Source organism: Tachypleus tridentatus, chromosome 2, assembly GCF_004210375.1.
Source record: "Tachypleus tridentatus isolate NWPU-2018 chromosome 2, ASM421037v1, whole genome shotgun sequence".
In the NCBI taxonomy this organism is placed as follows: Eukaryota; Metazoa; Arthropoda; class Merostomata; order Xiphosura; family Limulidae; genus Tachypleus; species Tachypleus tridentatus.
Genome location: NC_134826.1, coordinates 60,044,688 through 60,109,105, shown reverse-complemented (window position 1 = coordinate 60,109,105; position 64,418 = coordinate 60,044,688). Strand labels below are relative to the sequence as shown.

The window sequence follows — 64,418 nt, the reverse complement described above, 5'->3', positions numbered from 1 at the left end:
ATTGCTTTCTATCATCTAAACACACCACGATCAAATTAACCGATCTTATTTTCTGACTTTAAAATAGGAGTACGCTTGGCAATTCTCCAATCATAAAGTAACTGCCAACTATGTATTGACCAAGTAAAAGAAAGAAAGAGGCTTACATGACTTTTGGCTTCCTTTACAAACCCTAGAAAAACTCTTTTATGGCCCTGATGCCTTATTTGTTGTTAATATTTCAGTCTTTCTGCTTATCTTCGTGGAATTAATAACTACATAATATAGGACAATTTCATTATTTTCAGTAGACTTCTTAAAGTTAGGAATATGGCTAACATATTTTTGTGCATAAGCAAAACATAACACAACGTTTAGAAACTAACAATAACATAGTTTTAAACAAAAGCCATACTATTCAAGGGTTCAATCACTATTTTAACGCTTTTTATCAAAGTTATATACATTTTAAAAACATATCTGTCAATATAAACCTCTTAAACTTATGGCATTTGTCTCGGATCTCCTCCTTTATGTTTTTAATAAACCAATTTGGTTTGATCATATTTATTATCTTTTAATAAACCAATTTAGTTTGATCGTCCTTATTATCTTTTAATAAACCAGTTTGGTTTCATCCTATTTATTAAACTATGTAACACAAATTTTGTTTCAGAATAGTATGTGTTATTTCTTAATTGCTTATGCTGTAAAAGTACAGAAAATGGCCATTATTCCCTTCAAACTTTGCTAACCCGGCATGGCCAAGCGTGTTAAGGCGTGCGACTTCTAATCTAAGGGTCGCGGGTTCTCATCCCCTTCGCGCCAAACATGCTCGCCACTTCAGCCGTGCGGGCGTTATAATGTGACGGTCAATCCCACTATTCGTTGGTAAAAGAGTAGCCCAAGAGTTGGTGGTGGGTGGTGATGACTAGCTGTCTTCCATCTAGTCTTACACTGCTAAATTAGGGACGGCTAGAACAGATAGCCCTCGAGTAGCTTTGTGCGAAATTCAAACTTTGCTTTTGCGAATTAGATAATAAAATTTAGAAATTAACCTATTTCATATGTAAAAACGAGCAAATTTGCACATTTTCAATTACATAAGGTCTGAATAAAACAACATATGAATCAAGATTTACGTATATTTATACTAAAGTTATACAAAAATGTTTAGAAGTGGGTAGTTTTTCGAGATTTGCGACTGTAATGCAAATCACTTTCACGCATGAACCCTCAAATATAGTCTTCCATCATGTTTTCGTTATACTCTCCTTAGTAGCGGCGTTCAAAGTCCAGTATATCTTGGTGGAAGCGCTCCCCTTGCTCCTCTGAGTTTGCTACCATGTTCTCCTTGAACTTATAAAGATGAGCATCAAGGATATGGACTTTCAGGGACATCCCGCATCTCATTTTGCCATAGTTCTTCACCAGAGCCTCAACCAGGTGTCCTTGCTGTCCCAAAGGCAAAGATAACAGCGAAACTTGGTAGAGCTTCCTTGAAGACCCATCAGGAATGCCACCATTTTGAAGTCTCCGATAACCTCCCAGCCATACTCATCATACATCAAGGCTTCTAGCAAGGTCTTGACGCTGTTGTATTCCTCATGGCTCTCTACTCCCTTTGTACCATCCTACAAAAGAGCAAAATAAAATTGTTATTATGAAGAATAAATTTATTTCATCCACAACTAATGTGTAAGAAGTTCATGCAAAGTATTTTATATGTGATATTTTTTCTATACCATTGGAAATTTGAAAAAAAAAATTAATTAAAAGATATTTAAATTTTAAAAGGTCTAAAATTTGTATAATATAAAATCTTACTATTCAAGCAAGCAAAAATTGTCCGTTTTACCTTCTAGAGTTTTTTTCAATGCTCGCAGGTAAAATGAGGTACCCAGGGTTCGTCTTGATCCCTGACAGACATGCCGATATATGTCTTGTAGGCTTCACAAATTTTAGCAGATGTTTTCACAGAGTACTGTTTCGCTCTTGTCTTTATAAATTGTCCATGTACATCGCAGAATGCGTCTGGAGAATGCTTGTAGCTTCTTGATGCCATCTCTGATAAAATCAGATAGGTCTATGTGTTCACTTAGGCAGCTAGAACTAAACTGAAGTGGTGAGCTCCTGTATATATATATATTACTATGGAAAGTTCTAGAAAATTCTAAAAGATTGTTGAAAATTCCCATACGTTTTACAACATTCTAGAAAATTCTTGAAATTTCCCGTAAGTTCTACAACATTCTAGATAATTCTTGAAAATTCTTGTAAGTTCGAGAAAATTCTCTATCAGCCACTTAGCACTGAATTTATCTGGAATGTTCTGGAAAATGGGTAAATTTGAAAATTTCATTACCTAGATCACAAAAGCAAAGTTTGAAGAGAAAAATAGGTCTTTTCCATTTACTTTAGGCATAAGCAACTGGGAAATAACGTTTTCTGCCCAGGAACAAGAAAAAGTAAAAACTTTGTTACGTAGTGTTATCTTTTAATAAACCAATTTGGTTTGGTTTTACTTATTATTCTTTAATAAGCCAGTTTGGTTTGACCCTATTTCCTCTTCTTTAATAAGCCAGATTGGTTTGACCCTATTTCCTGCTCTTTATAAGAACATGACTATACTGAATTAAATGCATTGTATTCCAAGGTTTGCTAATGATGGGTCTAGCCTCATGTCCTCAAAATTGGCTTTCTGAAAATTTTATTTGTTTTTATTATTTTCTATCTCAACATGTAGCAAAATATTAACAGTAATATACAATGATCGCGCTTTTATATTTTTTCCCTACTTTGATTGTTAAAATCGTATTCTCATTAGCGCTTAACAGTGAATTTGAAATCAATGGTGTAAGATTTACTCAGCAGTTAACAACACAATCGCATCAACAACAACATGGCATCCACGGAGATGAAAGCAAAGTGCGCAGTCCTTTAAAGAAAGTTTTATAGTATGGTGTGTGCTCTATAGTTACAGTGTCTGCCGTACTCGAAACTGCATATTTGGAATCGAAACTATACCTATGATAATTTAATACTGTTAGTTTCAACTACACAAAGCTTTAGTGGCGTTGCCTTAATCCTTTATGTCTTATGGCGTGTTTTTTTTAGATAAATAATGTTGGTAAAGCCCTGTATAATTATTTCCAGCTTAATTGTTTTGTTTATCGCAGGAAATGAAATGCTTCGATACTGGTTTAATGCCCTGTTAAAATTCTTACCATAGGTTAAACTATAAGTTAACGAACCGGAAAACTGCTAAATTTGATTCTGTTCTACGGAAGTCTCATGTTTTCGTAGGGGGCGTCGAAAGTATACAAAGTACATCGAATAATGCGGTTTTTCTCATGCTTCACCTCGTGTCTTGTCGCAACAGTTTTATAATTTTCCTTCTCATTTATAATATACATTATAAATGTTTCTGTTCAGTATAAGATGGAAAATGATTAAATGTATATACGAGCAGCTTAGCTTGCCTGGAAGTTATGACATAGGGAGCGTAAACGTGTTCGGTAACAATAAAGGAGTTATGTTAGGCTTTATCGCTTGAACTGCGCACCCGGGAGACGCGTACTTAAGGTATTTGTGTGTGGAGTACACATGTGCAATAAACACGTGCTAATAAATCTTGAAAGTATAACAAACTGAAACAGTACTGCATTGGCTAGTCAGCAACAGAGTTGAAACACTAAACAATGTGTACCTTAAGGAATACTTTTACATAGAGCTACAAACAGCTGATTTTATTGGATTCATATTTTAACTTTATATATCATGGAAGAAAATTATTACCTCTAGGGATATAACGTACGAGCGTCTCAGCATCAAAATTTGATTTTCACCAAATTATTAGTGGCTCTAGTAAGACTTCAGAAGAAGAAATATTGAAATAAACAGAAACCTAAGTTTATTGAAACTCGATGCATCTTCTTCGTAATGTGCCATCTGTTGAGGCAGTATAGAGTATTTAGTTAGACTTCTAATTTGTTTGTTTTTAAGGTAAATAGCAGCCATAAAGAATATGTGTATTAATGTTTCTCAATTTAGGCCCGGTATGGCCAGGGGGGTTAAGGCGTGCGACTCGTAATCTGAGGAGCACGAGTTCGCATCCTCGTCGCAACAAAAGATGCTCGCCTTTGCAGCCGTGGGGGCGTTATAATGTCACGGTCAATCCCACTATTCTTTAGTAAAAGAGTAGCTCAAGAGTTGGCAGTGAGTGGTGATGACTAGCTGCCTTCCATCTGGTCTTACACTGCTAAATTAGGGACTGCTAGCGCAGATAGCCCTCCAGTAGCTTTGCCCGAAATAAAAAAAACACAAAAACTCAATAAACAATCTTCTTCATTTAGAATTTAGGTGACATCAATAAAGAGATATGTCCTGCACTTTAATACAGTATCTCATATCAGATTGTAACATAAAAGATAATTTGGACGTAGGTGCTTGCCATGACTGTGATCTCTTTCTGGATGGTCCTGGTACTACAAGTGGATCCACATTCCGTTGTTTCCCATTGCCACAGAGTACAAGGAATATCCCCGTCTTGTAAATTCTAAATATCTGATCTGATTATATTTTTATAATATGAGTGTATTAATATCTTGCGTGAGAAAGGGTTGTCACATTAGCGACCATCGTTCGATGGTATCACCAACAAATTTTCAGAGATTATCAAAAGTTAGTTCTGATACATATCATTTCAGAGTAACTTGCCTTCCAGTGGCACAGCGGTATGTTGGTGGACTCACACCGCTAGAAGCCGAATTTCGATACCCCTGGTGAGCAAAGCACAGGTTGCTCATTACGTACCTTTATAATTAACTCAAACAAGATAAAAGTTCTTGTTGTTATTGAAGTTGCAAGTTTCAGTTTTTATTATCACGATGGACAAGAAAATAGATAACAAACTGGTAAATGAAAGAAGAAACAGATTATTTTTACCTCCCAGGTTCACTTCTGAATTTCAGAAGACAAATGGAACAGAGAAGATTAAAAAAAAAAAACGACCTACAGGTGGTTCAAATTGACGTGTTTAATTGGCTGATGTGAATGTGACGAGTCCAAGCTTTTGTTATCATATTTTGCTATGTTGTAACACATCTAAGAGGAATTTGATGTTCCAAACATACTTTCCTCGATATATTTTTGGAGGTAAAAACAAACAAACGAATAAAAACAAGATTTTGACGGTATAGTTAAAACTCGAAGTTAATGGCAGCCAGTTTTTTTCTTTTGATATAAAATCACAACTTTGAAGAACAGCGAAGTCGGCCATTACTCTGTCTAATATAAGTCGCCTAGTATTCGGCGAAAGACCTTGTTGTCACTAGAAATAGCAAAACTAATGTGGTTCACATATTATTATACATTCGTCTTTCCTCGTAAGATTTTATTCATTCAAAAGACAAAGTTCTTCGATTATGATTGGCCAAGCAGGGCAACTAATGTGGCAGTTTCTTTCAGTTTTAATGTATTCTAATACAGTTATCTTCCAGTTCTTTAGGATATTTTGCTGTACGTTACTACAAGAGCAATGGCAAAGAAAAAAAATCGCGTATGATACGAACTGTTTACGTTTATTTAATAAGTAAAGTTGTTCATTGGTTAATGTGAGAGAACTTCTTGTAATCGACCCACTGTGTGAATCGTTATCTATATAGTAGGATTGGCCATTGTGGTTATAATGGTGATTCAAGTAATGGGATTGACTATCACGGTTATAATGGCCACTCAAGTAGTGGGGTTGATTGTTACAGTTATAATGGTCACTCGCGTGGCGGATTGACCATCATGATTATAATGGTCACTCAAGTAGTGGAATTGACTATCACAGTTATAATGGCTTCTAAGTTGAAAGTGTGGAGTATGTTCAGTGGCGTATCTTGGTTCGAACCTCTATATTCAGAACCGACAAGCTAACCACAATGTCATCCTATCTTGAAGATATAAAGACGATCATATTTTGTGACTCGCTATTAAAAGAGTTTCTATTATTAAATATCTGTGAACGTGGCTCACGTCTCATTCTAATCCGCTGTTTTTACAAATTAAAATAAATAAATAAAATTTGATTAGTAGAACTGGCTTCACTGCACTTAATACTACATGACAATCCCAGGTGCTGATCTCTCGTACGAAGACCTTCACAATTGTCGCTTTCGCTTGGCCAGAACTTGCCTTACAAGTACTTTCGACTGCTTCTTAGTCAAGTGTGTTAAACGAGAGTAAATGTTTTCGATACTTTGTCCCTGTTTTTTAATAATTATAAAAAGCTTTTGTTTCTACAAAATCGCAATACCACCAAGATTCGATATCCTCTTTTTACCTACAAAGTCTTTTCAATTGTTCCATTGTTATTATATTGGTGGGAAAAGGTAAGAGTGTGGAAGTAAAACTGAAAGGTAAACATTCTGTAACCAGTTTCAAAGGAATGAATGAGTGAGAATACAAAATCTGCGCAAATTATCATTTGGATGTAGAGATATAATGTTTCAATACGAAACTAATACGGTAAACAATAGCAGGTGCACGTGCAGCATGCATTACTGAAGCGGATTCTCGTGCCCTTCACGTACCTTGTATGATCACCAAGTACATTTGGTAAGAAGCCTATGAATCTGTGAGAGCCCTTAGCTTCTTTCTTTGTGGTATGATAAAGAAAAAAAACTAATTTATACTGAGTATACAATATAGGAGTAACTATTATGTAATTTCCTTTTCTTTGTTCCGGTAAGTTTCAGAGAAAGGGAGTCATATTCAAGTTGTTGCTTAGGCAAGTGGAAGTGGAGAAGACAGACCTTCCTTCAGGTAGATACGCCTATTAGAACTCAAATGGTTATGACAACAAAATAGGTTAAAATCACATAGAGACGCCCATTGACCAAGGTCAGAACGCCGTAATTTATTAAAAGAAAACGGATAACTACAGAAATGTATTTCAGTTACGCTATCCATATCTTACATACCTCTTACAGAAGTCCCCAGGTGGCGCAATAATATGTTTGCGGACTTATACTGCTAGAAACCGGGTTTCGATAACAGTGGTGGACAGAGCACAAATGCCCCTTTATATAGCTTTGTACGTAATAACAAACATCAACATCAAATCTCAAATCAGTAAACAAAATCGAGAGTTTATAATAAAATAATTACTTTCTCAACATGGACAAAACGTCCAGATAGGAGATCGTTTTGAACTAGGGATCAGAAGATAAGTTAGCAGTCCGTTGCCCAAGAATTTCACCCTCTCCTTCAACTGAATAATGGGAGTGACTGTCACTGTTACATTACGAATACAATTGAAAACGCAGAGAGCGTTAAGTTGAATTACGTTTCTAACTCGGAACTCTTTGACCGTAGTGTGTCACGGTAATAATTAGACCAAACTATACGCTTTCGTAACGAAAGATTTTATACTTCAAGATTAGTTAACAGAACAAACGCACCTTGTCATTTTACGAACCATATAATTTACTTTAAAATATTGTTACTTGTTATTTCTGTGTTCTACCATTACTCTTCGTTTCAATGGCGACAGAAATGTTTACATCAGTATGTGTTTATGTTTTGAATGAAAAACGTTTTTACGGTAACAACAACAGGCAAAAGTGAGCACGTAACCTAAAATTACCCCAGCATGAACTTCTGACTAAACGTTTCATTTGTTGATCATCTCTGTCAGACTTAGTCAGGCAAGTGAAAGCCCAGCACTAGGTAAACAAGTGTTGTCAATTAGTCATATGTTGTCTGATTTGAGCTAATGACATTTTTTTTTTTTTTCAATTTCGGGCTTGGTGTGATCTAGTGGTTAGCATGATGGAATGTGGAACTGAAAGTCCGTGTTGTGTGTTCCATTAATGCAAAATATCGTACTTCGCACTTTGGGACCGTTGGTGCGTTATAAAAGTGACGGTCAAATCCTACTGTTCCATCAGAATAACTTAATATTTGGCGGCGAGTGTTTTTAGTGAGCTATCTTTCCTCTAGTCTATCAATTCAGTATTAGAGACAGTTAGCCCACATAACCCTTATTGTAGTTTTGCGCAAGTCTCTAAAATAAGCGAACTTTCCGTTCTAAAGGAAAATATTGGATTTTAAAAAAATGAAATAGAAGTTAAATATATAGTGTGATGTCCCAGCTCTTTCTATTTTATCCCTCTTATCCCAAACACTTTTTTATACGATGGGATGAGCTGGAAGCCCTACTCCCATTTCTACCTTTTTCCCTCTCGCCTTGAACATCCGGAAACAAAGTACATATCTATTGGATATTGGTCGGAAGTTGTCTGGACAGAAAGTGGATAGATCTATTAGATGTTAGTTGAAAATTATCTGGAAACAAAGTGGATAAACCACTTTATCTCAAGTCAAATTTTATTAATCAATTGGATTTTAAAAGAATGGTGTTTATAAATAAATTGAATAGATATGCTGGTTATTAGTCGAAAGTTCTCTAAAGATAGTGATTTTTATCTATTGAATATTAATGGGAAGGTGTGACAAAATGGATAACTTCATTGACAAAGTGGATAGACCTGTTGAATATTAATGGGAAGTTGTGAGAAAGTGGTTTTACGTACTATTTGTGTAAGTTGAAATTATCGTTTGTCAAATAAGTCAGGATTACTTTAAGTGACTTGACATTGAGATGAAAGTTTGTTGTTCTGGAAAGAATATTTTTTTGTTATCAGCAAGAGCATACATGTTAAATCATGGTAGCATTAATTTAGGTCTATTTTCAATGCGCAAGATATAATTAAATAATTTTCTAACCTCGCCCACGCAGGGAGAACGAGAGTATTGTAATCGGGTCCGTGTGTGTCTGTTTCTTTATGTTTCTGCGCTTGTATCTCGAAAATTAATAGACCGTTGTACACGAAACTTTTACGAGATGGGCAGTCAGAAGGTGAGAGTTCTTTCCAAATTTGATTTAGGCCCAAATCCGAATTCTGGATCACTCTAAGACCTTTTTTATAATGGAGAGATAGGGCATTTCTGCAGTTCTGGGTTAATTATTCTGTAAAGTGTGATCAAATTTGTATAAAATTTCATGGGTACGTTAAGATTGAGACTCCATACCACAACAACGTAACTATAAATCTTTAATCGTTCTGGATCTGAGAAGGATTTTCTAAGCTTTAAAAATTAACATTCCACGTTTTCTGATATGAACACAGGTAATTTAAAAAAATAGCGACGGGGCGAGAGTATGGAATATCTGTTGTTGCTCTTGTTCTGTATGGAAAAGTTATACCTTACACTCTGTGTCCAGTTTTCTTTATAACTACTGCATATGCATCTGGGCTTGACCACACAAATGTAAGTGAAGAACCACGTTGAACTGTGGAACGCAATTTAATAGCAATGGATAGCATTCAGTTGATTGAATGCTAGATATTGAACAAGTTGGATGAATTGAACACAGTTGCTACAATAACCCATGAGAAAAAAAAAAAGATTTAATAATGGAAAAACAACAACGGAATACCAGACGCTGGTCAGATTGGATGATTTCAACACAGTTACAACAATGATACATGAGAAAAAAAAATTGTTTGATAATGTTAACAATTTAATACCAGACGTTGATAAAGTTGGATGACTCCGAGATATTCGTTATTACCTTTGATCTAAAGGTCTATAAATATATAACACAAATTTGATTTATTTTTCGTTTTAAATGAAATTCTGAGATTCAAGGTACTCAGGTGGGAATAAAAATATAATGCAATTATTTTGAAATATTTCAGTTGTAAGAATTTGTAAGTTAGGTAAATCTAGCATACACTAAATGGCAAAAAGTATGTAGACACCCGACCATCGCACCCTTATGTGCTTGTTTAACATCTCACTCCAAAACCATGGACATTAATATAGAGTTGGTACCCCTTTGTTTCTCTAACAGCCTTTACTAGAATTTGAAATATGGTTGCTGAGATTCGCTCCTATTCAGCCACAAGAGCATTAGTGAGGTCTGGTACTGATGTCGAGCGAGAAGGGATGGCTCGCATTAGGCGTTCCAATTCATCCCAAAGGTGTTCGTTGGGGTTAAGGACATGGCTCTATACAGGTAAGTCAAGTTCTTCCACACCAGCCTTGGCAAACTATGTCTTTATGGACCTCGCTTTGTGCATGGGGGCATTGTCATGCTGAAACGAAAAAGGGCCTTCCCCAAAACTGTTGCCACAAAGTTGGAAGCACCTAATTCTCTAGAATGTCATTGTATGCTCTAGCATTAATTTCCCTTCTTTGGAACTAAAGAGCCCAGCACAAACCATGAAAAATAGCCCCTGACCGTTATTCCTCCTCCACAAAACTTTACAGTTGACACTATACATTCAGGCGGATAGCGTTCTCCTGGCACCTGCCAAACCAAGATTCGTCCATCAGACTACCAGATAGTGAAGCATGATTCATCACTCCAGAGAACGCGTTTCCACTGCTCCAGAATCCAATGACGGTGTGCTTTATACCACTCCAGCCGACGTTTGGCATTGTGCATGGTGATCTTAGGCTTGTGTGTGGCTGCTTGGCCATAGAAACCCACTTCATGAAACACCTTACAAACAGTTCTTGTGCTGACGTTGCTTCCAGAGGCAGTTTGGAACTCAGTAGTGAGTGTTGCAACTGTGGACAGACTATTTTTACTCTCCTCAGCACTCAGCAGTCCCGTTCTGTGAGATTATGTGGTCCACCGCTTCGTGGCTGAGCTGTTGTTGCCCCTAGACGTTTCCACTTCAAAATAACACCACTTACAATTGACCGGGGCAGCTCTAGCAAGGCAGAAATTTGACGAACTGACTTGTTGGAAAGTTAGCATCCAATGACAGTGCCACGTTGAAAGTTACTGAGCTTTTCAGTACGATCCATTTTACTACCAGTGCTTGTTTGTGGAGATTTCATGGCTGTGTGCTTGATTTTATGCAGCTGTCAGCAATGGGCGTGGCTGAATCCACTAATTATAAGGTGTGTGTGTATAGCAAAGCCACATCGGGCTATCTGCTAAGCCCACTGAGGGGAATAGAACCCCTCATTTCAGCATTGTAAATCCGTAGACATACCGCTGTACTAGCTGGAGGTTAGAAGAGGTGTCCACATAATTTTGGCCATGTAGTGTACTTGAGGCTTTTTACGATTGCTTTAGTACGTTGTTGGAGAGCCGTTGCAGGCAGTTTGGCTTCTTATCAATGCTATAGGATCAAGGATATATTTTTATCTAATGTAAGAAGAGATTTATTAAAAACTGCAATTTTTTCATCTTAAAAAAGGATGATCTGAGAAGTTTTGGAAACAGTTGGAAAAAATATATTGTAGAGCCACTTTCAAGAACAAGTAATTGGCCTAAAAATATTTTGTTGTAAAATAAACAGAATATGATAGTATTTTATCGTGGACGTTAAATTTTGAAGTAATTACCATTTATTATTAATTCACTAAATATAGAAAAAATAGTTTTTATTGGTGTAGTAGAACGTAAAGTATTTACTAAGCTGTCAAATGTAAAAGATATTTTTAAAATTTTGAAATTTTACCATAATTTAGCAGGTTTAAAAGAAATCAATCTGTGAGACCTGTTTCTTTTTATTAGCTATATTTTTTGTGCACCAGCCATACCAAACGTGGGGCGCGTGTACACCTGATTCGATTTTATTACTCACCAAGATCTCTACCAGCCTACCTTCAAACTGAAATTATTTTAGGCAGGATTATAGTAAATTAATCTTTGAAACCCTGGGCATGTTCAAATATATTAGTCGAAAGAGTGTGATTTTTGTAAGTCCACAAGTGTGATTATACCTCAAATCGGTCAAGAGATGAGGGGGCTATGAATTAAAAGTTTGTATTTGAAAGAAAAAAAAATGCTGTGCTGCGGCTAAAAATACTGACGTTTAAGATGTTTATTTGTTGTTATTAACTCCTCGTTTATTATATCTGATAACTGAATAGAATATAAATTTCGAATTCTCCATGTCTTCAGATGGCTTCATAAGTTTAAAGATTTTAATTCTGTTAGTAGCTATTATAAAATTATAATGAGCTTAAATGATAAACGGTCCCCTGGTTGGACAACGATAAGTCTATTGACTAAACTTCTGGGTACGATTCAATGCGGCGGACACAGCAGATAGACCAATGTAGCTTTCCTCTTAAATAAACAGCCAAATGATAAAGGAATTGGGATGATATGTAAAAACTGAAATATTACTTAGATATGTTTAATCAACTTTTGTGAAGTATTAAATCAAGACGAAAATTAAGTGAACAATAAAGTAGTAAACATATCTACGGTTGCATAGTAAGGAGGGGGAATTATCTACTCCATATAGTGAACACTAAGATATATTTGATATATAAGAGGAAATTTTGGTTCATCCAATTATCAGATCATATGAAGTTTAGTTAATTATAAATGTATTTCCTGCCCCCCCCCCCCCCACAAGAGGCACAGCGGTATATCTGCGGACTTATAACGCCAGAAACCGGGCTACGATACCCGTGGTGGTGAGTAGAAACTTATTGTGTAGCTTTATGCTTCACTTAAAACAAACATATAAATGTGTTTCCTTGCTGAAAATATCCGTAATTTATAAAATTACAAGCCAGAAAAGTATATGTTCACTTAATGCTTAGCTAGGAGCCTACTGAAGTAAAACATTTATTGAAAAATATATTAGCTTCAACTTTCACAGTATAAAAGTTCTTATTTTGATATTTACCACGTTTCGATCAGCATCATCCAGTCTTTAAGAAGTAAGAATCTGTTTGTTTTTTAATTTCACGCAAAGATACACAAGGGCTATCTGCGCTAGCCGTTCCTAATTTAACAGTGTAAGACTAAATAAAGGGAAATCAGCTAGTCATCATTACCCATCGCCAACTCTTGGGCTACTCTTTTGCCAACGAACAGTAGGATTGGTCGTCACGTTATAACCTTTCAGCCGTGCATGTTTAGTGTGACGGGGATTCGAAGCCGCGACCCTCAGAATTACGGATCAAGTTCCTTAATTACCTGGCCATACCAGGCACGTAAGATTAACTTCTAAAAATGTATTTGAATTTCAGTCGAAAAGTTGTAAGTCTCAGGACTTGCCCACTGTAAAATTTGGTGTTATTGAATTTGGAATTAATATATTCATTTACTTCTATATATCTGATCAATGCTTAATTGTATTGTAGTTTAAAGAGAAATATTTCTCTAACAACGCCATTTCAAAACTGCCACAGATTGTACTATTTATTACTAAGTTTCCTTAAGTGTTTTAGAAATTCCAAACCGTTTGATACACATAAATTCATTACTAGAACAAGGTTTGAATCAGAACTACGAAACCTCAAGTTGTCTTATTCTAACTGTCTATCGAAGTTAATCTAACTTGACAAGAATGGTGTTTCAGGTTCTTTGCCTTTACTCTTTCGATGGTCCTTTTCAGTCTGATGACCGTGATAACATTCTATGGCCCGACATCGCAATTTCTAATGTAAGTAACTGTTGCGAAGGGCTGAAAGATCAACATTAAGCCACACCTCTTGAATAAACTTTCCACAGACAGTCTATTGTATGTAGTCGTTGGCTTCTAAGACCAAAGGAACGTACGTTAATTGAAGTTATGATACACCAGTAGACTTGACAGGTTTAAGGAAGAAAAGGTTGCTGTGATTCTATATTTTTATATATATTTCTCATGAAAATAACAGTTGATTCGGCGATTGTGAATCTTGCCAAATTAAATATTATTGTTTATTATTTCTTATGCTCACCTTTATCGCAATGACCTTTTAAAGTGGGTTTCTTCCTAACTGCAGCATTCATTTTGTGAATGAAGGCTTTGTTTCATTAGGTATTACTTTAGAACCGGTTTCTCACCTGTAAATGTTCTGCTGTACGAGTTTTTGTTTTTCAATTTCGTGCTGAAGGCCACCTACCTCTTTGAAATGTTTTGTTCTTTTGCCTTCAACAATCTCGCTATACAAAAATCCTTTTTCGGAAAGGATCGGGACATATTACTCCAGTCATAAGCTTACATAAGCATGCGGCTTTCCACAGGAAGTGGTCTGATACTAGTCGTGAGCCAATCCATGCATGCGGAATTCCACGTGAAGAGGTTGGATACTAATCTGAGCAAATCCATAAATGAGTCATTCAACTGAAGTGTCGGATACTAGCTGAGCTAATCCATGGATATGTCGATTCACGTAAAGTGGTCGGATACTAGTCATGAACCAATCCATGCATGTACAATTCTACAAGAAGTTCTCGGATATTAGCCGTGGGTAAAAAAGCTATAAACTCATTTTCAGAAACGACATAAGTTCAAAGACAACATTAACGTTGTCAACATATTTATAGTTGCATATTAAGATGGGGAACTAATAATGCGTTATAAGAGTGACGGTCAAATCCTACTATTCCATCAGAGTAGCTTAATATTTGACGGCGAGTATTTTTAGTGAACTACGTTTCCTCTAATCTATCAATTCAGTATTATAGTGATTCTATATTTTCTAATGACCTGTTTGTGAAATGTTAAACCCAGATCGTGTTGTTGGGAATAACCCTCATGAATACCAGTGAGTGTGCGTGTCAATGGTTGTATGTAAGGTATTACAAGTATAGTCAGGTTGTTCTTAAAAAGTTGGTAATAGTAATCGATTCGTTTTTCTTCAGCGATTTCCTGAATCTGGTTGTGGATGTTAAACTGTCTACACCAACAAATCGCATGCAATTAAGTGTAACCACAGCTTGTTATCATCAACGTTATTTGTTTTTTAGATAACAAATTAGTTTCGTGTAGATATATTTATCAGCACTCTCTTCTTGTGAGTAATATTTTATTTTTCCACATAAAGTTTTCACATCAAAACGACAATAAAATCTACTCGATCACTTAAAAACGAAACAAAACGTTTAACTTTTCTCATAATTTGAGACAAATAAACAAATCTATTTAGGTTATCAAAAATAACTACTTGAAAGTGGTACTTGTAACTCATACCACAATATATGTTTTAAAGTGTTCTCAAACTTGAATGATATTTAACATTATCCAACGTAGCTTAAGTTTAATAAAACACGAATAATCCTTGTGATCTAATTTTATAAAATTAATTTGGAGTAATAATTACATTATTGTTTGTTATTGTTTATTCCAGGTTAAAAGTATTGATTTCGTAATTCGATTGACCAAAGTCACTCAATAATTATTATAGATATCATGTAAGTAAAATCATACAACATTCTTTCTGATCCTATTTACGGTGACTACAGACTTACAACGCTGACATCTGAGACTCTATTTCCTACAATGGACATAGCAGATTGCCCAATGTGGTTTTGATCTAAAACGAACAAACCATTGAAGGTAAAGATTAAAATATTATGTACCATAAATTATATATATATCTTTTTTTTACGTGTTTTTTTTTCTTATAACAAAGCCACATCGGGCTATCTGCTGTGTTCACCGAGGGAAATCGAACCGCTTATTTTAGCCTTGTAAATCTGTGGACTTATTGCTATATCAGCGGGGGCCATCACTATAATCTTAACCTGGCGGCCAGTCTAGAGAGTTATTATTGGGATTATGGGCGAAAGTATCGATAACAGTAAGAGTGCCCAAATTACGAATCAATACATTATAAATTTTTGTTTTATGACATTGCATATTCCTAATAATAGAAGTATAATAAATAAGCTTTATTAATTTTAGTTAATGTTTAGTTCTTATCCATGCAAGTATCATGCCTTGATAAGGATTTATATAAAATAAATTATATTCTACACATGTCGTACATCAATGAATGTTGTGGAACTGACGCACCTAGTTTTATGAATTGACTTTCTAAGAAGTCAATTCATGAATACCTTTAGCCCTTAAAATATTTCAAGATAAAAAATAGAGAAACACTTGAGTTTTTATTGATAGGAGTCTGATTAAATTAACATATTCGTTATTAAATACTATCAGTGACTGACAGGATAAGGAGAATATGTGGTTATCCACGATAACAGTTGTACGTTTCATGAACTTATGGACTCTTGTGTTTAGTATCGTATCATATAGGTGAGAGTCTACGTTTGTTTATGTTCTCAGGGTCTTATACACAACAAGCTACAACAGCTGTCTGTAAAAAGTTGATTGGCAGATACATACAAAGGTAGGTGAATAGATAAACAGAAAGAGGGATAGATAATTAACCAGACAGAGATAAACAGTTATACAGTGATATAGATAGATGGGAGTAAGATGGATGGGAATGGAGAGAAAGAGTGTGTTTTTTCAAATTTTACACCAAACTAATTGATAGATATCCACACTAACTGTCTATTTTTTTAGAAGTGAAAGATAAGAGAGAAGGCAGCTGTTAATCCACCACCAACTCTTGAAATATTGTAATTAAACATAGGGATTGCCTGTCATATTATAACGCCCCCAAATTGAAGAGATTCGAACCTTGTGCTCGAAGATTGCGAGTCGAGTGCCCTAACTACGAGGTCGTACGAGACCTAAGATAGATAGAAATAGAGAACAGAAGGACAGAGAGAGAGATACATACAAAGAGTAAAATAAACAGATAAATTGTATGCACTCACCTTAAGACACAGAATCGCATATCAAACATTTGATACCGTCAGTCGGCTTATTATTATTATTACTGTTACATCTTTTCAAAATAAACTCTTAAAATGATGATCAAAGTCACGTTTGTCGCTCTTCTTATATATTGCAGCAATTTTTTGCTAAATGTATACATTTTGATAACATACAGACAACTGGTTATATTTCTAAATCATAAGTTTGTTTGCCTAACATTGAGAAAAAAACTACGAAATTTCGAGAACAAACTACACATTTTTTAATTTTTTAGCACACAGTATAATACGTAAAGTGCTTGACCATTCATAATGACACTCTCTTTGATAACCTGAAGATGACCTAAGAAGGTTGATTTTGTTTACAGTTTTAATACCAATACCATCTGTCCTATGAATACATTTTTGCTTCTTGATCAGGCTTACTCACCTTTGATCAGAATACATTGGTTAGCCTTTTCGTCAGTTCCTGTGTAGCTCATTAAACTTGGGCCTATCTTTAGTTGTAGATACAGCGTAGATTGATAACATGTGTCAAGAGATCTATACAGCATTATAAGTGACAAGAAGAAGTATATCTTCACTTAGAATAACAGGTATGAGGAAATTATAAGAGTATTACAGCATTTAAAAAGGCATGATAGTGGATACAAATCTAGCAAGTGCCACAGTGACCAATAAAGTTTCATGGGTAAAATGCTCCAAGACATCGATCACTCCAGTTTTTATCAGCAACGAAATAAGTTGAATAAAAGGTAAATTGTGGCCGCGAACACAATAATGACAAAAATAAGATAAAGAAGGTTTGAGAGGATGATAAAGTCCATTTGACGTGAGGTGATACACTAACTAACAAACATTCTCTACAGAGCGACCTATACCCATTGCCACGAATATTAGGTGTAGAATGTTACAACAATTGGAGTATAGCAACAGAGAACCATTGATCTTAGTTATAAACTACAAAAAAAAGAAATTCTTTAGTTGTGTAAGTATCACAGCCATTGAACTAATAAGAAATGGTGTAAACTGATGTGATCGGTAGAATCACGTTTTACCTTTTTCTTCTACATATGGGAGAAAAGAGTTTGGGGAAAGCCACACGAATCACTCAACTTTTCATTAAAATTTTCTGGCTTTTGGTGATTGGTTTATGGTTTGGTACAAACCTCTTGAGACCCTAAGTCTCTTTAGAAAAAAGAATGAACGTTACGACTTACCTCAGCATTATGTCTGGTCAAGTTCCTCCAGCGATGTTCCATTTGTGTCCTGATGGAAACAATTACTTTCAAGATAACGATGCTTCCATTCTCCGTACCAAATTACAAATTCGAAATTCGTGGTTTGAGAAAAATAACAGACTTCATACATCTCCGGTGGCTATCATGAGCTCCGAATCTGATTCAGATCCGTGGAATGAACTTGCAAGACACATTCGTCATCACAATCCATTGTTTATTCCGCTCCTTGAATTATGCACAATATTAATTACTCTAGGGACAAGTTCCAATAACTTGCAGATTCTATGTTACGCTGTGTCATGGCTGTCATTAGAGCAAAAGTTGACCCAACCTGTTAGTGGATATAAATGTGAATAAAGTAGCCATCCAGTGTATGAAGGGAAGAAAAATGCTGATTTTATGTGGATCAACTAACCAATAATGTAAATATACCACAATCGTGAAAATACTGATTTGACTTTATCAATTAACCAATGGTATCAGAATAACAAGACCATGGAAATATTGTCTTGACTCTATCAACTAACCAATGGAATTAACATCTAAAGATGGTAAAGATTCTTTGTCTACATCAACTTACCGAATGACATCAATATATCAAGATCATGGAAATAGTGGTTTGTTTGTATCAACTAACCAATGGTATTAGAAGATCATGAAAACAGTAGCTTTACAGGATTCACTAACCAATTGTATCAGTATATCGAGATTATAGAAATAGTGGCTTCACTGGATCAACTAACCAAATAGTATCTATATAACAAGATCAAAGAAACGTGACTTGATTGGATCAACTAACAAAGATCAACATTATACAAAAGGTCGTTACAAGATAGTTTCCTGAGAGTAAGAAACGCAATGTCTCGATCAAAACTACGTTTCATTCATTAGTACGGTTAGGTAATATTTTATTGGACACTTAAAGTGATTTTTGTAAAACGTTTTACTAGAAATATGTGTCATGTCTTGTGTTGTTGCTTAGATGTTCAAATGCACAAACAACAGCACTAAAAATGGTTACTTATCCTATTACCTAAAAATATCTATTGAGAACATAGATGATATGCAAGTATTAAATTGTCAAATAGCATTAGAAACGATTGTTAGTGATACTTATGCATATTTGCTTCTAAGATAAAAAAGAATTATAGATGATAAATTTTCACTTTTATCTTGATGATAAATGTGTCTCTCTATATATATAATTAGTTGTTTCTTTTTTTTTGTTTCTATACATAGTTTACAGAAGCTTTTATAGTTTGACCTACTAACAATGAATTATGTTCGCCAGTCCAACCTGCTCGAAAATTAATATATTTTCTATGCTTTCTCTTTTTTCTTTAAAGCACCATCTAAAAATGCTTTAACAATAAGATATAAATGTACTTATCTCTCTTTTTTTACCTGGATCCAAAACATTAAGAGTGTCTTTCTTATAAATTTATTTTTTTCATTTTAGAAGTCATTTCTGTGAATGAATTGGATTTTTTTTTAGCTTGAACACCATCTCATATGTACGCGGACTAAAAAGGTCATATCAGACACCATTTAGTATTCAAATATAGCTGTCCACAATTTATAACTACTAACCACATGGAAAGAACCTAGATAATAGGAACCCACAGCCACAATAATAGGATTGATTATCACGGCCGAATGATGACCAGCAAACCATTCCTGGCTCTTCTAGTAAGGAAATAGAATGTGTATTTAATGTTCTACGCAGAATATTTAGCGTATTTCGTATGTTTGTTGAATAAAATGATTTAGTAAACTTTATAAATACAGTAAAGTACAAGAACTAGGCATTACCTAGCAGTTAATGTTCCGGACTGCGCACTATAAAATCCAAGATTCGAGTCGCGCTATATCGTTAAATAAATTTGGGAGACGTTATAAATATGATAGTCAAACCTACTATAAGATTAGGAGTAGTCGCATGTAAGACGGCTGGTACTGCTGACTAGTTGCTCTCTAAAGACTCTAAATTAGGACTAGATATGCCTGACTCTACATTGTCTGTTTAGCCCGTCTCTCAGAGAAAGTGGCATTAAGTAAAGAATAATTTAAATATAAATACGCACATCGTTTCCTGTTGAGTGTGTGTGTGTGTGCTTTCCTTATCGAACTATTATCTGCTGTGCATACCGAGGGTAATCGAACTCCTGATTTTAGTGTTGTAAATACTCACGAGTAATGAGCCTTAAAATTTGTTTCTCTGTTCATGTGTTTCATTATCAGTATATCCCTTTAAAAAGTTTACAAGAATTTACTGACCTTTGAAATATAGATGTATCAATTACCGAAGAAGAGCCATCTGTCGTTGTTCAATCGCAATAAGTGTTTTTTATTCTATCCTATAGTCCGTGGTGGAATAACAGTAAGTTTGTGGACTTAAAACGTCCGAGGTTAGATTCCTCGCGGCACACACAAGAGACACCCCAATGTGGCTTTGCTCTAAAGCATGCAAAATCATTTGCATATTTGCATTAGCGCAAATCTGCAGAAGGGGTGCCTGCGTTGTGTCTGTCGTGATGATCGAAGTACAACTTGTTGCTCGAAAAGCCCTCAAGTTTACTCACGATCCGCTGAAGGAGAGTTAGAAAACAAAACTGTACAAATTTTAGACTTTACAGATTGATGTTACGAACATTTCTTGAACACCAAAATTTTACTCACCTCTAGCTTCGGGTTCTTTTTCATTTAAAAGTTTCAAACTGTGGATTTTGTCCGTATCTTCTACTATAACCATATGACCATTTAATTAACTTCTACTGAGAAGTGGAATGTTGTTACCAACTCTGAGACCTAGTTATTATATTGTTTACTCTTTTCTTTGTCGTTTTCCATCATGTGGTATTCGTAACAAAAGTTATGCTTTTCATGTATCTTGATGGATGAATTATTTTTAATAAGTATCATTTCTCAACATTTTTTTTTGCAGACTGTTTGTTTGTTTTGAATTTCGCCCAAAGCTATACGAGGGCTATCTGCGCTAGCCGTTTCTAATTTAGCAGTTTAAGACTAGAAGGAAGGCAGCTAGTCATCACTATCCCCTGCCAATTCTTTGGCTACTCTTTTACCAACGAATAGTGAGATTGACCCTCACTTTATAACGCCCCTGCGGCTGAAAGGTTGAGCATGTTTGGTGTGATGGGGATTCGAACCCGCAACCCACAGATTACGAGTCGGGTGCCTTAACCACCTAGCCATGCTGGGTCTCTCTTTTTTCTTTTTGTAGATTTTAAACAAATGTTACCCACGTTTTCAGGGGCAAGTGAATTCAAAATTACTAAAGGCGTGGTTAAGTAACGTAAAATTGAAAATAAGAACTCGTCAACTAACATGTATTCAACATTGATTTAAAGGCGCATACAATGGATTACTTGAACGCAAACATTGGGTCAAAGTAAACAGCAACAACCAACAAGATAATAACACGCCAATTACGTAAACAACAACAACCATCCAGATAATGACAACCTACTCACGTAAATAAGAACAACCAGTCACGTAATGGAAAGCCACTCAAGTAAACAACAGCCGCCAATTAGGTAATAGCAAGCCAATGAAGTAAATAACAACAACCAGTCACATAATGACAAGTCACTCGAAAATGCATCCAGAGAGCAACCAAAATGAAACTCCATTTGAAACTAATTGTGAAACCGTTTATTTATCTCATATTAAATATAATAAGTTTACTAGTAGAATTACCAATCATATCGACACTTTGGACATATAATGGTACCTCGGTTCTCGAACGACTCCCTTCTCGAACAATTCGATTTTCGAACATATTATTTGAGAAAAAAATGTCTCGGTTGTCGAACACAAACTCGGTTCCCGAATCAAGCTGTCGTGGCCCGAACCATTTTCAGCCCACGCCAAGCTTGCCCAAAATATTTTACCCGCACCTGTCGCTCAGTCCACACCCCCGCTAAAATCTGCTGTGAACGTTCTCGTTTTTCTTTTTGTTTTGTTTTTGTTGTTTTTCTAAATATTCTGATTAAATAAGCCACCATGGGGTCAAAGAAGGATAATGAAAGCAGCAAACCAAAAAGAAAAGTTGCTAGAGCCACAATAGAAGTGCAAAAAGATCTTATAGCGAAGTATGAGAGTGGTGTTCACCTGTCTGACCTTGCTACACAGTTTGGTATGGAGAAGTCTATAGTCTTCACCATACTGAAAAATAAAGATGTCATCAAAGGAGTTAATGTTGCAAAAGGAGTGACAGTGCTTACGAAACAAAAATCACAAACAATAGAAAAACTGTTGTTGATTTATGTACACGAAAAACAGCTGGTGATAGCATTTCTGAGACCATCATTTGTGAGAAAGCAAAGCAGTTGCATGCTGATCTCCTGAAAAACACCCCTGGAATGAGTGCTGATACAAGTGATGCCATTAAGGCTAGTAGGAGTGGTTTGAAAAATTTAGAAAGAGAAATGGCATACATAGTGTGGTGAGACATGGGGAGGGTGCCAGTTCTAACAAAGACGTTGCTGATAAATTTGTTAGGGAATTTAAGGACTATGTAGGAGCTGAGGGTTTTATTCCCCAACAAGTGTTTAACTGTGATGAGACAGGCCTCTTTTGGAAGAAAATGCCAAAGAGGACCTACATCACCAAGGAGAAGAAGTCACTGCTAGGACACAAGCCAATGAAGGACAGGGTATCTTTACTGTTATGTAGTAGTGCAAGTGGGGACGTAAAACGTAAGCCATTGCTTGTGTACCATTCTGAGAACCCGAGAAGTTTTAAGAAAAGTAATGTCCTGGAAAGTAAACTAAATTTCATGTGGAGGGCTAATAGTAAAACATGGGTAACCAGGCAATTTTTTATGGAGTGAGTTCATGAAGTGTTTGTCCCAAGTGTAAAACATTACCTCACAGAAAAACAGTTGCCACTCAAGGCCCTTCTTGTGATGAACAATGCACCTGCTCACCCACCAGATTTGGAGAACGGGTTGGTGGAGGAGTATAGCTTTATTATGGTGAAGTTCTTGCCCCCTAACACGGCTCCTCTCATTCAGCCTACGGACTAGCAGGTCATATTGAACTTTAAGAAACTACACCAAAGCACTGTTTCAAAGGTGCTTTGAAGTGACCTCTGACACAGAGTTAACCCTCAGAAAGTTCTGGAAAAATCACTCTAATATCCTCCATTGCTTGAGGATCATAGACAAATCCTGGAGGGAAGTGTCTTTGAAGACAATGAACTCAGTCTGGAAGAAATTGTGGACAGACTCTGTAGCAGATAGAGACTTTGAAGGCTTCGAGGCTGAGCCTGTTGTCGAGGATATTGTCTCATTAGGCAAGTATATGGGCTTGAATGTGAGTGGTGATGATGTGTAGGAGTTGGTGGAGGACCACAACACTGAGCTCACCACGGAAGAACTCCAAGACCTTCAGAAGGAGCAGCAACAGAAGGCAACTGAGGAAGTGTCTTCAGATGAGGTGGAAGGAAGGGAGGATGTTCCTAGTTCACTAATCATGGAAATGTGTAAAAATGGGAGAGTTACAAAGTTTTCTGGAAAACTTTCACCCTGACAAAGCTGTAGCAAACCGCAGCATAAACCTCTTCAATAACAATGCCATGTCTTACTTCGGAAACATTTTAAAATGCAGGCAGAAACAAACCTCATTAGACAAGTTTTTCGTGAGAAATAGGTCCAGTGAGTCTCAAGCAGGTTGTAGCGGTGCAAAGAGACAGAAAAGAGAAAGAACCCCAGAAGGAGAGTTACCTGACGTTTTTATGGAAGGTGACTCCTTCCAAACAATAATAACTTTCCTACTCTCACGTTCCTCACCACCTTTCACTTACGCCATCAGCTCTCCTCAGCACAGGTAAAGTGCAGTTAAGTTTTCATTTATTTTTTTTATTGTGTTTATGGTTTTTGTGGTTGACTTTATGCATGTAAGTATTATTATACAGGTATAAATAATCAATGTTTTTACTTAAAATGCTTCATAATGCGTAATTTTTGGAGGTCTGTAACAGATTAATTTAATTTACAGTATTTCTTATGGGAAAAAATTGATTCGATTTTCGAACAGCCTTCTGGAACAGATTAAGTTCGAGAACCAAGGTACCGCTTTTGTTTGTTTACTTATAATATCTAAACTTATATGCTTAGCTGCTTGAGGTTTGGTGACTTTCTTGGTTATAAGGATTGTAATAATATATGAGTCACAAAAAGTGTAAACAAAGATACAACCAATGTTGCAACTAATTCTCTAATTAATACTCAAAATTATAGGATGTGTGGATCTCATCGGTAATGAACGGTATTAAAGTAAGTAAGTAATTTACGAATTAAAGAAACTTAATATTTAGAGGTAATCGGTCTTCTCTTTATAAGGAAACTGTTAGTTAAATTTATCAGATTATCGCAATTAACGGTGAGTATAGATTGTAGAAAAAAAAGGATGCAATAAGCGATCAATTAGATAATATTTTGTCAAGGTTTTATATTTATTAGACATGTAGTATGCATTTTTTTCTGCACAATAAACATAATTTTAAAATTTTAAAATTGGAATGAAATAATTAGCAAATCGTTTTATTGTATTGCCCTTATCGATGTATTTTGGAGCTTCAAAGGGGTACGTAATATTTATTATTAAATTGGAAGTAGTTCTTCAATTATAAACAAGTCGGCGCCACTGGTAATCCAGTTCACACACTCCAATCTTCGTCATTGCAGTCCACCCATGAGTCTGTCCTAAAATATTATACCAAAGCAAACAATTAAACAACGTGCAGTTGTAAATGACTCCTTACATTTTAGGTTGTTAAGGTGCTCGACTCCCAATCTGAATGGCGCGGGTTCGAATCCCCATCATATCAAGCATGCTCGCTCTTTCAACCATGGGTCATTATAATGTGACGGTCAATTCTACTATTCGTTGGTAAAAGAGTAGTCCAAAAGTTGTTAGTGGGTGCTGCTTTCCCTCTAGTCTTTCACTGCTGAATTAAGGACGATTAGCGCAGATAGCTACGTGTAGCTTTGTGCGAAATTCAAAACAGCATTTAAAGAATTTTTTTTCCTGCTTTAATATCATCAGTTATAAAATCTTACTCGAGCATGTTTCGTAGGCAAACTTACTACAACGTACTTACCACAACCGAAAGGCTGATAGTTTCTTGCAAAAGAAACATCACTGCGATGCTGCTGAATGTGCACACTTCACACTTTCAGCTGTTGGGGCGTTATAAAAGTGGCAGTCGATCCCATTATTTGATTCAAAGAGTCGGTGAATGCCTTTGTGGTTTGTTTGTTTTTTTAATTTCGCGCAAAGCTACACGAGGGCCATCTTCGCTAGCCGTTCTTAATTTAGCAGTGTAAGACTAGAGGGAAGGCAGCTAATTATCACCACCCATCACCAACTCTTGGGTTATTCTTTTATCTACGAATAGTGGGATTGGCCGTAACATTATAACGCTCCATGGCTAAAAGAGCGAGCATATCTGGTGTGATGGGGATTCGAACTGCAACCCTCAGATTACGAGTCGAACGTCTCAAACCCGCCTTGCCATGCCGGGCCATGCCTTTGCGGTGGATGATGCTGTTGTTTGGCTCTTTCATTTTTCAATAGCTCAAAATTAGAGGGTGCTAAACCCGAATCCTAGATGGTTCTTACTTGGTCTTTTAGCTCACTTGTATGTAAAGTTCAAATTAAAAATTCAAATCCCAGCTTGCTTAACCTTCGAAAGTTTTCTTTTTAGTTACAAGATGTTCAAGTATTTCCGAACTACATTACACTCTTGCACTTTGTTGTTTTATATTATTGTGTTTATATATATATATATTTTTCTTTTTCGTATCTATGTTTAGTTGGTTTGTTTATGAGATGAATTATAAATTATAAAACTAGTAATATTGCACTACAGAGAAATTTATGCTAGTAGTTGATATGCGAAGATTAACTGGTGTCGTATATTAAATATATCTCATCTATAAGCCTTCTATCGCACAAACAGTAACGAAGGATAATTTTACACGATCGATCTCTTGTGGATGAAATCTAGAAACAGTTGTGTAACCACAAGAGGACACTTCGTCTGATAAAATAATCCAAGAAACTGATGATAAGAAAGCAGTTTTATTGATAAAGTCTGTAGTGTGGAATTATTTCCGTGGAGTTTTTTATTAGAAAAAATTCTGAATAATCGAAGAGAAAGGTTCCCAGCTGTGTCAAACATAACGTCTAAAGGACTTTAGTAACACCATCTGGTGAAAGATAACATAGATTTTACTTCTTTTTCTTTACTACTGGTTTAACATTTTACTTTTGTGAAATCTTAGTAACGAACCGTCAATTTGTTTGAACAAAATTAAAATTATCAGTACGTTATACAATTGCAATTATTGCTTACTCTAGTGCATAGGAGTAAAAGAACGTAAAATAAAATGCGATGTTTTCATATCCAAACTGTTATGTTCAAATCAAAACTTGCAACTAAGTGTTAACAGTTAATTGCAACGGATAAGGACATAATGTTCTTCACCACTCTCACAAGAAGTTTGAAAGATCGATTGAATAAGGTTGTAGCTGTGAATATAGATTAATTAGTGTGTATTTTATTTCATTATCGGTTAAGTTGTCTGTTTGAGTCAAGCTGCCTTACTGTTGTTGTCCCGTTTACAACACTTTTAGAACTGATATAAGGACAAAAAAATCGACTTAGACAATAGTAATACTTAGACACAGGCTTTAATTCTTTTAGTGTATATGCTATATGAATCGTTGATACAGTTTTTAAATGAATAATTTATACGAAATATAAGAAACTGTAAAAATAAAATCCCTACAAAACAAAGAAACTTTATATCCGAAAAGCTTGGATGGTACAGATGTACCTTATATAAATTAACACGATCGTCTAGAAGTTCATGGATACCTGGGGCAGAATTCCATATTGAAGCCCTTATTTTAACACCAACTAAGGCCAAACTTTTATCAATATTTGACAATTATCACGCAGCGATGACGTCATCATAGATTTTGTAGACATTCTTGGGCTTAAAACATTAAAGATTTATACTTCTGTCAATATTCACGTATCATCACAATTGTAGAGGAACAACTTACATAGTCCCCTTTTTGGAACTCCTGGAGCAAATTGTTCTCCTCCTTAAGGGTGTTACTGGATTGATTTGGATGTCATTAGCACAAAATTACATAATGGACTATCTGTGACATACCCACTACGGGTATCAAAATCTGAACTTTAGCCTTGAAAGGCTGAAGATTTACTGGAGGGGGCACACGGGCCGGGAGATTAGTAATTATGTTTCTACATTACAGAGCGAGTTATTTATTTTTGTTTTCTTAGCGCATATTTGATATTTTGTTCAACATCATGTCATTTGTAGATTGTAGTTCTGGCTAAACAAAAAAGACACACACAAAGTGCTTCACAGTGCTATTGATTCATGCATGCACATCAAATGGCCGGAGGTATTTCTTGTTAAAAAATAACTCTTCTCCAGGAAACAGTAACTACCGGATGTCACATGAACTTTTTCAACCATTTTATTGCACAAAATCAGGGCTACAAAGGCAAAGGACTTTCATCCTGAACGAACTATCCGCACTCTATCGGCAATGAATGGAGTTGAAAGAGTATAGTTTTCTCTTAGGTTTGCACCAGGCGCGTGACGTCTTCCGAGGAAGGGCCTCTAAAATACGTCATTTACAGAGTGCGCCGTATTGAACTCACAGGCTGCTAATCAGCTGGCCAACCACGTGGACCAAGACTCACGTTCTTTCTCATACATGCTGACGAGATTACTTTGACGTCGACTCTAATCTTCACTGAAGAGCAGAACACCAGTTCGATCAGTCAGTAGCTACTTACGTAACAAAAGGCGTATGTTATACTTCATTCTATTTTCTAGCGTTTACGACTAGTTTTAACTTCACTTATGAGTACAAAAAAACCACGTGAAAAGTTTAGATTTCTGTATTTCTACACTTTTTTTACGTGTAAAAATATCCTCCTTTTAAACAGTTTAATAACAAAGGGCTACGCTGCCCTGTGTAACGGATACTCCAATCCAACCGATGTACTGAACCAACTCTATGACTAAAGTGTCAAATTCGTTGCGAATCATCCCAGATATCTTGATGTCGATCAACCCCACTCAGACTCTTCATCTGATAAATCAATAAAGCATTACAGCAACATCAATACCATGGAAAAGCTCTTATGGTGTGACAAGAAGATGGATAAAACACCTCTTTCTCCTCTTCAGAACCTCTTCTAAGCACCAGAAGAGTACTCCAGAACTTATTACAGTTAGAAGACAGATATTGCCTGGCTTCGTCATATTTTGTTTGTCTTCAATCGGAGCTTAAGCCTTACATGAGAGAGAAAGTGACTGAATGGATGTGGGAGGTAAGATATCTTGTCTTGAAATTTGAATAAGTTTGCCAATCTTGTTCTATTGTAAGGAGCGACTGTTCTATTGTTCTATTTTATTAAGTTAATAAAATATAACCTTAATCATTATCAAGCAAGAGATTCATGTGAATAATGTCTTTGTATCCTGAGTTTAGCCGAATCATATAACTTTCCACTTTCATACCCCATGGCTCTCTGGTAAAGTAAGTTCACCTTCGTTGTCAAGTCCTCTCAGAGATTCAGAAGAACTCGAGTCACCTCTACCTTTTGAGGCCTCTTGACTGTAATAAAAATAAAACGTTATGACACGTGAACACAAAATAACATGATCAGTAGCCCAAAAGAAAAGTGAAACATGATTTGAATATTTCACTTATATATATATACATGTCTCTGTGTGTGTAATTTGCAGTTCTAAACTGAGGTATATGTCACATTTTATTCTTATTAGAAGGTACATAAAACCAACCTGCGAAATCTAACAAGTGCAAAAAATGTCTAAATCTGAAGCCACCCCTTTGTGCTTGTGGCCCAGGCCAAATGGCCCACCTGCTCCATCTCTAATCGGCCCTATCTGTTGTTGATGTTAGTAATGCTTCATTGCCGAATGCAATATGACATAATCTGGAATTAGTACAATTATTTGGAATTGACAAATAAGCTTTTGTTTCTGTTGAAGAACAATTATACCGTATTATTAAATACTGATTTTCCTACATAGACTGATGACAATTTCGTTTCACGTTAATCCCCTGGTAGGCCAACAGTATGTGCGCAGACTTACAACACTAAAATACAAGGCTCGTTCTACAAAGTGAAAAGAGCACTAAAAAAAATTAAAAACACTTGTTGTTTATATTGTTACGTGAATTTTAGTATGCGGCAGAGAGCGATTTTAACCCTAATTTCGTTTATTCTTTTAACACAGTGCTTAAGAGAATACACTATCGCTATGATAATAAAATAATCAACAGTGTGTGAAGAGTTACTGTCGTCTTGAGATCTCCTGATGCATATCTTTATTCTAGGTCTGTGAGGGAGAATATTGCCAACAAGACGTCTTTCCTCTTGCTGTGAACTGCATGGATAGATTTCTCTCAGTCGTTAAACTTAAAAGAAGTCAACTGCAGCTGCTAGGAACTGTTTGTCTTTTCTTAGCTTCCAAGCTTCGTCAAGTAGTCCCTCTTGTGAGTAGAAAACTATGCCAGTACACTGATAACTCTGTCACTCAGGAAGAACTACTGGTAAGTTTCCAAGAATTGTCTTCTTTTATGTTCTCTTCATTATCTATACCAGTGTTGTAATTATTTTTGTTGTTGTTTTATGATATATTTAAAACTTTCAATCGTGTTCTCATGTTTGTCATATTTTGAAAGCATGGTATGAGAAAATTAGAAGAAAAGAATTGTTAGTCTGTGAAAATACAAGCTAGTGCAAAAATAAATGCCACTTGAGATTGGTTAGCTTTTTGAAACTTTCTAGGTGTGACTTAAGTTAATTAATCACCAAATGTAAAGTCTAGCTTTTGTTGTTATAATGTACGCAGACATACTGCTGTACCGCTTGGGATCAATAAACAACGCAAGGGTACATTATATAATATTTTTCTTCATACAGTTTTTGATTCTTTAGTGCGAATCCTCGATTAGTAAGAGTAGCCCAAGTGTTGAGCAGCTACCTATCCTATAGTTTATCACTTCAAAACTTAGAACGGCTAGCACAGATATCCTTCGCATAGCTTTGCGTGACATCCAAACAAATCGTACCGTGTCCACCGCAAAAATCGAACCCCGAAATTTAGTGTTAAGAGCTGTAAAATATTGCTACAGTAGAACTAACAGGCATTGAAATTTTGTCATTTTTTTGCACTTTATTTAAAAATATATATTTATTTTGTATTCACATTCTTTTAACAATAATGGATTGACAATTTTATTATTCGAACATTGTACAAAATGTTATAGTTACGTTTTTTTTAATACTTAATAGAACAAATAACGTTTTTTACATTTATTTCAGGCCCCGGCATGGCCAGGCGGTTAAGGCACTCGACTCGTTATCTGAGCGTCGCGGGTTCGAATCCCCATCACTCAACAAACTCGGTCTTTCAGCATTGGGGGCATTATAATGTGTCTGTCAATCCCACTATTCGTTGGTAAAAGAGTAGCCCAAGGGTTGGCGGTGGGTGGTGATGACTAGCTGCTTTCCCTCTAGTCTTACATTGCTAAATTAGGGACGGCTAGCGCAGATAGCCCTCATGTAGCTTTGCGCGAAATACAAAACAAGCCAGTTCAAAAGATTTACCTCCATAAACGTTAACACAGAAAACAACACCTGATAATACGCAAACCTAATAATTAGACTAATTTCCACAGCTTTTGATTTCATTTTGAGGCTGTTAAACATTAGTTTCTTTCTTCTTTTGAAAGGCAGTTATTTTACCAACTGTATTATACAAATACCTGTTAGAGTATCTCGTTCGTTTGAGCAAGTGCGAAAACGTCAGGCGAATACAATGTTCTCGTATTATTAGTGTTGAAACAATGTTATATCATTAAATTTCTTAATTTGACCCTATTGCACTTTATTATCATCCTAGTTGTTCTTAAGTACGACTGTGACGTGTGACAGCATATATGAAATAGTTATACAGCTGTCTATGTATCTGTGTCTATCTTCTGTACATATATGGCCAGATGGTTAAAAGCACTCAACTCGCAACCTCCCGGGGCATTATAAAATAATGGTCTATCCCACTATTTGTTGGTAAAGAGTAGTCCAAGAGCTGGCAGTGGGTGGTGATGACTAGCTGCCTTTCCTGTAGTCTTACATTGCTAAATTAAGGAAGCCTAGCCCAAATAGCTCTCGTGCATCTTTGCGCGAAATTCCAAAACAGGCAAATTATTCATATATATATGTTTGTGTGTGTGTGTATTTATGTTTGATTTAACTGCACACTTTCTGGAAATAAGCATTAGTAAAAATTAAATGTTAATGTCCATCATTACTAACGATTTACTGAGTGAAACGTACAAATTATGTAAATTGAAGCTTGCCTTGTCAACATTCACATAAAAAGACACCTTTAAACGTACGATCGTTCAAACACTAAAGTTATCTTTGTGTTTGTGTTTCTCTAATGTTTTCACAAACTCTATTAGTTACGTTGATAAACACTAAGAGATAATTTCTAACCGTGAAAAATATTATATTCACTGGTGTAGGAATTTCTTTTTGCTTGCAGAGTGAGATTTTCTAGAATACAGAAATTGTCAGATATCGATTACATGTTAAGGGTTTTCTTTATTTGTTGTTAAAGCGCCAAACTACCCAACGATCCGTGATCTAATCACCGCATGTTTCAAAACTCGATTCTGGGGAAGAAAAAAACTCCATATTTACTGCAGAGCCATTGATGGATCACATAAAAGCTGTTGCTGTTAAGTAAGAAACTTAAGATACTCTGCATGCACACACACTTTTCGTTTTCATGAATTAAAGTTAATAATCTTTAAATTGAAATTTCGTTCCACCTGACTTTTTTAACTCGAAGGCGACTGCTGCCATTTCCTTTGTACACATTTAAGGGGACCGATTGCTCTCCTTGCTCCTTAGGATCCCACACCTCTTATTATATCATCGTAATAATGTTACATAATTCATGTGAATCTGTATCATGAATAAGTTTGTTTCAGATTAGTATAGAAGGAGAGTCCAGTAGCTACTCGTCTCTACATTTTCATCTCTTATGTACAGATGACATTTCATTTATTCAGAACGAAAAGTGTGTCTTGCTTATGTAATGTTCATGAACATTAGTCATAAATAGGTGAAAATAAGATAAGGAATTCATATTAAACGCCTCTGGAACAACTATCATTTCGATCATGTTGTATGAGGCGTGGCCTAAAGGTTAGAGTGCCCTGACTGAGCTGTGAATCCCAGGATTTATGTTTTGCTGGCAGCCTAACCATGTCTTACATGAAATTCTAAACTAATCAAGTCGCTCTGCATAAATAATATTTTTTTTACACTGATATTATGTTATTCGCAAAATTATATTTTTGTATATTTGATTAAACGAAAAGTGAATAATGTATACGCAATCGTTTAATCGTATCAAATATATCAAAATGCCCCAGTATGAACTTGGTTTGAACTTCATACAAAACTACACGATGGTTATTTGCGCTAGCATCTATAATTTAGCAGTGAAAGGCTATAGGAAAGGCAGCTAGTTATCACCACCCTACGCCAACGTTTGGGCTACTCCTTTACCAACGAATAGTGGGACTGTTCGTCACATATAACGCCTTTACGGCTGAAAGAACAAGCATGTTTTGTAAGACGGAGATTCAAATCCCCAACCCTCAGATTGCAAGTCTAGTGCTCTAACCATCTGGACATACTGGCTCCGGATGCTAAAACGCACTTGAATGGATTATAAATGATGTGTTTTTCGTTATCTTTTAACGTATAGTTTTGACTCGAAACACGGGACTGCTGTTGTAATGTAATCCTGGTTATTTGGATTACCACTTATTGAAAAAACAAATCTACCAAGTATGATATGGGGAAGAAAATCTATATTTCTTCCTGCCTCATTTGAAAATATGCTTTGTTGTTTTTCATTACGGAATTAGTAAACATTTTTGTTATCATAAAAGATTTAAAACGAGCTTATATGTGTGTCACTTGAAGTGGTTTACAGTGAAAAAATGCAGTCACCTAATTCTCAAAACATCTATATAAATAGGAGCGGAAGGATGGTTTGAAAGATGTTAAGCAAATAGAAGACAGTACTTCTAATCAGGTAACTTAAAGATAGGTCACATTTGGGAACTGTAATAAGCCATAATAGGATGCTAACCAGTGGATGCAGCAATGTTATCCAAGGGCAGACCCAATTCATCCAACTGCACCTGGATACAAAGACTAAAAGGAGCAATGGCAGATCATCTGTTCTGAAAAAGTATGGTCCATTGAGATAAGAAAACACAACCCCAGGTGGGATTCTTTGGTAAGGAATGACGTTTTGAAGCATATAGTAAAGACAGTTGCAAACAGCAGTGGTGCAAAGAAGGTTCATGACACTCTGTGTACAAGCTCTGAACTGGGGAAGTAAGGAAAGCTCCAGTGCAGAGCCAAGTCCTTGATGATGAATGGGGTTCAGCATCTTTAAGGTCAAGGTCCTGGCAGAACCATAGACCAGCAATCCATAGTCATGTTTCCATTGAATAAGAGCACAATATATCTTTAGCATAGAACATCGTTGCTTCCTGAGTGGTGGAAGAGAGGACACTGAGGATGTTCAGTGCTCTTGTAGCAGCTTGATGTGTGGTATAAAGGTCAGCTTATGGTTAAAGATAAGCCCCAAGAACTTTGTCTCAGAGACCACAGGCAGCACAACTTTACCAATACAGAGTTCAGGATCAGGGTGAATACTCCGTTCGCAGTGAAAGTGCATGCAAATAGTTTTAGAGAGAGAGAAGTTAAAGCCATTTGCTATGATCCACTTCAGTAAACGACTGAGGGTAGTCTGTAGCTACTGCCCAATATATCTCATGTTTGATGACTGACATGAGATGTGAAAGTTGTCGACAAAGAGACTGTTTACAACAGTAAGAGGGAGTTGTTCAGTGATGGCATTAATCTTTATACTGAAAAGTGTAAAACTCAAAACACAGCCCTGAGATACTTCAAGTTCCTGTAGGAAAGAATGGGAAAGTGTCAAACCCACATGAATTTGAAATTGCCTGTCAATTAAAAAAATTTTTTAATAAAAATGGGCAAATGGCACAGTAACCCATACACATGGAGGAGGTCTTACAAAATGCCATATCTCCATGTTGTATCATAAGCCCTCATCAAGATCAAAGAATACTGATACAAGAAGTTTCAAAAGGCTTTTCTCATTGGCGCTTCAAGTCAAGTCAGGTGGTCCATGGTGGAGGCTGTTGTTCAAACTCATACTGGTAAGGAGTTTGTTTGATTCCAGGAACCAAACAAGGTGAGCATTAACCATCCTCTCTAAGGTCTTACAGAGACAGCTCATCAAAGCAATTGGGCAGGAGTTTGAAGGAATCTTGGGATCCTTCCCAGGCTCAGAGAAAGGTAGGACAATAGCCTGGCACCAGGTATCAGGAAAAACATTTTCCTGCCAGATCTGGTTAAAAAAATCATAAGAATAGCAAGAGAAGCAGGAGATAGATGGGCAGCATTTCACAGTGTGATCATCATCAGTTCTGGCCAATATACTGCCAGACCAATGAAGAGCCAGTTTGAGTACCATCAGCGTAAAGGGACGATTATAGTCATAGAGACAATCAGCTCAAAGGAAAGAGGTGATCGCTCTGTCTGAGGCTTCATGGCTATAAAGATGGAGGAAGAAGCAGAAGTGCTAGATACCCAGCAAAAGCTTTCACCTAGAGTATCAGCGATGCTCCGGTATCAACTGCTTTCTAGCCATAAGAGAACAAGATATTGCCCACTGACCTTTTGAATGTTGTCCCATGTGACCTATGAAACATGTTTCCCAGGTCTGTTTTAGGCCTTCTGTGCCATGTGATAGGATTCCACCACAGATGAGGATATCATGGAAAACGCGTTGAGGTTTAGGAATACATTGACCAGCTGTCTGTATAATACAGTCAGTTACCGCTGACATACAGTCGCCTATTGATGGCTGATTTACGATGGCAGGATCGGGTTCTGCGAGAGCAGTGAAAGTAAACCAGTCTGCCTGATCCAGCTTCCACCCGAGGCATGTGGGTAGGGTGGCATCGACCATGGCCAGTATCTCTCAAAAGTATAGGAAAGTGATCACTGCCCAGTGGTTTATTGTCAACCCTCAATGAAAATGGGAGAATAATGAAGGGGAGCACGAGAGATCAATAGCGGTAAAGGACTGACTAGGTGCGTGAAAATAAGTGGAAGAACCAGTATTGAAAAGAGAAAGATTGTGATCAAAGAGCATACGCTCTACACAGCGTTCTCTCCTATCAATAACAGCATTTCCTTAAAGGGGATGATGTCCATTAAAGTCCCCAGGATTAAAAGGGGAGACAGCAACTGTTCAATGAGCATCAAGGTCCGATTGATCATAGGTCTCTCAGGCGACAAGTAGAGAGAGAAGAAACAGTGATGGTATGACCCAAGGAAACACGGATGGCTATGGCCTCCAAGGGTGTGTCAAGTAGTAAAGACAGGGAGGGCACATGCTGATCAACCAACAGTGCCACCCATCCATGCACTTGTCCATCACACAGCCTGTCATTTCTGTACAAAGAAAACTGCTGAAAAGGTGACTGTATTAGCAGGTTTCAGAAATATTTTGTGTAAGGAAAGACATATAGGATGGTAGGAAGCACTCAGTGCTTTGATGCCATCAGATTAGAACAAATCAACAGTTCCATTGTATCAAGGTGACCATTTTTTATTTATGTGTAGGCAAATTGGAGAGCCCTTTTTTTATGATTGGGTCAGTTTCTTTATTGTCTTTATTCGAGGTAGGTCTATCAACCTACATGGATCCTGCCCTGGGTTGATTGAGCAGGTCTTTGCTGTTGGAAAAGGATTCCAGCAAATGAGGACGTGAATGAAGGATTGTTTTGCATCTTAGGGTTGGAAGAAGATGTACCCGAGGAAATGCCCTTACCTGGAACCAAAGGAAGTGGATCTTGGGATTTGCTGTATGTTAGGGACAGAGATGGGTGCTGGAAACTGATTCATCAACTTTTTTTAACCATGGAGTTCAAAAGACTTTTCATTTGGTTTGAGAACAACTCTTCGGAGGTAAAGATTCCTCTGCACTCCCACTATAGTAATGAAACAAAGTCGCGACATCATACATCTGAGATGAAGTGTTGGACAGTAACTTTAGAGCATTAGGGTAAAGTGATGTTTTGAATCAATTTCAAATACTGTACCTCTTTTTCTTCTGACCTTTTAAGCCAAGAACAAAGGTAGAACAGGTGAGAACCATTGCAATTGATGCAATGAGGGTCTGTTTCACACTCATAGGCATCATGGGCTTTACCACTGCAATGAAGTGCTTGAAGTAAATGAGGAATCAATTTTGAAGTGGAAAAATAAACTTCTGTGATAAACCATAAAAAGTTAAAAACAATATAAGTTAGTTGTCACTTAAAACTGTTAGAGTGAAGTATGAAACTTTAGAAGTAAATGTGGAAAGGGAGCACAAATAAAAAAAATGTCTTAACGACAGCACTGGAAAATAAAAAGTGATAGTTTGACAGAATCGAATAGAGGAATTCATATGCATCAGAGGGTGTGTCCCTGCAGTTGGTTGAAAGTTGTCACATAATAATTTGTAAGCAACACATAGTTGAACCATGATGTTTGTGGGGAGCATAAGAGAGCAAGACTTGTGTAAGTGAAAAAAATGCATATAGAGGGCAATACTGAATGAGAATAGCTATATCTGTGAGTGGAGATAATGTATGGTATTGTAAAATGCCTTCCTCACCAATGGTTCTTTATTGGCTAATACACATTTTGCTGGTAACCTTTATACTTTTGCTGTTAAAGCTAAATAACTATGTTTATCAATGCAAGTTTAGAAAGTTATTGATTCTCATACAACAATGCCTTTCCTATAATTTTGTATATTCCAACATCAAACTTCAGGCATTAATATGCATGACAAAATTTGCATAATCAAGTTGAATTAAAGTTATTTTTGAATAGCTTGCTCTTGAGATTAAACCTTTTAAAACCTTCCATGCAGATTATCCAAATACAATCCATAAACTCACTCACATCAGTTACAAGTTATTTTTTGAAACAACATTGACAATCTGCACTAGTTATCAGTGTTGTTTAAATTTACATTGAGCATCTGCTGACCAATTAGTTTATATTATTTAGTGGTCCACACTATATATATAAACAATCAAGAACTGTTTTATGCCCAACAGCTTGTAATTTTTTTTTTTTATTTTAGTATGTGCATTTAAGATTAACATGTTTATCCCTGTATTCTCAAGACAGCTGGTATGGGTATTAAAACTTTAATTAAAATATAGAATAGCGTTTTGACCTTCCTAGGTCTTCTTCAGGTTAACAACGAGACTGTCTTTGTTTATATGAAGATGACCTAAGAAGGTCGAAAAGGAGTTTCTGTACTTCATTTCAATTAGTTTTAATACCCATACCAGCTGTCTCAAGAATATATTTTTTACTTCAAGTGGGTTTCTCATCATCACAAATATTTATCCTTTGTGACTCTTTAAAAAAAAAAAAACAACAACACTGGCATATGGGAAATATATGTATAACACACATTTAGGTTTAGAAACATTAAAAAAAAATCACAAGCACAAAACACACCTGTGAACACAAATAGGTAGAAATTTCTTCAATCCTTCAGCATGTTGGTTCAAAAGTGGAAAAGTTTTGAAAAACCTCTCCACTGAAGCCACATCACCATCACACACTGCTTTGTCAAACTTCTGCATGACTATAGTCTTCAGTTTGAATTCAGCTTCATGAAGTCTGGAGAAGGCTTCTTCTAAGCTACTTCCTTCAAGAGGTAGTAAAATTGACAATCATACATCCTAAACTTTCAATGGATTAATAATACTAACAAACATGGGATTAAATACTTAAAACCAGATAAAAATACTTAATAATCATTTTAAAAAATTATGAAAATATCCTTATTTTCAGCAAAATAAAGTGAACATTTAAGACTCCTTATCATAAATCAGAAATGCAAGATTGAATTTAGAGCAAATTTAATAAATTTTTTATTCAATCTTCAAATGAAAACAAAGGAAACTGCAAAAACTATTTTGTGATTTTAGGACAAGAGCTTAATGATGACTTTCAAAAATGAGCAAAATTTGAGTTAAACATGTCATTTAATCATAATGTATTACCTTCATTACTATCTGCAGCAGACCTTTTCAACACAGACTCATCCAAACTCAAGAACCTATGAATATGAGCTGCTGCCTATGTTGAAGAGAAGTGTGAAAACATATTCAGACTAGCAGAATTTCACATAATAGACAGTTTAATTTAACAAAATAAAGTTTACCCATGACCAACTAATACTTAATAATTCTATAAACATAAGAACCATTAAACAATTAAATATGAACTGAATGAAACTGACTCTTAAACAGAAAAATAAGAGATAAAACATTAACTATGATAGTTTTATTTTTCTAAATGTCTGGATGGCAATTGGAATAGGGTGCCTTCAGAAGTGGTGAATACAGACAGTGTTTATGCAAAGCTTGATAAACATTTAAAAAAATACTGACTCTAAATAGTTTGCCCAGCATGGTTAGTTGGTTAGGACACTTGACTCATAATCTGAGGGTCATGGCTTCAAACCTCCGTTACACCAAACATGCTCACTCTTCCAGGTGTGGGGACACCATAATGTGACAATCAATCAACTATTTATTGGCAAGAATTACCCATTAGTTGGCAGTGAGTGGTGGTGACCAGCTGCCTTCCCTCTAATCTTACACCACTTAAATTTAGGATGGCTAGTGCAGATAGCCCTCATGTAAATTTGTGCAAAATTCAAAAACAAACAAAATTTTTTAAGCTTAACTCATTGGACAGGATGCCCGAGACAGATCAACAGGTACCTTTTTTTTAATTTTATGTTCATGATTTATACACATGCAAATTTAGGCTTCATCTGTAATTAAGCTAGATAGACAAATGTATCAAGGCAGTCAAATGTTGTAAAGCTTCTTCATATTTAACTATAATAATCAACACTATACCTGTTCATAGTCTTCATTTTCTAATGCTGTACTCACTCCATCAGTACAGCTTTTACAAATTTAACGTATAATAATCAACACTATACCTGTTCATAGTCTTCATTTTCTAATGCTGTACTCACTCCATCAGTACAGCTTTTACAAATTTAGCGATATAATAATCAACACTATACCTGTTCATAGTCTTCATTTTTCTAATGCTGTACTCACTCCATCAGTACAGAACTTCAAGTCCAATATATCCTCAACTCTCTGCATGCATTCACTGACCGCGACTCTAAAATCAGATTAAGTTTTTCTATCAACAAACGTAACCTAACTTTATTACTGCACTGACCACAATAATTCTGAACGTCTTTTTTAACTGTACATACAGCATTGCCTTTATAATATATTAAAGAGCACAACCCTGAAATAACCTTTTTTTTCCCAAACAAATCCTTTTTTTAACTGCTATACATGAATACACATTTAAATATTTCATGGTTTTCAAATTCACTTGTAACTCTTGGTAACATTATTATTTCAAAAGATTGAATTTTCCAACTAGCACATTTTGTACTAACCTAATTAGCTGTTATCATAATAAAAGTGACATACCTTTCCCAAATCCAACTGTCTAACTTTACTGCTTATATTTTCTGCTAATGTTGAAGTGAAAGCCACCATACTAGATAATTGTTTGGCATCTGTATGAACTAACTGAAGGTTCGGTCTGAATATAATGATAAATAGTCACATAATCTTAACGATTTTTTAAGCATTTTACTGTGATAATACGTTCAAGAAGAACCAGTATAAGTCTTTTATGTTAGTTTGTTTTAGCTAATTCTGAGCAAATTGGAATCATTATGTTTTTATTAAACATAGAATGAAACTACTAAATGATAAATAAAACATTAAACTACTGAGTTTATTTACAGTAGTATACTCCATACAACAAAGAAAAAAAAAAGTCTAAATTATATGAATATTAATTTAATACTTATGTTTCTGACATTTGAGTTTTGGATACGACATCACAATTACTGTATTACAAGTTGAGATTAAATACATTAGAGGACTATCATTACAATGCAATTTAAAAATAATGCTTTATTTGAATCTGATGATACAAACAATAAATACATATACCGCTTATATAAAACTCTTCAGTAAAAAAAGTTAAAAATACTGCATTACAGTTATGTTGAAGATAACACAATGAATGTTTGATAACATGTACATTATTCTTAGTTGAGATTGAACATGCTTCTCTAAACATGGAACTAAATGTTTAATATGATTATAAAACATTCTATCACACATTTAAGTTTAACTTTTATTTAAAATAAAGTTTGTGTTGATATTGTTATCACAACAATTAGTTTTAGCAGACAAGTGAAGTAAGAATATTTAACCACATAAAATGTTTATAAACAGCACTGGTCTCTAGGACTGATTTGCTATTAAAAAACAAACAAATGTGAAACTAATCATAAAAACTATATTAAATATAAACTTTCATACATACAGCATTCTCTGAAGAGACATAACTTTGGCTTCCAAATGAGGTTGTTGTTTAAGTAAGTTTTCTAACTCTTTTCAGCTTTATCCTAAAAAAGAAAATGTAAATATGGCTCATCTAACACTAAATAGACTGAAAGGACAAATAAACTTTGGGCCAACAGAAGTTGAGTGCATTTCCTTTATGAAAGCGACATCGAGTTATTTGCTGCGTCTACCGTGGGGAATCGAATCCATGATTTCTGCATTGTAAATCCGTATACTTACTGCTATACTAGTAGGGGACAACATAAGTTGTATTACTGAAATAACCACTAGCATGTGTAAACAGTATGTATTTGTAAATATAGCATCAAAAATCCCATTAAGTTCAAAACTATACCAAAAATAAAGTAAATAATTAGATACGATACAAAATGTTACTAAAAATAAATGTTTAGTTATCTTCTTTCAGATTTCCCATTTATTTCTGAATCTACTAGTACTACAATAAATTGTTTAGAATAGTACAAACTGCAATGATAAATTAATTTTAGTGCCTAGTTATAATTTCATTTTGATGGGTTGATGTTATCAGAAATTACGACCGAAATAGAACCATTAGTATTACTATAATCGTTTCTAAAGTCTATGGCGTATGTCAGTGTCATTACCTCAGTACCGGTATATTGAGCGCAATAGGCTTAGAATAAGTTTACAACTTAAAAAGAGTAAATAACGTAAACAGTCAAGCATTAATCCAGTGACGTGCACTTACCTCTTCTTGACATATTTTGTCATAAGCACTAATTACATCATCTAAGTTCCTAAGTTCAGCAAAATCTATATTCATATTAGTAGTAAAATTTTCATCTGCAAATGCATTAACACTTTTTGTTTGGTAATCGTAGTTATACGTAAGATTACTTCTCGCCATTATCGTCACAACAAATAATATGGTTCTTTTAGACTAGTTTTGAAGTCTGAAAATATATTCAAGCTTATCTCATAAATTTCTCAAATAAATTGATATCTTGTTTAAGAAGGAAACAAAGAGTGTTGCATTACCTATGATAATTTTTTTAGCATTTTAAAGCTATTTACATAGAAATCTTTGCGATATTAATGATGAAATATAAAAATTATTTAAATAATCTCTACTCCAAAGTAGACGCATTGTCAGTATGTTTCTTACTCTACATATTATTTGTTGAATACTTTCTAATACTGGCTTTTCTGGGCCTCGCCTAACTTGATGGTTAGGACGCTTGACCCATAACATGTGAGTGGTGGGATAGAAACCTGTCGCCGAATATGTTATCATCTCAGCTGTTGAAACGTTATATATAACAATCATTCTTAGCATACCTCTAAGAGGTCAAGAATCGGCTTTAAATGGTGTTTATTAGTTGTTTCCCTCTAGTTATCACTTCCAAATTAGGGACGGCTAATGTAGATAGTTCTCTTGTAGCTTTGCACAAAAATTCAAAAACAAACATTGTGTTTCAATTTATTTGATAAAGATATAGTTAATTTATGTAAACTTATCCGAAATCGTTATTATTTACAGAACATTTTTCTTATTTATTCTTCGAATCTGCTGTTATTTACTGATTTGTCTGTTTGACACTCGTCAGAAAATCGGGTTTACTTGAAAATACAAGTAGACAGGCCACAGGAGATGTGCCATCAGAATTTATTGCATAGTTTTGTAGTATTCAGGCATATCATGGTCTTCCGCCTTTTATCGTATCATGTAACATTTCTAACTTATTGATTATTAATTTTCACACTTTCATGGTAGTATTAAGTGGTTCAAGGCTGCTGACATTGTATTTCTAGGTGCTCTATCCTTTGTTGTTTTAGTAGGTGACATCGTTTGATGCTATGTATTGAATCTAGATTAAATGAGCTGAAACTGGAATATCCTTTGTTGACCACTTGTAAAGTTAATTCAAACTTACAGCTAACCAATGTTGTCAGTTAACAGAGATCAAGAGGTGAAACTGTTCACTGGACTAGGAAATCAAGTTGATATTTGGAGCACAAATACATTTCCTTTATCAACCAGTTTTCTTTTATTGCGCTAGGTGTGATAATTTTAATTGACTACAACTGCCTGTTAAAATAAATAGAGACAACTTTTTAGCTTTTATACTGAGGTCTTCTTCAGGTAACTGTAGTTACTTATGTAGAGTCTCATGGCCATGTGATATATAGTTCAGACTGTATAGAAGACGAAACTTTGTCCACTTGTCTTTCAAAAGCGGTTTTACTCCATTAAAGTTCTCGAACTTTCTACATTGTCTGAAATTCCATTGAAACAGTGCTCCTGATTTGTCTGCAGTAAAAGACATATTTTCTACTAGAAGACACTTGTGGTTGGTACTGGAGCTTTCAGTGACGAGTGAAGGGTGTGTTTTTTCTTATAGCAAAGCCATATTGGGCTATCTCCTGAGTCCACCGATGGGAATCGAGCCCCTGATTTTAGCGTTGTAAATCCGTAGACTTATCGCTTTACAAGCGGGGGACCACGAGTGAAGGAAAACTTCATCCCGAAATGCTAGCTAGGGAGGAGCAAGACTTAACTATCATTTTGGGGTATGCATACTGAATTTTTTTTGTTGTTTTAATAAAGATTCTGCTTATTTGTTTCAAACTTGCTCAGTCCATTTGTTCACACACTAAGAAGAACGCTCTGATACTTGTCGGGAAATTAGTATTTAACTGAAAATACCAAAGTATCTCAAATGGTAATATCTTTATAATCACTTGCCTGATCACATGAGTTTAAAAAGATTCAAGTGGTACTTCTATTGAAAAGAGTGACAGTTTCTGGATTTGGAAGCATTTGCAACAGAAAAGAAGAGAGACAGTTTTATTGGAAAGGTGTTGAGTATAAGAAAACTCGTCTCCTCTACTTAGTACTTTTGTCAGAGCTGTTAAGTACACGAGAATTCTTTTCTTGCAACTACTGACTCAAAATATTTTCTCATATATGGTGGACCCAGCCCACTCAAGTAAACAGTTACCCTGATGTTTTATTTCAGTTGAGGGGAAGCATATACTAAGCTCCCAGGCTGTCACTAGTCAGACTATATGAGATCCAACTCTGGTCAAGACCATAAAAGTGGACAGATGCTAAATATAACACTGGTTGTTAATTTTTGTTAGTCAGAGTTGTCTTTCAAGCAAGTGTGGCAACGTAAATCTACGGACAAAGAGTGTAGTACATGGAAAAGACACCTTTCAGAACAGAAAGACTCCCCATAACAGTGACAGTAGTAAGAGACACATGAAGTTGTGCAGAACTGAACAACGAACCATTGCGAGTAGCTCATCACCCTATAGCCATGAATCATGGATTGATTGTTAGTTGGGTATTGGAATCCCTGTGAGTAGCTTCCATCTGGAACCAAGGATGTCAATGGCATCCATTGGGATTTGAGAGAGAGAGATTGTGGCTCGACAAACTAGATTCTTTGATTGAAGTCAGTCATACAACAGTTTTAATAAAATATTCAAGGAAACAGAAATGGGTGACATAGATTGATTCCTGAAATTATTGAGGCACATCACTGCCTGAAATAGATGGACTCAGAAGCAGCCTCTGTAATACTTGGCTCTGAGCTTAGTTGATCTGGCCCTTAATGCTGTTGAACACTTGAATGAGGACCAGCAATACAAATGGGAAACCAAAATGTTTGAGTTATGTTATTAGAGTTTGATGCAGAAAAGATTCATGGAATCATTCAGGCTATGATCAAGATTCAGAAGAGAACTGACACGAAGGGACTGGCTCCATATGAAGATTGTCTTTACCAGTTGCCACTAAAAATATACTTAGATATGGCCTCTTCAGATCTGAAAGACATCTTGGTCAATAACTTATGAAGGTGCTATTACATAAGCTCATTGAAAAAGCTTTCAAGAGTTGTACCATCCATTGGTGGAATTATCACCCAGGTGTTTCCACTGCAGTAGACTGAACTCAGTCAAAGGGTTAACACCTAGCTACATCTATGGGACAGAAATATTAGATAACCATTCTATTCTATAGTAAATGCATGTCTTTTCAAGGGTTATATGCTGCATGTCATGCGAGATCTGTTTGTGAGTTATGTGCTATAACAAGGGTATGCTCCTCCACAAGGACTATCCATGTAAAATATTGCAGCCATGGTTGATTACTCTGTCTAGATATTGTTCAGAATGGGAATTGCTTGTGCAGTTGTGGAGCACTGATGATAGAAATGCCTGTACTCCCAATGCAGTAAAGAAAACAAAGCTATTTCTTCAGCCAATAACTTACTAATCTACTTTGTCAATATGTTTACAATTAGTAAATCAAACAAGGATATTTACACCAGCCATATGCTTGGTATGCACTGATAAGAGTGCAAGACGAGAGGCTAAGATCGTGATATACATGGAATAAACAAGAAACCTAACGTAACTTGTGATCTTTCCAGACTTCTGAGTGAGAACATTACTACAGTCAGTGAAAATATCGACTTTTCCTGTCAATTTTGATAGATTAGATGTTACGGGAGAGATTTATCTCTGGCTTAATCTGTGCTCTGTTGCCCACTGAATGAAGGTGGTTATTTCTGATCTTTGGGCAGTAATAAGCATTTCTAGGGATGGATATATTGGGTGTTTATAATAAGCTTCGCCTACGCATGAGATGAGCTGATGTTCCAAATAAAGGTCATTTAATGCTGCACAAACTGAACTCAGGAAAAGTGGACTGCATGAGTGTGTAGCAAAAGAATAAATAATACGACCTTAATGTGCATAGATAATGTTCCAAGTTTAATACGAACGAGATCTAATGCATCAATGTTTTGCAACATGGTTATATAGTCTACAAATAATATAAACTATTTTTTATCCAACAAAAGCAAGTAATATTAGTTTGTGTTGTGATCAGCATGACAAGGAATAAAGTCATAATGCTGCTTTGCAAGTACGGACTATAAGCTATCCAACTGGACATTAACATGATCATAGGTATAGTTGGCAAAGTGGAAGTAAAGGATACTAGAGGTAGCTCTAAGGTTGTTTTCGTCACACGACGTTAAAGAGCAAACAAACCATCATCACACCTGGGAGAGTTTGTTGTTGATTGCTCTGACATTCTGGATTCCCTGCAAAGAAAGCAACTCACTGACGTGTTTAGTACATATACCAATAAAACAGTGACTTATCATCATATAGACATGGTGACATAGTCTGATAAAATAACCATTCTAAAGACTTCCATGAGCACTAAGGAGGTTGCAAGCACTGGCTGCTGCAGGACGGAGTACTACAGACTTCAAAAAATGCTTGGTCATCTCAAGTAACGATTGTTATAAAACGAAAAGTATAAGAATGTCCTCTAGAAGTCGGCTAGTGAATGCAGTAGCTCACATTGATGCCTTCTTTTTATTTTAGACCAATGTCTGGATTTATCAGAAGGCTCCTATTGGTTTAATACCTTGGATCTTGTGTTCAAATGCTGATAAGTCGCACTAGACGATGAACGCAAAGCTAAGACTGTTTTTAAAATGGGAGAGAGTCAACATGAATTCCACTTCACCCCTTTTAGTCTATGTAATGCACCAACTCCTTTCGAGTGGCTGGTGGAGCCTACATTCAAGGAACTGCAATGGAAGAGATGCCTGGACTATGTCAATGATGTTCTGGTGTTTAGCCATATTTTTCAGCCTGTTTCTAAGAAGCTGAAGGTTTTATTCAAGTGCACATGAAACTGAAACTAAGGAAGTATTTGCTTATGTGAATGAAAATGGAAGAAAATTCTTGATAACATTGAGGAGAGGAGTGAAGTATTGACAGATCTGATTAAAATAATGTAAGAATATTTGGGTCTTCCTGGAGATAAAAAGATTTCTGTACATAGCTGGTCCATTCATAAGGCTGCAAGATGTTATCATTATACACTTGTTGTCCTCTACTATTTCACAAAACGGGCTGATGCTTATTTATTGAGCAGTGTGTCAACATAAATTATCATAAATATGTTACTCCAGTACTAGATAGTATAATCCAGAGCATAGGAGTAAACCTACATTGACTAGGAAGTTCATTACAATAGTTAACTTTTACTAAATTGTGTAGATTGTTAGTTGTGATGAAGACTTGATGAGTAAAACGGACTACCAAGTAGATGCTTGCCAAGTTTGTTAATCCTAACAGAACTGACTTGGATAAACTCTTGTCATATTTAATGATTGATAATATAGAGCAATGTAACAGGGACAAACAGGCTGTTTGCCGAATTTAGTCAAGTTTGGATAGGAATTGTTACTCCCTTTCGATGTGATTTCTGGTCCTCTACTATGAGGAAAATTCATCAATGTTCCAGAAAGTATGTGGAGTAGTAAAATCAATGATGGTATACGAGTATGATATGAGATGGTATGATGGTCTCGTATGCACATCATTTCGCCCAACAAATATTTGGTAAGGCAGTATAAAGACAGAATAAGTGAAAGAATGGATGCTTCAATGCAGCGACTGGAAGTGATTGAGGTATGTGCTAGCTGTATGAAGGTAGTTGGGATTTGATTGCAGTAGTCTGTAACGGATACTCTGACAAGTTCGTCATCCAGCGCACGAGCTCCCGTGTTTGTTTGTTGAATTTTGTACAAAGCTGCTAAAGGGCTTTTTATGCTAGCCATCTTAATTTCAAAGAGATAGTGATAGACTAGATGGAGACAGCTAGTCAAGACCACCCATTGCCCACTCTTGGTCTACTATTTACCAACAAATAGTTGGATTGACCATCACATTGTAATTCTCCCATGGGCGAAATGGCGAGTATTTTAAGTGATGGACAAATATTTTGCGATCCGATTACTACATTTAAGCTACATGAGACATGAGGCACACAAACGTGTGTGAAGCATGTGTCAGTAAATTGCATCCATACATCAGAGACAAACACCTCGTGTACTGGAGAAGAAACCAGTTGGTTATAGGAGGTTGAGAATATTGTCTTTAACAATTTCTTTCTGCCTAATGATAATAAGGAAGTCGTGGATACGTATCTGATGGTGTTCAGCAAATCAGATGAGTAGTCACCAGAAGTAGAAGTGACTATCTGCTCCAATTGCTAGAGAAACTGTCGACATAGACTTCCAGATGGCTACAGGTGAGAATAACCATCACTGTTAGAATGATTTTTAGACTGCAATATTAAAAGGAAAGAGCATTAATTTCTTTCCAAGCTACAAAACTATGCAGACTTTAATGTATGTATTACATTGTCGCCTGGAACTAAATTGGCCTGTATTTTATGATTTTGTGACTACTATTCAATTATTGACAATAAGGACAGTTGTTTAGCTGTATGATATTGGACTGAAAGAAAGTGGTATTCTTGGTTTCCAAACTAATGAGGGATAATGATTTGTAATGCACAAACAACATTGTACAATTATCACTCGATTCTTGATAGTTAGGCCGATTATTTGATTGAAAGAATGTTGTGAACTCTTGTTTTCCAAGGCATAAAATTATTTTTTGTTGTAAAACCTCATTTACTATTTCTGACAATTTATATGTGCATGTTATATCACCCAGTGCTCTCGAAATGTTAGCTGATTTTTGTGGAAAATGCCAAACGTAAGATCAACAGAAGTTCAGCTTTTTCTGAATATGGATTGGGATATAGTAGTAACAGCACGAAGTTTAATCGTGATAAAGTAAAATATTAGGGGTTGAATGAAACTGTGAGTAGTGCATGAAAATCACAAATAAATGGTTTAGGTATTATAAAAAAATATACTTATACTATGTATCTAGTATTGAATTTGATTGTAAATGTAATATTTTCAGTCGTGCAGATTGAAATGTGTTTGATAAGCTAACACTTATACTGGCTACTTCCTAGTGTTGTTTCATTACAAACTGACGTTTTAAGCATAGAAATGTAGGCTAAAAATGCTGTAAGGAAAATAGAAGATACCACCTCTGCTGTCAAACCTTGTAATTCGCGTCGTAACTGTTAGACAATTCGTAAATAGAAGAAAGTCCCTAAATGAAGACAAGAAGAGTGTGGCAAAGGTGAACAGTCAGAGTAGTGATTAAGTCACCTCATCCAAGTCATATTTGTTGTTCCTACTGACACTAAGCTGATGACATGTTAGAGATGAAATAGAGCAGAACAGTTTGGAATAAATGTTCTCATCGTCTGACAAGGACAACAGAATACAACAAAGCCATAGGTAGCTTTGCAAATGAAACCTAAGGAACTAGGGGAACGGAAAGTTCTCGTGTTCCTGAGACACGTGTTTTGCGATTGACGATGAACCTGAGTATACATTACACATCTAAATGTGTTTCTTGATCATTATTTAGTTCATTGTCATAACCATCTGCTACGAATCCCTCTCCTCTTTTTAACCTACACAATTGTCTGAACCTTTGACCAATTAGAACATAGTTAACATGCAAAGTTAGTTGCAAACACTCTTTGTTAACCTGAAGATGACCTATGAAGGTCGAAATCTTGTTCTGTACTTTATTTTAATTAATGTTTTAATACTCATACTAACCGTCTTGACAATATAGAGCTGTACGTTTGTATTTGAATCTCGATTTTTAGTATTTAAAATCAAGTTCTAGCCATGAACAGCCTGTGTTTCATCTACTGACCGACGTTTCTCTTGCTTTGTTACACATTCTGTTTTCTTTTCTCATGGGCTCTGAAGACAAATTCCTCATTAACTTTTGAAGCCTTGTATCAAGTAAAATGATATTATCCAGAAAACAAAAATGTATTGGTTAACATTGATCATTAATAAGCTTATAAGTGTACATACATATATTGCTTATTGACATGTCCGAATCGGGAAAATTGCCAAGGTATTAAATAATTTGGTTTTGATGTCTGTAAGTTACTTGTGATGGTCAAAGAAGGCCCTCTTTGTCCCTGGAAGGTACCCAGAATTGGATAATTGGAGTTCAAGCCATTGCATCAGGAGGAACTGAGTCTACAATTAGCTCAGGAGCAGAGTTTAGTATCACTGTTTATGCTGCTTGGAGTTGGAGACTGAAGAACATATACCAGTTATTTATTGCATCATAAGGTGTGATATGATTACAAGGAGGAAATTACCTCCTTCAATCTTTAATGGGCTCACAATATCAAAATAACTTTCTGGTGCTAGATATATCCCAAGATATGTCCAAGCACTGGAAAATAGAAATTGGGACAAACTCTTGGCTTCAACAAGAATTCGTCGTTAGTAATTAAGAACAGAACGATTTAATCAACAAAGAATATAAAATCTCGAGATTTAAAACTGATGAGAGATCCAAAAAACATTAGTCACCTTATACCCTTGTGCAAATTAATTGAAACAAGACGAAAAATTACGATTTTTTTCAATTTTTTGCGTTTTATTTCTGGGAATCCAAAAATTACTCACAAATTAATACATGATATGACCGCCTTTATTTTTCAGAAGATCATTAATCCGCTTTGGCATGGAGTCCACGAGTTGACTGCAATTTTTACTAATTTTTGGATCTCGGTACCACACCTCAATTATGGCCTCAATTAGCTTATCTTTCGTAGTAGTCTTTTCCCCGAAGTCTTTCTTTAAAAATCGCCCAAAGATTTTCAATAGGATTTAAGTTCGGAGAGTTTCCAGGCCAGTCCAGCATCTTTATTCGCATTGTAGTCATAAAATTATTCACAAGTTTCGATGTGTGGCACAGAGCCAGATCTTGCTGAAAAATGCCAGATCCATCTGGAAATCTCTTTTTCAATTCTGGAACGGCTCTTCTCTGCAAAACTTCGATGTACTGTGATCCTCGCATCATACCTTCTACGATATGTAAGTCTCCGACGCCATAGTAGCTGAAAAAGTCCCTAAACATCTTCTTCAAGCGATGTTTTACGATCTGATTGATGTGAGATTCTCGAAGTTTCTCACCTGGAGATCTGCAAGCATGCAGACTTCTTTGACACTGTACAAAGAAATGAGTTTCGTCACTGAATAACACCTTCCTCCATTGTTTTTGCGTTCAGTTCTTGTATTTCAGACTCCATTTGATACCTTTTTTCTTCATTGAGTTGGTGAGAAGTTGTTTTTTGACTGGTCTCCTTGCTTTTCTAACGCAATTTCGAATGACGTAATATTCCTCAAAATTTCGTCATATACCCCAAAATAGATCAATCGTACTGCAAAACACAGTTAATGACGCTGTCTGTGTGAAAAAATGACCATTAAAGGAAATCAGCCGGTCCAGCGAGCCTACACTGGCCGCCATGCTGAAACTATTGTGAAAAGATCATTTGTTTCAATTACTTTGCACAAGGGTGTAGGTTCTAAGGCACCAACGGCAAAGATACCAAAAGCGAAAAATAAGCTTTTAGATCACTTACGTTAAAGCAGGACAGGCACCCGACGCTGTGGTGTGACCACAAGCAGATCTCAAGGCACCCGTGGTTGCCATTAAAATATTACAATAACAGTGGAAGCTCTGCACTCATTAGTGCATATGGAAGACAAGGGTCTGACGGTTTTTTATGTTGTATTATCATTTTATTTCGTATCTTCTTGTTCATATATTTGGTCTTTGGTTTCATTTAATTAATGGCATGACTTGATTTTCTCATGTATGCAAGTAGGCCCGGCATGGCCAAGCGTGTTAAGGCGTGCGTCTCGTAATCTGAAGGTCGCGGGTTCGCACCCCCGTCGCGCCAAACATGCTCGCCCTTTCAGCCGTGGGGGCGTTATAATGTGACGGTCAATCCCACTATTCGTTGGTAAAAGAGTAGTCCCAAAGTTGGCGGTGGGTGGTGACTAGCTGCCTTCCCTCTAGTCTTACACTGCTAAATTAGGGACGGTTAGCACAGATAGCCCTCGAGTAGCTTTGAGCGAAATTCAAAAACAAACAAGCATGCAAGTATGTGTGAATAAGCAGAAATTTAAAAGTTGTAGTATTCGTACCTATATCATTAAGGATTTGTTACACTTTGAGGGAGATGACTGTTGTTTATTTATTTTTATTGTTTTATAATAGACCCAATTCTTCTTGGTTTGATTTGGTATTTAAGGTACAATATAGAAAAAAACGTTTTGTTATTTGAAATGCTATTAAGGATAATTAAACTTTATTGCGTTTTTGTTTGAGTATTGTGCTAGGTTGGGTATGCTATAACATCTTAGTTATTTAATTAATTTGTTTGAGTATTGTGCTGGGTTGGGTATGCTATAACATCTTAGTTATTTAATTAATTTGTTTGAGTATTGTGCTAGGTTGGGTATGCTATAACATCTTAGTTATTTAATTAATTCTTTTCAGTGTTTAATTGCCCTAAATCAGAACTTTGATGTAACAATAAAAATCGCGAGTCAGTTCAAAGAACAAAGCAAGATATTTAAGTAATTTGTTGAAAGTAGTAAATGGTCCGGTTTGCAGTGTTAGCTGAAACTGGAAACATTCGACTTACTCTGACATGTTGCATCGTTTAAATTGTTTGAGATCTTGTGGGTTAAATGAACGTTCTTTACCATTTCAGATCTTAGAGATTGGATCGCTGTCTCAGTAAATTGTCGGAAACCACTAAAATACAAGTACAGAGAACATTCATTACGTGCTACACGCGTTTATTATGTCATTTTTGTCAAACATCACGTATCGTCAAGTTTGAAGTACTTTTAGGAGATCATCATATGAAAATTATTTCTCCATAAATTTCTGTTTGTGCAACATTAGAGGGAAGACAACTAATCATCACCACCCACCGCCAATTCTTGGGCTACTCTTTTACCGAGGAATAGTGGGAGTGACCGTCACATTATAACGCTCCCACGGCTGAAAGGGCAAGCATGTTTGGTGTGACGGGGATTCGAACCCGCAACCCTCAGATTACGTACGAGTCAAGTGCCTTAACCATCTAGCCATGCCGGGCACAATGAATGTTAATATCCTTAGGAAATAATTTAAAGGATTTTGACACTTTAATTTCAGTAATGCGTTTAATCAGGATTTTTTTAGGGAGATCACTTTCGATACACGGAAAAATAGATCTCTACGAATATTCTGCTTGCATTGTATGCTTTAAGAAAATACACATTGGGCTATCTTTTTTGTTCCCCGCATCGAATCGAAGTCGGGATTTTAGTGCTGTAAGTCTATCAACTTACCACTGTCCTACCGGAGGATTGTACGAATATAGTTGTAAGGAAATAACAAAGTATTTATATTATAGGTTATAATAAAAATAAAATAATAAAAGCGATTTCCCATTTTATTTTTGCCATATTTTTTTAAAACCAGTCAACAATTTATTTCAATTTATTTATTTTATTTTAGTATATATAAAATATAGTTCAGATATTTAAATAAGTATCACCTAGAGAATAATATAATGCATAACAGTTCTTCGTTTTGCTTAAATTTCCATAAAGCTACACTGGGGGTGCCTGCACTAGCCTTCCTTAATTTTGAAATGAAGTTATAAAACAGAAGGAAGACAGAATGTAACTCAGGACGGCTGGTATGGGTTTTAACGCTTTTATTAATAAAGCAGAGAACAATGTTTCGACCTTCTTATGTTATCTTCAGGTTAACCTGAGATACTTGTTTACTTCAAGTGGGTTTCTCGTCATCACAAAGAAAAAAGACAGCTAGTCAACATCACCTATTTCACACTCTTGAGCTAATATTTACCAGCAAATTGTAGGACTGGCTGTAACATTATAACGTACCCACGGTTTAAATGGTGAGCGTAATCAGAATCGGGTTTTGAGTTTCGAGTAAAATTACTCGAGGGCAATTTCCGGAAGTTGTTCCTAATTTAGATGTAATAAATTAGAGAGAAGACAATTAGTTTGTCTCTTGGGCTACTCTGATATTGGAATTGACCGTTACATTGTCATGCTCCCACGGCTAAAACGACGCGAATGTGCAGCGATGGGATTCGAACCTGAAACTTATAGTTTGCGAATCGAGCGCTCTTACCATTTCAGGACAGGAAAACTTCATAGAGAAGTAAGTTTCGTTCAGTTTCAAACTGTTCGTATCTTCGTATTTCTAATTTAAAGTTAGTTATTAACAAATATCTCTATTTTTGTAAACATGTTAATAATATAAAAACATTACTTTTACATAAATTTATACACTTTGCCTAGAGTGTTATTACTTTAATTTTAAATAACTTGCTGTAAAAAGTATAAGAAATTGTATGTTTTATTCAGAATTATTACTAGCATTACGTAATGTATCTGTAAAGCAATTTCTAAATGGAATGGCTAGATCCAACTTCAATTGTTAGGCTATTCTTGTCTCACCGAATAGTGAAATTTGATCGTTAATCATACTGGTCACACACGTTTCAAATACGCAGAACGCGCTTAAGTAGCAAATGAACACGAACCATAAACCTCAAATTCACAGTCCTAGAACGCTAACCAAATAGTCCATGCTCGACCCAGTCAAGAAGTGTATTCGTGTTTTGTTTTATAAAGTGTGTTCGTAAAGAAAGGGGATTTTTATTTCTTGAACGTCAAGAGTATCAAATTTCAACTACCAATTACACTGATGATGCTGAGGTTGTAGGCTGCTGGAAATTGTTGATAAATGTTGATCACATAAACAACTTTCCTTAAGAAATACTAACAATAAAAACAGTAACCCTTACAAAAACATTTATAATCACTGGGACATACATTCAGCCTTTTCACTATCTTTTGTTAAGAACTAGATTGTAGTTATTTTTACGTAATTGTACTGCATGCCACCTAACGTGAAAACACATAACTTATATTACCTTAGTAGCTGAATAATATTGACCTTTTAGCATAACCATTCGTTGGCAGCGACTTACTTATCTAAAGTATGGAAAAGAAAAACACCTTAGTTTCTTTCTGCATTTATGGTTTCTTTTTTTTTTGTATTAACTAGAAAATAATATTTATAAAAGGCATATATAATTAAATTTAAAGATACATTTAAAATATTTTACAGAAGCAATAAACTAAAGCAGCGCAAAGGGGGATACCATGACACCTTATAAGTGTAGTGAGTGTTGTTACAATAACTTTAAAGAAACAACGAAGTATGACATAACCTAGCCTGTTTTTCATACTTCATAGCATGTCTTGAAATACAAAACATACTAGTTCACACTATTTATTGTATTTAATTTTATTACATCTTTCATTAATATGCCATTGATCGAATACATTTTGCACTTTTTTGAGTATTTGACATTTGTAATGTTTTGTGGGCTTGTTTCTTAAAATCCAAATTATTTCATTACCTGTTAATATGGCTAAAACACATTAACCAACAATTAAAAACATGTTCATCAGTGTTATATAGTTTCCCAATATATATGTAGTGAAAGATGATCAGAATAGACGAACGTACTTAACATTTCAAACAAACAACTGCAAAAACAAAGCAAATATTTTATATGAATTTAGTGACCATTATAACAAATAAAAAGATAGATAGATGGACAGATGAATGAGAGCCGTCCACTGACTTCGATCACGGCTGATGCAGGCGCTGTCCGTTGGTTCTATTTCCACGCGTTAAATTTCCGGAGCTGCGTAAATTTCACTACGCATCCATTTTCAGTCAAAGGATGTCAGGAGCACGCGGCGTTCTCGACCTCCCCTTTCAAACAAGGAAACAGATCGATATTTCGCTATATTACAATTTCAATTAAGCAAGATTGTAAATAAGAGATAGTTCAATTATGTGATGGACTACAGGAGAAAGAATAGCCACAAGAGACAAAAAGTTTGATATTATAGAAAACCAAATTAAAATATACCAAATCAACCCTAAGTCTGAGAATAACACAAAAATTTAATGTGTTTAATAGTTATCTAAAACATGAAGCTAATATTTGTTTTGCATTTTCATAAAGCTTCTATAACAAATCTTCAGTTTGTGTTGAAACGTGAAAGTACATAATCTTAAGGTGAGATTTCTTTTATTGTTTCTCTACTGGTTTGTATGAGTCCGTCTCTTAAGACGTATATTTTAAACAAAGATAGCTCTCATTTGTTATAAAAACTATGCAGCCAATCTGTTTGAACGCCACTTGTTGACTTAGTCTACGTGAAAGTAATTTATACAATCAGATTTTTTTTTATAGAGTCAGTCTATGTGAATACCAATTATAAATAATTTATCGTCGTGAATGTCACTTGTACAGACTTATTCTGCCTAAATTTTAACGGTGCGGAATTAGTCTGTATGAATGTCAATTGTACAGAGTCAAAATGGTTTCGTTCGAGTTTCGCGCAAACTATTCGAGGGCTATCTGCAATAGCCATCTCTATTTTAATAGTAAAAAACTATAAAGCAGGCAGCTAGTCATCACCACCCACTGCCAACTCTTGGGCTACTCTCTGATTAATGAATAGTGAGATTGATCGATTAATTATAACGTCACACGGCTGAAAGGGCAGGCAGTGTGGTTGACAGGATTATAACTCCCGAACCTCAAAGTGCGAGTTATGCGTCCTAACCACCTGGCAGAGTCAATGTGAGCGAATGTAATTTGTACAGATTTATCCTGCGTGAATGTCACTTGCACAGAGTCGATGCAAGTGAATGCCATTTGTACAGATTTATCCTGCGTGAATGTCACTTGCAGAGTCGATGCAAGTGAATGCCATTTGTACAGGGGTGATTTGATACACGGAATTTTTGTTTATTTGAAGTTAAGCACAAAGCTGCACAATGGGCTATATGTGCTCTGTTAACCACGAGTATCGAAAACCGGTTTCTAGCGTTGTAACTCGATATACATTTCGCTGCACTATTGACAGGCAACATAAGAAATTATTTTAATTTTGTTATTATTTCTTTCGTTTCTCGTTCTTAGATTTTGTTAGCGTTTGTTTGGTTTAACCAGTTGACGTTTCTTTTCGTCGTTTCGATTTTGATATCTACTTTCCTTTCAGATTTGTTCTTTTGAAATGCTTGTGTTGAATACAAGGATTGTTTCTCTTTGTTAAAATAAAAATCGAATTAACAGAAACGTTTTGAGCTTTTCTTTCACAAGATGGCGTGAAAACCGCGTGCTGTAATTGGTTTCTGTAGTTGGTCTTCTTTTACGTTGTTAAGAAATGTGTAATGTAATGACACTTGCACCCTTATCAGACAAGCTGTGCGCACGTTCCGTATATTTACGGACTGACCAATCAATGGCTACGAGGAATGATTTATCTCTTACTGCAGGGAACTCTTGTATCATGTACCGCGGTGACGTTTCTGCAAGACGTAATGAAAAGTGACGTCACTTTACACAAAGTAATACTCCGAAAAAGCTACTAGTTGCTTAAAGACGAACAATCTCATGACTTTGTGGTTGTAACAATCTTTGGAATAGACAGTCAGAACACCCTAAAGATACGTCATAGTTGTAAGTAGCATATTAACCTTTCTTTATGTTTCTTGTAAAATATAGTCTTTTATAATTATGCAACATAGATAGATAGATGAGCGAGAATATAATTTGTAGGATAGTGTGACGAACAGATGAATAGTATAGTAATTAAAAAAAAAGTTAAAATGAAACTGTCTTGAAGCAAGATTAAGACGACAAAATATCTCATAAATGAATAAAAACAGAATTCTTCTGCGGTTGTCACAAAACGGTTGATTGAAATAATAAATATTCTAAAAATATCTCCTTTTGTTGTATCGTAAGTAGGACTTGTTTTCTAATGGACATCGCGTTTATAATATTTATTTTGCTGCAAATAATAACAAGATATATTCTGTTTGTCTATAAACTTAGTTACGCAATAATAAAGGATATATTCTGTTTGTCGTTAAGTTTAAAGCTGCACAACAACAATAACAAGATATATTCTGTTTATTGTTAAATTTAAAGCTGCACAACAATAACAAGATATATTCTGGTCATTGTTAAGTTTAAAGCTACACAATAATAACAAGATATATTCTGGTCATTGTTACGTTTAAAGCTACACAATAATAACAACATATATTCTGGTCATTGTCACGTTCAAAGCTACACAATAATAACAAGATATATTCTGTTTATTGTTAAATTTAAAGCTGCACAACAATAACAAGATATATTCTGGTCATTGTTAAGTTTAAAGCTACACAATAATAACAAGATATATTCTGGTCATTGTTAAGTTTAAAGCTACACAATAATAACAACATATATTCTGGTCATTGTCACGTTTAAAGCTACACAATAATAACAAGATATATTCTAGTCATTGTTAAGTTTAAAGTTACACAACAGATTACCTGCACTCTACTGGCCGTTAGTATCCGAACACGTCATTTTACCAATTATAAGGTCTCGGTTCATTGCTGAGTAACTGAGAGAAAGGACAGTAACAAGTTAAATATAACATTCCTGTCATTCTTTATCTCATCTTCTAAATAACCTCATATTAACATAACAGTTACGGTACATTCTGCATTACGTTAAAGAAAGCAGTGATTTGATGAGTACTTATATCTGGCTAATATATTCTCATCTTTGAAGAGTTTAACAATAATATACACACAAGAACTCTTTATATGTATATATAAATAATATGAACATTGACCGATTATGATGTTCTACCTATGTAAAAAATTTTGTACGCACTTGTTAAACTCAACAGTAACGAGCAGTTTTTAAACAACAGTATTTATTTCCAACTAAAAATCGGCACCTGTGAAACGAACATTTTATATTTTTGTAAAATTCATACTGCGTTTCAAGATCATCAGTTGTAAAAACAATACCTTAGGTAAACGGTGAATCCATGTCTATAACATTTTTCTGTGTTCTAGACATTCTTAGCCTAATCAGCATATTCAACAAGAAGGTAGCGCTACAAATTAGAGAAAGTTTTTAATACATTCGCCCTAAGAGCATATTCTAGAACAGTTAGTGATTAAAGTGAATGAATAATGGTTAATTCACGTTCCAACGAGCATATTCAACAGTATTATAGCGATTACTTTGAAACATTTACGCTTGACATACGTCCCCAACAATCGTATTCTGGAATTGTATGGTAACTAAAGTGAAGAAACAGTGCTTAAAACAAACACTAAAGAACGTATTCAACAATGGTGCTGTGATTAAACTGAGAAAATTTTACTTAATTAAAGTGAGAAATTAATTCTTTATAACTAATTAGTTAGTTTCTGTACTTTATATTGGTGTGTAATAGACATTTAATACCACTCAATAAATGTTATAAAACCAAATTTGTCGTTTTCGTTAATAAATTGAATACCCAACGTTTCGCTTTACAGTTTTAGTGGAGTATTCCTAACGAAGATGTAAAGAGAAACTTTTAAGTGTCAAGTAATTCGATGATAAGAAACTCACTTGGAGTAAGTATGTATTCTCAAGACGGCTGGTATGGGTATTAAAACTGTAATTAAAATATAGAACGACTTTTTGACCTTCTTAGGTCATCTTCAGGTTAACAAAGCCAGTTGCAAACGTTTATCTGTATTTTATTTAAAGTGCTAATACCCATACCAGCCTTCTTGAGGACACTCTGAGTGTCAAGTTAAAGACAAAAAAACAAATTTGGTTTTATACGATCGTTTATTAACTGGTATTAAAATGTTTCTAACAATGCGTATTACGCGCCGTTCAAATGTTCGTAGTTCAAACACTCCAGTTGTTTATTGTCGCTAGCTTTTGCCACTTTGTTTGTTTGTTTTGAATTTCGCACAAAGCTACTCGAGGGCTATCTGTGCTAGCTGTCCCTAATTTAGCAGTGGAAGACTAGAGGGAAGGCAGCTAGTCATCACCACCCACCGCCAATTCTTGGGCTACTCTTTACCAACGAATAGTGGGATTGACCGAAACATTATAACGCCACCACGGCTGGGAGTGCGAGTATGTTTGGCGAGACCGGGATGTGAACCCGCGACCCTCAGATTACGAGTCGCACGACTTAACACGCCCGGCCATGCCGGGCCCTTGCCACTTTCAAACCCGTAGTATCAACCCATTCTGGCTTATTTGTTAGTGTGAAACTCCATTTTTTTATCTTATTAAGAAGGATAGAAAATTGAAATGTTAATTTTCGATGTCTCTGCCGGCATTACATTTTGACTTTTAGGCAATATCAACTATAAATCACCTGATCAATCTCTTCAGTGTCATCATTAGGTTTTTACCTGTAAGCAATAACGACTGTAGTTGATGACATATCATAACATATTCTACTTTGTTTTCACTCACAGGTTTTTTAGAATTATTAGTGTGCTAAGTGTCGACATCATGTTTTGACTTGCAGTCAGTAATAACTACAACTAACCTTATTAATTTCATCTGTCAGTCTTATGTTTATGGGTTGTTTTAACTCCTGTCTAGAAATGGTTGCCATCCAATATACGAAAGTTTGTCAAACAGTAGAACTCTGTGACACATATGTATATGTAATGCGTTCCCGAGATATAAGGTATACATAATATTCATGGGTATAGATATAAGTATGATTAAGTTGCTAAGGGTTTGGTGTATCATCTTCATGTGAACACCGATGAATAATAGTGAGTTGAGGATCATGGCACATCATCTTCATAACAAACAATGAGTGTGCTTACCGATTAATAATTTTTTTTTATATTCTTACGGACTGAGAAATAAAGTAGTCGAAATGTAATAATTTTTTTAATAAACAAAAGACAAACGCGTTACACTAAAGACGTGTTGGAAAAGACGAGGAAAATGTGGTAACAGTTGCTGGTATTTATAGTCTATATAATAAACTACAGTCCATTCAGTGTCTATGAAACGCAAAGCAGTCAATATTGTTTGCTTTATTTATTGCTACCTTACTATTACATTTATATATATTCCAACATTTTCTGTTTTTGAACATTTAAGCAAACCACTCTCATGGTGTTAACTAGTAAATAACTAGCTGATGTTTATTTCTGGTAAAACGTATCTCTACAGCATCGTCCTCTTTTTTTGAAAAGAACATTTAAGACAGGGATTCTGTTCATTGCTATGTCGTGCTTAAATAGCAGTTGCACATGCGTCAAAATACGAAAAAACGAGAACTAGTGACATTGGAGAGCATTCGTGTTATTTTAATTTTTCCGACAAACTGTATTAGCCAAGGCTTTTAAACATTGTAGTGTAATACTCTCTGTAGTTAGAACTAAGCCTCTCTCCAATGACACAACGGCATATCTGTGGAATTACAACGCTAGAAACCAGGTTTCGATACCTTTGGTGGGCAGGGCACCGATAGCTTATTGTGTAGCTTGTGCTTAACTATAAACGAACAATAAATTAAAAAATAACATTTTCAAACACTTATTTCTTAGGACATCCACTCCAAACGTAGATTAGCCGTAAACTTGAGAGCTTACAACATTAAAATTGGAATTAGATACCAGCGACGCTCACATCCCAAATAATCTATTGTGCATTTCGGTGCTTATTGACCAACAGACAAAAGTGATGTTAACATATTATGTATTATATAGAAAGGCGCATTAATTTACAATTGGAATTTTTCTTTACTGAAATTTAATTTACTTTGATGGTATTATTGATATGAATGGTTTTATATGATGCAACAAACTTATTAAAGTAGAGAACTGGACAGTGTCAGTAACAGGTGAAATCGCTCATGCGGGCTTACTTAATAATTCTCAAAATTTTTTTTATTAACAGTGGAAGCGGTAAACCCAAGTGCTTTTCTTCACAAACATGGAAAATGGGCGCTTAAACTTCTCCCAGTAATTTGTGACTATTTGTGAACGATACACGTTTAGATTGCTAGTTTCTGATTCAGGGTAAAACAAAATCTTTCAAACTTTTGTTTTTCAGGATAAAGAATCAGTTTCTACTTTTTTGGTATAAAAAATTAAAACAAGATTTGAATAATAATCAGACCCTTAAATTAATAAAATTATGTTAATCACAAAAGGAAAGCGAATTATTTCTAATGATAACTTGTGAAATTCTGAAGACCTAGTTTTCTATGAGAGAGAGATTCCCTAACAATAAATTTTAATTGGTGTAATATTTGGCAACTTTATATTAAGACGTATATATTTCAAAGTAGTACTATTTTTACCCCCCTTTTTGTACTCTGCTCTACTCTTCGTCGTGATGCTACTTTCATCCTATTATTTGCTCTATTCTATCTATTCAACACGGCAGTATTTTCAACTTATTAAATGTGTTTTATTATAATCTTCAGTATGGTACTATGTTCAAAATAGTATTTTAACTTTATAGTGTGAACTTACAATTTCTTGTTATTCTTCAAACAGTCCGTGATACGTCATAGCCAATCAATACGTGATAGCCAATTAAAAACGTACTTAACTCTATCTGTAAGAGGATATACAACAACTAGTTCGTTTTTCCTTGGGTTTTATGTACTGTTTAAAACGTTTTTGGAATAAAATAAAACTCGTAGAAACTTTTGTATTGTGTTAAGTGGTGAATTCCTGAGTGAACACTTTTATAAAATTCATATGAGTGAGATAAATCCAAAATAAATTTTACATTTTAAGATTAAACTACAAAAGCTTGCAAGTTACTGCGCATCCGCAACGTTAGGTTTAGACACAAACTTCTGAAGGCAATGCATTAAACATTCCAGTTATTTAGTTATATACAACTTGTAAGTTAGGTTAGAGTCGTAGCTAAACAGATTAAGTTTTCAACTACCTAAAACAGCATATTTCGTTAAAAATCATTAACTTTTAGTTATCTCAGATATCTGTAGTTTCGTACAACCGCTAATGTGTTAGGGTTTGGAACATGACTTACGTAAATTAAAACGTATTACAGCTAATACACCAATATAAGAACAATATTATGTTGCAATATATACTTAAAATATCAGGAAAAAATTAGTATATTGTGAGAGATTCAGTATAGAGTGAGTTCAATACAGAATTGAACGCTTTTCCGTTCTTTATAATGTAGCTTTCGTAATATGCTAACCAATGATATGTAACTCATTTCTATTCGTACTGTCTAACTAACTGAATCACATGAAGTGATGAAATATTCAAACATCCTCGATGAATACGGATTACGTTTCGTTTTTTAAACAGCCCCTATAAAAATGCTCAATATTTTTCCGTATCGCACACCGCCCCATTTTTCGTTTCCATGGTAACGCCAAGTATATATTTGACAATAAAGGACTCACTGCTAATTAAGCAACGGAATTATTTGTTTAAAACCGTGTTATCTTCATAAATCAAAATAACTTGTTTTTGCTGATATTTTATTTTGATAACTAACTTTATTTAAATGTTTCGTTTTATATGGAATTAATTAAATACATATGGCTGAAAAAAGCTTCGATGCAACCTAGTAATCAATAAGGGCTTAAAATGCTCTAGATTCCAGAGCAATAAACTATAGCATAAATACGGATTTAGTCACTGAGGATAATATTGAACGTATTATCCGTTGTTAACAACACTAATGAAAACTCATGACACACACAAACGTTGATGGTAGTAGGTTCGAAAATTGTTCTTTAACACAGTATGTATAAGGAACTTGACAACTGCTAATTTGGAGTGTTCTATTTTGGAATACGGAACTGTTGGTTGTAGGAATATTGGGCATACGGAGACGTTAGTAAAACCGTATAAGGAAGAATTATCTCATGTTGACATGTGATTTAATAGCAACTTTCTAGAAGCAGTAAAGAAAATGTACGATACGTGTTGCTAAGAGACACGTTTTTCTAAATATATTTCGAGCAACTGGTAATACACTCACAGTGAACGTGAAATGGTTGCAGGAGAAGTTGTACTTTGATTTATGACAAATGTTTATTTCAACAAAAAATTTTTTTTAGAATTTCGAAGATTAAGGGTACGGTAGAAGATACTTAACCCTAAGTGGATCTACATGTGTGTGTGTGGGGAGCATAATGACTTATACATAAAGGGTTTGGTAACGTGGAGAATTCCTGACATTGAGGTAACGTTAGGATTTTTGAGTACTGCGCAATACGTTCTGGTTACTACTCAAGAGGAAGAGAAACTGAATATTTTCATACCAATCTAGAAATGATGCAAAAGAAAAGCTGCACGGCCTGACTTTCCCATACTTTTTAAGGTTTATATTCTTGATTTTAGCATCAATTAGATACAGCAGGAAAATTTATACTCAGGAACATCACTTTAACTGTTCCTGTTGTATGTTGTTCTCAGGAACATCTCTTCAAGTGTTCCTGTTCCACGTTGCTCCTTGGTGGAACATCTCTTCAACTGTTCCTGTTGCACGTTGTTCTCAGGAACATCTCTTCAACTGTTCCTGTTGTATGTTGTTCTCAGGAACATCTCTTCAACTGTTCCTGTTGTATGTTGTTCTCAGGAACATCTCTTCAACTGTTCCTGTTGTATGTTGTTCTCAGGAACATCTCTTGAACTGTTCCTGTTGCACGTTGTTCTCAGGAACATCTTTTTAACTTTTTCTGTTGCAAGCTATTTGCAAGAACATCTCTTTAACTTTAGCTATTACGTGTTGTCTCAGAAACATCTCCTCAACTCTAAGAAGTATGTGCTGTTCACAGCAACATCTATTCAAATATAACTGTTGTGTGCTACCCTAAGGAACGTTTCTTCAATTGTAACATTTATGTACTATTCTCAGGAACATATTTTCAACTTTAGCTGTTACTTGCTGTTTTCAGGATAATCTCTTCAACTTTAACTGTTAAATGCTATTTTCAGGAACATCTCTTAGACTCTAGCAGTTATGTGGCATTATCAGCAACAACTTTTAAACCTTAGCCGTTAAGTGTCACAAGGAACATTTTTTCAACTCGCAGTTAAGTAGCGTTCCCAGGAATATTTCATTAACTCTAGCACTACGTGCGGTTATTATAAATATTTCTTTAACTCTAGCTGTTAGATGTTGTTATTAGGAAGTTGTGTGTTGTTTCC

The 64,418-nt window shown here is 35.4% G+C and overlaps 1 protein-coding gene and 1 long non-coding RNA gene across 2 annotated transcripts; one reads left to right on the top strand and one right to left on the bottom strand.

The window, feature by feature from the left end:
* Positions 1–9,909: 9,909 nt before the first annotated feature.
* Positions 9,910–29,718, top strand: LOC143245509 (G1/S-specific cyclin-D2-like). Its single transcript, XM_076491872.1, has 4 exons — positions 9,910–10,054; positions 28,064–28,224; positions 29,259–29,474; positions 29,713–29,718. Exons 1-4 carry the CDS (start codon positions 9,910–9,912, stop codon positions 29,716–29,718), a joined length of 528 nt encoding a protein of 175 aa, XP_076347987.1.
* Positions 29,719–37,609: 7,891 nt separating this feature from the next.
* LOC143235704 (uncharacterized) lies at positions 37,610–39,067 on the bottom strand. The gene is made up of 3 exons (XR_013019358.1): positions 39,000–39,067; positions 38,133–38,208; positions 37,610–37,774 (listed from the first exon to the last, which is right to left on the bottom strand). It is a non-coding gene; the product is annotated as an uncharacterized LOC143235704 (long non-coding RNA).
* Between the last annotated feature and the right edge of the window lie 25,351 nt (positions 39,068–64,418).

Coding starts and splice junctions, on each gene's coding strand:
- LOC143245509 (XM_076491872.1), top strand. CDS start 9,910: ATGGTTGCTGAGATTCGCTCCTATTCAGCCACAAGAGCATTAGTGAGG. Junction 10,055..28,063: donor AAGGACATGGCTCTATACAG/GTAAGTCAAGTT, acceptor ATGGATAAAACA/CCTCTTTCTCCTCTTCAGAA. Junction 28,225..29,258: donor TGACTGAATGGATGTGGGAG/GTAAGATATCTT, acceptor TCTTTATTCTAG/GTCTGTGAGGGAGAATATTG.